This window comes from Salmo salar, chromosome 07, assembly GCF_965601325.2.
Source record: "Salmo salar chromosome 07, fSalSal1, whole genome shotgun sequence".
Taxonomy (NCBI): domain Eukaryota; kingdom Metazoa; phylum Chordata; class Actinopteri; order Salmoniformes; family Salmonidae; genus Salmo; species Salmo salar.
This window is the reverse complement of record NC_138297.1, coordinates 12,641,293-12,710,014: the sequence shown is the minus strand read 5'-3', so window position 1 is coordinate 12,710,014 and position 68,722 is coordinate 12,641,293. Positions and strand designations below refer to the sequence as shown.

At 42.8% G+C, this 68,722-nt stretch overlaps 3 protein-coding genes and 1 long non-coding RNA gene across 4 annotated transcripts; 3 read left to right on the top strand and 1 right to left on the bottom strand.

Annotated features, from left to right (window-relative positions):
* Nucleotides 1–6,144: 6,144 nt before the first annotated feature.
* On the bottom strand, nt 6,145–9,691 carry LOC106608540 (putative C-type lectin domain family 20 member A). Its single transcript, XM_082977248.1, has 6 exons — nt 9,474–9,691; nt 9,243–9,380; nt 8,596–8,964; nt 8,045–8,398; nt 7,702–7,934; nt 6,145–6,657 (listed from the first exon to the last, which is right to left on the bottom strand). Exons 2-6 carry the CDS (start codon nt 9,277–9,279, stop codon nt 6,499–6,501), a joined length of 1,152 nt encoding a protein of 383 aa, XP_082833374.1. The 5' UTR covers nt 9,280–9,380; nt 9,474–9,691; the 3' UTR covers nt 6,145–6,498.
* Nucleotides 9,692–25,223: 15,532 nt separating this feature from the next.
* On the top strand, nt 25,224–26,362 carry LOC145879994 (uncharacterized). Its single transcript, XR_014392862.1, has 3 exons — nt 25,224–25,595; nt 25,789–26,145; nt 26,262–26,362. It is a non-coding gene; the product is annotated as an uncharacterized LOC145879994 (long non-coding RNA).
* Nucleotides 26,363–29,432: 3,070 nt separating this feature from the next.
* On the top strand, nt 29,433–35,600 carry LOC106608541 (putative C-type lectin domain family 20 member A). Its single transcript, XM_014206498.3, has 6 exons — nt 29,433–29,730; nt 30,116–30,154; nt 30,734–31,105; nt 31,305–31,658; nt 31,775–31,899; nt 33,526–35,600. Exons 2-6 carry the CDS (start codon nt 30,118–30,120, stop codon nt 33,646–33,648), a joined length of 1,011 nt encoding a protein of 336 aa, XP_014061973.2. The 5' UTR covers nt 29,433–29,730; nt 30,116–30,117; the 3' UTR covers nt 33,649–35,600.
* A 7,684-nt stretch (nt 35,601–43,284) lies between these two features.
* Nucleotides 43,285–54,641, top strand: LOC123743734 (macrophage mannose receptor 1). Its single transcript, XM_082977277.1, has 4 exons — nt 43,285–43,701; nt 43,916–44,094; nt 53,742–53,912; nt 54,223–54,641. The coding sequence occupies exons 1-4, from the start codon at nt 43,346–43,348 to the stop codon at nt 54,639–54,641; spliced, it is 1,125 nt and encodes a 374-aa protein (XP_082833403.1). The 5' UTR covers nt 43,285–43,345.
* The last annotated feature ends 14,081 nt before the right edge of the window (nt 54,642–68,722 follow it).

Sequence of the window (68,722 nt, the reverse complement as noted above, 5' to 3'; positions counted from 1 at the left end):
GCTACAATACTACTACACACCCTGCTACTACACACCATGCTACAATACTACACACCATGCTACTACACTACTACACACAATACTACACTGCTACACACAATGCATCAATACTACTAAACACCATGCAACACTACTATACACCATGCTACACTACTTCACACCATGCTACAGTACTGTACAACATGCTAAAATACTACGTACCATGCTACATACTATGCTAAAATACTACACACTGTGCTACTACACTACTACACACCATGCTACACTACTACACACCATGCTACTATACTGTTACACACCATGCTACTATACTATTACACACCATTATACTACACTACAACACACCATACTACACTACTACACACCATGCTACAATACTACTACACACACTGCTACTACACACCATGCTACAATACTACACACCATGCTACACTATTTCACACCATGCCATACTACTACACACCGTGCTAATATACTGCTACACACCATGCGACTACAGTACTACACACCGTATTACAACACAACTACACACCGTGCTACAATCCAATACACACCATGCTACACTACTACACACTGTGCTACTACACTTCTACACACCGTGCTGCTATACTACACACCATTCTACTATACTACTACACACCATGCTACACTACTACACACCATGCTGCTATACTACACACCATGCTACTCTACTACTACAGACCATGCTACACTACTACACACCATGCTACACTACTGCACACCATGCTACACTACTGCACACCATGCTACACTACTACACTACTACACACCATGCTACAATACTGCACTCCATGCTACAATACTGCACACCATGCTAAAATACTACGTACCATGCTACAGTACTACATACTATGCTAAAATACTACACACTGTGCTACTACACTACTACACACCATGCTACTATACTGTTACACACCATGCTACTACACTACTACACACCATGCTACTATACTATTACACACCATTATACTACACTACTACACACCATGCTACAATACTACTACACACACTGCTACTACACACCATGCTACAATACTACACACCATGCTACACTATTTCACACCATGCTATACTACTACACACCGTGCTACTATACTGCTACACACCATGCGACTACAGTACTACACACCGTATTACAACACAACTACACACCGTGCTACAATCCAATACACACCATGCTACACTACTACACACTGTGCTACTACACTTCTACACACCGTGCTGCTATACTACACACCATTCTACTACACTACTGCACACCATGCTACACTACTACACACCATGCTACAATACTGCACACCATGCTACAATACTGCACACCATGCTAAAATACTACACACCATGCAACAGTACTGCACACCATGCTAAAATACTACACACTGTGCTACTACACACCATGCTACAATACTACAGCACACCATGCTACAATACTACTACACACCATGCTACAATACTACAGCACACCATGCTACAATACTACTACACACCATGCTAAACCACTACACACTATGCTAAACTACTACATACCATGCTACTATACTACACATACCATGCTACTATACTACACATACCATGATACTATACTACACATACCGTGCTACAATACTACTACACACCAGGCTACTCTACTACTACACACCAGGCTAGTCTACTACTACACGCCATGCTACTCTACTGCTACACACCATGCTACACTACTACACACCATGCTAAAATGCTACACACCATGCTGCAAATCAACACACGTTCTACACTACTACACACCATGCTACACTACTACACACCAAGCTACTGTACTACTACACAGCATGCTGCTATACTACTACACACCATGCTAAACTACTACACACCATGCTAAACTACTACACACCATGCTAAACTACTACACACCATGCTACACTGCTACACACCATGCTAAACTACTACATACCATGCTACTATACTACTACACACCAGGCTACTCTACTGCTACACACCATGCTATAATACTACTACTCACCATACTACACACCATGCTAAACTCCTACATACCATGTTACAATGCTACACACCATGCTGCAAATCAACACGCGTTCTACACTACTACACACCATGCTAAACTACTACATACCATGCTACTATACTACTACACACCGTGCTGCTATACTACTACACACCATGCTAAACTACTACATACCATGCTGCTATACTACTACACACCGTGCTGCTATACTACTACACACCGTGCTGCTATACTACTACACAACGTGCTGCTATACTACTACACACTGTGCTGCTATACTACTTACTACACACCGTGCAACTATGCTACTTACTACACACCATGCTACTATGCTACTACACACCATGCTAAACTACTACACACCATGCTAAACTACTACACACCATGCTACACTACTACACACCATGCTACACACCGTGTTACAGTACTACACACCATGCTACACACCGTGTTACAGTGCTACTCTACTATTACACACCTTGCTACAGTACTACACATCATGCTAAAATGCTACACACCATGCTAAAATGCTACACACCATGCTAAAATACTACACACCATGCTACAATACTACACACCATGCTACAATACTACACACCATGCTACTATACTACTACACACCATGCTACACTACTACACACCATGTTACTATACTACTACTCACCATGCTACTATACTACTACACACCATGCTACAATACTACACATCGTGTTACACTACTACACACCATGCTAAAATACTACACACCGTGCTACTATACTACTACACACCGTGCTGCTATACTACCACACACCGTGCTACAACACTACTACACACCATGCCACTCTACTACACACCACTCTGCTATACTACTACACACCATGCTACAATATTACTACACACCGTGCCACTCTACTACAGACCATGCTACAATACTACTACACACCATGCTACTATACTACTCCACACATACTACACTACTACACACCATGCTAAACTACTACACACCATGCTAAACTACTACACACCATGCTAAACTACTACACACCATGCTACTATACTACTCCACATATGCTACACTACTACACACCATGCTAAACTACTACACACCATGCTACACTACTACACACCATGCTAAACTACTACACACTGTGCTACTACACTACTACACACCGTGCTACTACACTACTACACACCGTGCTACAACACTACTACACAACATCCCACTCTACTACACACCATGCTAAACTACTACACACCATGCTACACACCATGTTACAGTACTACACACTGTGCTACTCTACTACTACACACCATGCTACAGTACTACACACCATGCTACTATACTACACACACCGTGCTACAACACTACTACACACCATGCCACTCTACTACACACCGTGCTGCTATACTACTACACACCATGCTGCTATACACCATGCTACTATACTACTACACACCATGCCACTCTACTACACACCGTGCTGCTATACTACTACACACCGTGCTACAACACGACTACATACCATGCCACTCTACTACACACCGTGCTGCTATACTACTACACACCTTGCTGCTATACACCATGCTACTATACTACCACCCACCATGCTACAATATTACTACACACCGTGCCACTCTACTACAGGCCCTGCTACTATACACCATGCTACTATACTACTACACACCATGCTACAATACTACTACACACCATACTACACTACTACACACCATGCTAAACTCCTACATACCATGCTACAATGCTACACACCATGCTGCAAATCAACACATGTTCTACACTACTACACACCGTTCTGTACTACTACACACCATGCTATACTACTACACACCATGCTAAACTACTACACACCGTGCTACTATACTACTACACACTGTGCTACAATACTACTACACACTGTGCTGCTAAACTACTACAGACGTGCTACTATACTACTACACACTGTGCTACTATACTACTACACACCATGCTAAACTACTACACACCGTGCTGCTATACTACTACACACCATGCTAAACTACTACACACCATGCTAAACTACTACACACCATGTTACATTACTACACACCATGCTACACACCATGTTACAGTACTACACACTGTGCTACTCTACTACTACACACCATGCTACAGTATTACACATCATACTACAGTACTACGCACCATGCTACTATACTACTACACACCGTGCTACAATACTGCACACCGTGTTATAGTACTACACACCGTGCTACTCTACTACTACACACCATGCTACAGTACTACACACCGTGTTACAGTACTACACACCATGCTAAACTACTACACACCATGCTACAATACTACACACCGTGCTGCTATACTACTACACACCGTGCTGCTATACTACTACACACTGTGCTACAACACTACTACACATCATGCCACTCTACTACACACCGTGCTGCTATACTACTACACACCGTGCTGCTATACTACTACACACCGTGCTACAATATTACTACACACCGTGCTACAACACTACTACACACCGTGCTACAACACTACTACACACCATGCTACTATACACCATGCTACTATACTACCACCCACCATGCTACAATATTACTACACACCGTGCCACTCTACTACAGGCCATGCTACTATACACCATGCTACTATACTACTACACACCATGCTACAATACTACTACACACTGTGCTACTATACTACTACACACCATGCTACTATACTACCACACACCATGCTACAATATTACTATACACCATGCCACTCTACTACACACCATGCTACTATACACCATGTTGCTATACTACTACACACCATAAGTATAAGTATATTTCAAGGTAGAATCCAAAATCTATACAGCCAATACATCTCTGTTGCTAGGCATGTGGTGTCATCGTCCCAGTTCCAGCCCAGAAACATTGTACTCCTCCACACATCTTCCAGTCTTCTTATCAGTCAGGAGAAACCTTGAGATTAACAAATGCACATTCTTGCAGCCTGCCGCAGTCCACTAGTTTCAGAAACAGGCCCCCTTTGTACTTTGCCTCTGGCCACAAATACATTTGCACATAAATCATTCAATCTAACCCATAACACATTACTTACCACTGCTAGACCTCTTGACTTTTCCACATTTTGTTACATTACACCCTTATTCTGAAATGGATAAAAAAAAAAAATCTTAGCAATCTATGCACTTTATTTTTAATACCCAGAGAAAATATACAAAATAAAAACTTGAATGAGTAGGTATATCCAAACTTTTGACTGGTACTCTATGTAAATAAGCTATTTCTGTTTTTAGTTGTTATACATTTGCAAACATTTCTAAAAACCTGTTTTCACATTGTCATTATGGGGTATTGTGTGTAGATTGCTGATAATTTCAAAAATGGAATCCATTTTAGAATAAGGCTGTAACGTATTTTTTTGGTTGAAAAAGTCAAAGGGTCCGAATACTTTCCAAATGCACTGTATAGTTTTAAACATACTAAAACTTTCAAGTAATTTAGTCAGTTTCCAACAATACTCTTATTCACTTCCTGGTACTGTAACTTCCTATCTCTACCGGTATCTTAGTGACACTACCGGACAACAGTAAACCGTAGGTGCTAGTACACCACAAACCCAACAACTTATAGTAAAAAATAGCAACGGCAAAGCTCAATAAAGAACAACAGGCCAATGCTACGGTAGGCTATGTGCGTCATTAAAGCACATGTCAGTGAACAGTTGTTTAGCATAGGCAAACGAGAAACAAAGTAGCCTTCCATGGAAGCATTGCTACATCACAACCAAAAACTGTGGTGTGATGACCACAATTGCAATGGCACCTGTAAATTCATAGCGACTGTGTTTACATGCAAGGAATCACTAAGAGAGATTTTTTTACTGGGTCATCAAAAATGAACATTTTGATTAAAATAAAACCTTGTTGATGAATGAGAGATTATTTCTTTAAATCTAAATGCACTTCCAGTACAGAAATACAGAGCTGTTAGGATGGTAATCTGACATGAGATCTGTGGTTGCAACTGGGACTTTCACCTGAGTCATTCATGTCAATGCACATAAATTCCAGTGATCAGATCTCAAGTCTGAATAGTGTCTATAATGACTGAGGAAAAAGAGCATCTCTCACTACCACACATCATGTTATTTATTAACATTCCAAATGAACCATCAAGTCTACAGTTGAAGAAAAACTAGGTTCTAATATATAAACTAACAAAAGAGATTCAAACAATGATTGATGTTAAAGATTTGAAACTTAAAATCACATACTATTGTAAAACAATATTAATATATTATACAACTATGAATAGATGATACAACAGTATTAATATAGAGTAAAACAAAATTAATATATGATAAAACAATATTCTGTATCTCAGATAAAGACCTGTTTCAGTTAAACTGGGACAATCTCGACCAGTACAGATTATTAATGTAAATATAAAGAGAAATGTTAGGAGAACATTTAACATAATTAGAGTTCTCTCTTTGTCATCTTCTTCATCTTCTTCTCCTCCTCTTCTTTATTAGGAGACTCCTCTTCCTCCTTGTGGAAGACCTTCCCATCAGGCTGCTTTTTCCATGTCACTTTGGTGTCTGCAGGTAACCCCTGATCCTTCAGCTTGTTCCTTATCTGGAGAAACACAAAGACACACAGAGACCACACTTTTATAGCATCTATTGCATCTCGTCTATACTGGTCGGTCATGGCCCATCCATAAATGTATATGTACATATTCTTATTCCATCAATTTACTTAGATGTGTGTGTATTAGGTAGTTGTTGTGGAATTGTTAAATTACTTGTTAGATATTGTTGCGTGTTTTAATATGCATGTGTGAATTGGAAATGTGTTTTTTGCATATCCCACTCTCCCTGAGACACCCACAGAGAGCGAGGTCACGGTCAGGAGAAAAGGTGATCTACAGACTAGGCCCAGACCAGAGAGGAGGTCATCCACAACAGACTAGGTCTCAGACCAGAGAGGAGGTCATCCACAACAGACTAGGACCCAGACCAGAGAGGAGGTCATCCACAACAGACTAGGTCTCAGACCAGAGAGGAGGTCATCCACAACAGACTAGGGCCCAGACCAGAGAGGAGGTCATCCACAACAGACTAGGTCTCAGACCAGAGAGGAGGTCATCCACAACAGACTAGGTCTCAGACCAGAGAGGAGGTCATCCACAACAGACTAGGACCCAGACCAGAGAGGAGGTCATCCACAACAGACTAGGACGCAGACCAGAGAGGAGGTCATCCACAACAGACTTGGACCCAGATCAGAGAGGAGGGGATCTACAACAGACTGGGACTCAGACCAGAGAGGAGACCATCCACAACAGACTCGAACCCAGACCAGAGAAGAGGTCATCCACAACAGACTAGGACCCAGATCAGAGAGGAGACCATCCACAATAGACTGGGACCCAGACCAGAGAGGAGGCCATCCACAACAGACTAGGACCCAGACCAGAGAGGAGGTCATCCACAACAGACTAGGAAGTCATCCACAACAGACTAGGACCCAGATCAGAGAGGAGACCATCCACAACAGACTAGAACCCAGATCAGAGACGAGGGTCACCCATAACAGACTAGGACCCAGACCAGAAAAGAGGTCTGTACAGTTTGTATTATTAATGAGTTGGTTCTTCATGAACAGGGTGAAACTCACCTCTTGTAAGATGGCGTCCTGAACAGAAGGATCTCTGAGGTTCAGATGTTGATCTCTTTGTGTCATCTTCACTCTCACCACCTGTCTCTTCAGTTGAAGAGTCTCTTCAGAGTCTCTTCCACCTGTTTCTTCAGTCTTGGTCATTATTGTGATTGTGGGTGTGGTTGGTGAGAAAGTCGTGCTTGTGTTTGTTGATGTGGGCAGCGGGCCAGTCGTGGTCTCCACAGCTGGGCCTACAAGATAATAAAATCCCACAATGACAGTAGTGAATCATGGGGGCAACATTAGAGTTCTCCTGTCATCATAATATCAGGTAGATTAGGTGGAGAATATGGTAACTTACCATGGCAGATGAAAGGCTCGTAGTTGTCACAGGGACTACTTATCCATTTAGTATAATAAGTAGAGGGATCAGTAGACATCCAAGTACAGTTGTATCTCTGATCTGTTGAATGCCTTACTGGCCACCAGTTTCTGAATGAGGAGTCACTCTGGTCTGACCATATCCAGGAGTCTAGAAACAGACCGATCCACACAGGAAGTCCCCTCAGTGATATCTTCTGATCTATCTCTGTGTTCTCAGTCTGGTTCCTCACACTGACCAGGTCTGTGTGATGCTGTCTGCAGTAACTCTGAGCATCTCTCCAGGTCTTGTTCTCCTGAATTAAGACATATGTCAGGTTGGTGTCTTGTTTTCCTGCAAAAGTCAAATGTAATAATCAATACAAATATCCAGTGAAATATCATCTACTGATCATCTATAGTACATGTTGTCATTGATTTGATAACAGATCAATAACTGATTAACAACTTAAAGCTATCATGAGTCTGTTTCAGCTCAATGGCAGCCCCAGCACTTAGAACAGGCTTCATCATTAGTATGTAAACACTCACCATCATAACAGATGAAGTGATGCTGGTCATCACAGGAGGTGTTGTTCCACAGCCCAGCTGTACTCATGAAAGCACAGTTGCCATTTTGTGGCATCCCTGTGTCCCAGTTTCTGAACTCAGTCTCCCCCTCTCTGTAGAAACATCTGTCTGCCAGAGACCAGTGCCACTTCAAGGAGTCTCCCTTCTTCAGTCCGATCCAGAACCAATCATAAACACTGCCACTGGTAATCAGCCTGTTCAGGTCCTCCATGTCATCTACTGTAGCCAGATCAGTATATTTCTCTCTGCAGTAACTCTGGGCATCAGTCCAGTTCATATAGTTGGTAATGAGGTGATACTGATGAAGACATGAGGAAGGTGTGTAGAATCCTGTTAACAGAATAATGATTAATGAGGGACATTTTCTCCATCAACTTCTCACCCCCAACCACACCATCTATGGATCTGTTAACATACAGTACACCTTAGTGTGCAAACACACACACACACACACACACACACACACACACACCACACACACACACACACACACACACACACACACACACACACACACACACACACACACACACACACACACACACACACACACACACACACACACACACCGTGGCGCACACACACACAAACTCACATCTTGAACTGACCTGAGATTAGGAGGGTGAGGTACAAAGAAGTTTCCATCAGTGTGAAATTCAAAGGAAATATGATTAAAGTATTGAACAGAGACTCCTACACTCAGTTTAGAGTTGTGTTCCAAGAGGTTTGAAAATGTACCATTACATCTGAAATGTAACCAGAATGATTAGAAAAAACTGGGTTACATACATTTCTCTACATTAATGCTAAAATTACTATACATTTTAAAATGGCCTCACCTGTTGTTTGTAGGAAACTCTGTCTCGCTCCATCTATCTTGCTCTCTCCAGCTCTCTCTCCTTCTGTGTGTCTGTCCCTCCCTGCTTGGCCCTAAATACGTCTTAAACTGATACCATAATGATCATTTGCTATTCATGTTTCCAAATAGGGGTATGCAAAAAGGAGTAGACATTCTCATCAAGTTATTATCTTACTCAAACAAACAGGTGGCACGTAACATATATCACTATGGCAACAGGGTTGGACAAAGCCAGGGACACCAGCTGAGCATTTTGTCAAAGTTTAGAAACAGTTTTTTTGAAGGAAGAATTCATGAAAATAAATGTATTCTAATTAGTCACAGTACCAACTGAACCTAGGTCGTCAGCTCACCTCAAAACTGTATTAGCCCACTGAGCCATAGCACAAGCTCGGATCGTCACCAGTTACCATAGCCACAGTCAGAAACTCTGACAATTTCTCTATTAATATCTGATTTTAACCCTAACCTTAACCACACTGCCAACCTTATGTCTAAGCCTAACCTTAAACAAGTCAAAAGTCAACTTTTCATCCCACACGAATGATGCAGTGCCCCCCATTGGACCAAATGAGATATCACATGACTAACACATTTTAGTTAATTACTATAGCTCCCAGCTTGGGTCAATCAGTGTAATTCATTAAATGCCAGATCTCACTGGCAAGACCAATCATTCCCCCAAGTTAAGTCAATGCCGGGCCAGTGCTGTCTGATATATCGCGTGTGACTAACGTACGAATTAAATGACCGAAAGAGACTGATCCACATTTCTTCCCCGATTTAATTATGTTCTCAGGCACGGTCGGATATGGTCTGTGCTGTGTCGGAGGTGGAACTGGGTTAGAGCTGTCAAATCAAAACTTAGCTCCAGGCATTATACCAATAGCCGACATTGTCATTGGCTGCACGGAGTCGCATTAACAGAAATCCAATGCAGCCTTGTTTATACATTTGAACACTGCAATGTGAGATGTAATCTACACCTCCATTAGGAACACTGGAATGTGAGATGTAATCTACACCTCCATTAGGAACACTGGAATGTGAGATGTAATCTACACCTCCAATAGGAACACTGGAATGTGAGATGTAATCTACACCTCCATTAGGAACACTGGAATGTGAGATGTAATCTACACCTCCATTAGGAACACTGGAATGTGAGATGTAATCTACACCTCCATTAGGAACACTGGAATGTGAGATGTAATCTACACCTCCATTAGGAACACTGGAATGTGAGATGTAATCTACACCTCCATTAGGAACACTGGAATGTGAGATGTAATCTACACCTCCATTAGGAACACTGGAATGTGAGATGTAATCTACACCTCCATTAGGAACACTGGAATGTGAGATGTAATCTACACCTCCATTAGGAACACTGGAATGTGAGATGTAATCTACACCTCCATTAGGAACACTGGAATGTGAGATGTAATCTACACCTTCATTATGATGATAGAACCCCTCATTATTTTGTTGAATGATTTTCAAATTGAGGTCATTATGTTTACATAGAACGTGTAGGCTATCTCTGATTTTCTGACCCCAGTGGTGTGGGTGGGGCTTCCTGACAATGATCACGGATTTGCTCACGGATTTGATGGCTCTAATGCAGTTCCACCTCCAACACTGCCAAAACATCTGCTATTCACTCTCATGGGATGGGTGGCCAAAAAGAACTAACTGAAAGCCACAAATATGTCTGCACTGAGGCATACAGTATGTCACTGTGCTTCTATCACTATATGCACCATTATATATGAACCATGTCATTGCTTCTATGGCTATATGAACCATTATATATGCACCATTATATATGCACCCTGTCACTGTGCTTCCATGGCTATATGAACCATTATATATGCACCCTGTCACTGTGCTTCCATGGCTATATGAACCATTATATATGCACCATTATATATGCACCATGTCACTGTGCTTCCATGGCTATATGAACCATTATATATGCACCATTATATATGCACCCTGTCACTGTGCTTCCATGGCTATATGAACCATTATATATGCACCCTGTCACTGTGCTTCCATGGCTATATGAACCATTATATATGCACCATTATATATGCACCATGTCACTGTGCTTCTATGGCTATATGCACAATTATATATGCACCATGTCACTGTGCTTGTATGGCTATATGCACCATTATATATGCACCATGTCACTGCCTACTTCATTAGTTCATATAGCACACTAGACAGCTCATGATCCAGTGCCTTTTTCATATTCAATGCACCTTTATCTTAGCTTTAATTCGATTTTAAAATGCAACAAAATGTGTGGATTGTATGAAATGAGCTACAAAACTGCAGATTTCCAAACGTGTAGAATTGTAGGAAACTGGCTTTAAAACAGAGGGAGAAAGAGAGAGTGGGGTATATGAGGTAAGTTGACCGAAAGTGGTGGCGGGGCATAGAGTTGGGAGAAGGGAAGGGGGGAAAGGGGGAGGGTGAGTGAATGTGGCCTAAATTGAGTTTGACACTCCCAGGTAAAGACACTTGACTGGAACAGGACTGGAGGTACACCACAGAGACAGGCAGGAACCCAGCGGCCCTGGTCTCAGCTCCCTGACCAGCACTGCTCCCCCTATATTAGCAGTAAATAACATTCACCCACTGCATCTGTACTGATGAAATATGCTCCGTTTCTCCATACTCTCTCTCTCGCTCCCACACTCTCACTTTCGTTCTCTCTCATCTGGTCCCTCTTTATTTATGTCCCTCTCCTTCCCTTTCACACACTCTTTATATGTCCCTCTGTGTTCTCCCTCTCTCTTTTTCTCCCTCTCCATCTCTCTCAGAAAGACGTGGCATCTTCATCTCACATTGCCCCTGTTTGTTTATGTCATTTAATAGTGCTACACTCATTCACTCTTCTATTTCAGTCCAGTTCTGTGTTTTTTTTGTTTAACTATCCTTGTGGGAACCAGAAGTCCTCACAAGGATAGTTAAACTTGGATAATGTAGGTAGGTGGGGACATTTTGCCAGTCCCCACGTGGAAAAAAGCTATTTTAGGCTTAGGGGTTAGGTCTAGGGTTAGGGTTACAATTAGGGTTATAATTAAGGTTTGGGGTTATGTTGCTGGACCCCAGGAAGAGTAGCAGCAGCTATTTGGGATCGTTAATAAATACACATAAATACAAATACGGTTAGGTATAGTTTCAGTGTTTGGGGTTAGGCATAGGGTTAGGTTAAGGGTTAAGGTTAGGGTTGGATTTAGGGTTAGGGCTTAGGGAAAATGGGATTTTGGATTTGGTTCCCACAAGGACAGCAATACAACATTTTCTGTAATAATAAATAGCTTGTAAATGGGTTTATGGAGGTCATGACCCCAATACTCTATCTATACTGCTACTGTTGGTGCTAGTCTCTTATCACATTTAGTGGTGAGCATCGCTGTCCGTAAAGTACAAAAGGCCCTTTCAGGTTTCTATTACCATGATCTCTTCCATTGAGGCCGAAATAGTTTGCATAAAGTTAGTGAAGGAACATACAGCATATGGATAGATGGAGAGATCCAGATTAAAGCTACAAACAATGCACGCAGGGCAGAATTAGGCCAATATCCACTAATAATAAAAACTCAAAGAGAAATTAAGTTTTAGAAACATCTCAAATACAGTGACCCCATCTCATATCATTACGAAGCCCTGCAATTCCAAGAGCAGAGCAAATGAGAGTCCCCTCATTCAGCTGGTTCACAAACCTGTTAAACGAACACACTGAAGCCTCAGGATCAGAACATCCAATCAACCAAATTACAACACAGTCAAAACAAAACTACATTACCTACTGGGAAACACAAGCACAAAACAATATTCAGTTCTATCTGGCCCTAAATCGACAGTACACTGTGGCTAACTATTTAACCATGGTTATTGATCAAAACCTAAGAAGAAAATTGACAAAGTACAGGCTCAGTGAGCACAGCCTTGCCATTGAGAAGGGTAGACACAGGAAAACCTGGGTCCCTGTAGAGGAAAGGCTGTGCAACCACTGTACCACAGCAGAACCTGACACAGAGCTGCAATTCGTGACAAAGGTCAAAAATATAAAACAATTAAGTGTCATTTCCCCAAATTTGAAACCCTTATTCAAGGTTTCAAAGACCTCTCTGATGACAATAGGCTACCCGTCCTGTTGGGGCAGGACGCAGAGCGCTGTGGGTTGGCAGCGCACTACATTGCTGCCTGCCATAAGATGAGGGACAGTGTCTGACAGACCAACCAACCTGCACATGTCCTCTATGCTTATTGTTATTGTTCAATGTGTGGTTATTTTGATCCTTGATTATTGTTGTCACTGTAGTCCCACTGACAATATTGATTATTATTATTAATTATGTTAATATTGTAAATATCCAAAGTAAGCTTTGGCAATGTGTACATCATACTGATAAAGCACATTGAACTGAATTGAGAGAGAGTTCTACTTTCTATGTTCAACTACTACTTTGTATTGAATGACTATAAAAGCTATATCAACAGCATCGTATCAAATTCTCCATCCCTTTGTTACTGGTTTTTACAGGTCTGTAGCTGAACATGGGGAGGTTGAGAGGCAGGTAGGAGTGAGATGAGCAGGTTCTCATGGGGTCAATGCTTAGGGCCCTAAATCACCTAAATGATGTCACTACTGGAAATGAATGGGATTCCTTAGTGCTTTGAGAGTTGCTTTGTGGTTTGACTGGAGAGCAGGATATGACATGCACCGAAGGAACATAAAAACAGGAACAGACTCAATACCAATCAGACAGCCACACACACTGGATGTGTAATGCACCAACACACAAGTAGCAGATGCAAACACACTCACTCACTTATTCAGACACACACACACACACCACACACACACACACACACACACACACACACACACACACACACACACACACACACACACACACACACACACACACACACACACACACACACACAGAGTAGTATGCAAGTAACATGCAGATACACCTATTCACAACAAACTCTCTTATGTTGGATGTTACCTGACAAAAACACTTATATGGTTTCTTATTTGGAGGTTATCATGTATCTGACAATACACCGTTTAATCAGATTCAAATTCAATCAATTCCTGTGTTTTGTTTGTAGTTTTGATGTCCTCTAAATAATTGCTCAGTAATTGGTCACCCAAAAGTGTTACATTATCTTTTAATTCTGTCCTTTTCAGGTTTAGTCAGATTCAGCTGCTGTCTGAATTTCTTACTCGTTTATTTCATTAGTGACTTAAGAAAAGTGTTTTTCCCATCTCTTCCCTGTGAGGGCAGCCCGTATCTAGTGAGGGCAGCCCGTATCTAGTGAGGGCAGCCCGTATCTAGTGAGGGCAGCCCGTATCTAGTGAGGGCAGCCCGTATCAGACCTCACTTTGTCTGAAATAAGACCATCTTTTTCCAGCACACATGCCCACGTTGGGGTGATTCACCTTTGCTCAGCATCTCCATATTGGCCCCAGGGCAGGTGGCCCCAAGGGCAGTCTTCACTTGGTCTGAAATCAGCCCACTCTTTTGGATTGACTTCCTGTTACATTGTATCACAAAAACAACCAAGTTGTTGCTATCATATATATATACAGTAAATACTGAAACTACACTGAGCAACATGCAGCAATTTCAAAGATTTTACTGACTTACAGTTCAAATAAGTTTTTGTACAGCACTTTGACATCAGCTGATGTAAGAAGGGCTTTATAAATAAATTTGATTCGAATTTGATTTGAAAGAAGAAAATCAGTCAATTTAAATAAATTCATTAGGCCCTAATCTTTGGATTTCACGACTCGGGAATACAGATATGTATCTATTTGTCACAGATGCCTTAAAAAAAAGGTAGGGGCATGGATCAGAAAACTAGTCAGTATCTGGTGTGACCACAATTTGGCTCAGGCAGCGAGACATATATCCTTCACATAGTTGATCAGGTTGTTGATTGTGGCCTGTGGAATGTTGTCCCACTGCTCTTAAATGGCTGTGCGAAGTTGGTGGATATTGGTGGGAACTAGAACACACTGTCGTACACGTCGATCCAGAGCATCCCAAACATGCTCAATAGGTGACATGTCTGGTGAGTATGCAAGCCATAAAAGAACTGGGACATTTTCAGCTTCCAGGAATTGTGTACAGATCCTTGCTACTCGTGCCTGTGCATTATCATGCTGAAACATGAGGTGTTGGCGGTAGATGAATGGCATGACAATGGGCCTCCAGGATCTCATCACAGTATTGCCATAGATAAAATGCAATTGTGTTCATTGTCCTAGCTTATGCCTGCTCATGTCATAACCCCACCGCCACCATGGAGCACTCTGTTCACAATGTTGACATCAGGGAACCGCTTGCCTCAGCTACACCAACACGCTGTCTGCCATCTGCCCGGTACAGTTTAAACCGGGATTCATCCGTGAAAAGCATCCCTCTCCAGCGTACCAGTGGCCATCGAAGGTGAGCATTTGCCAACTGAGATTGGTTACGACGCCGAACTGCAGTGAAGTTGATACCCTGGTGAGGACGAAGAGCATGAAGATGAGCTTACCTGAGATTGTTTCTGACAGTTTGTGTAGAAATTCTTCAGTTCTGCCAACTACAGTTTCATCAGCTGTCCAGGTGACTGGTGTCAGTGTAACCGATGTGAAATGGCTAGTTAGTTAGCGGTGGTGCGCGCTAATAGCGTTTCAATCAGTGACGTCACTCGCTCTGCGACCTGAAGTGGTTGTTCCCCTTGCGTTGCAAGGGCCGCGGCTTTTGTGGCGCGATGGGTAACGATGCTTCGTGGGTGTCAGTTGTTGATGTGTGCAAGGGTCCCTGGTTCGAGCCCAGGTTGGGGTGAAGAGAGGGACGGAACCTACACTGTTACATTGATGCTGTTGACCCGGATCATTGGTTGCTGCGGAAAAGGAGGAGGTCAAAAGGGGGGTGAGTGTAACCGATGTGAAATGGCTAGTTAGTGGTGGTGCGCGCTAATAGCGTTTCAATCAGTGACGTCACTCGCTCTGAGACCTGAAGTGATTGTTCCCTTTGTGTTGCAAGGGCCGTGGCTTTTGTGGGTAACGATGCTTCGTGGGTGTCAGTTGTTGATGTGTGCAAGGGTCCCTGGTTCAAGCCCAGGTTGGGGCGAAGAGAGGGACGGAGCCTACACTGTTACATCAGACAATCCCGCAGGTGAAGAAGCCGGATGTGGAAGTTCTGGGTTGGCATGGTTACACATGGTCAACGGTTGTGAGGCCGGTTGGACGTACTGCCAAATTCTCTTAAACTATGTTGGAGGCGGCTTATGGTAGAGAAAATAACATTCAATTCTCTGGCAACAGGGCTGGTGGACATTCCTGCAGTCAGCATGCCAATTGCACGCTCCCTTAAACTTCAGACATCTGTGGCATTGTGTTGTGTGATAAAACTGCACATTTTAGAGTGGCTTTTTATTGTCCCGAGCATAAGATGCGCCTGTGTAATGATCATGCTGTTTGATCAGTTTCTTGATATGCCACACCTGTCAGTTGGATGGATTTCTGTATGGTACCGGAGCGCCAAGTCTAGGTCCAAAAGTTTACTTAACAGCTTCTACCCCCAAGCCATAATACTGCTGAACAATTCATCAAATGGCCACCCGGACTATGTCCCCCCACCCCCCCCCCCCCACCCCCCTTTGTTTTTACACTGCTGCTACTCGCTGTTTATTATCTATGCATAGTCACTTTACCCCTACCTACATGTACAAACTACCCCGACTAACCTGTACCCCCACACATTGATTCGGTACCGGTACCCCCTGTATGTGACCTCGGTATTGTTATTTTATTTAGTTACTTTTGTTTTATTTAATAAATATTTTCTTAACTCTTTCTTGAACTACATTGTAGGTTAAGGGCTTGTAAGTAAGCATTTCACATGTAGGCTTGGTGTGGGGTAGCCTGTGCTGGGCTTGGTGTGGGATAACCTGTGTTTGGCTGGTTAGGGCTTGTGGGCAAATACCCACATGGGGCTAATGGTGTCATGTTTGCTGGTAGTCTCTCTGGTGAGAGAGAGGTTTCTGTTCTTCCTTAAATTATTCAGTTTCTGTAAATGGAATGGGATCAGGAATAGAGTTTTCATTTTCATCCCAAACCAGACGGGCTCAGGCCGGGCAGGGCCTGAATTTCTGAGTATTGAATGGGGCCAGGCAGGTTTTGAGCTTGAACAAAGAACAGGGCAATGCTACAGTATGCGTGTCACTAAAGCCACGTTAGCATACAGTTGCTTAGCATACGCAAATGACAAAGTAGCCTTCCACCACCTTCCATGTTACGTCACAACCACAGTACAATGCCACCTTCTGTAGACAACATCTGGGTAGGTGCAAGGAGTCACTAGGCTCTCTGGTGAGAGAGAGGTGTCCGTTCTTACCTTAAATTATTCATTTTCTGTAAATGGCTTGGAATCATGAATAAATGCCACCTCACTGGTTGCCCATGGTAAAATAAAGCACATTGGACTGAAAAAGAAAGTTGACATGAATAAGACTTTTCAGGAGGATTTAGGGGATGTCTTGGAAGTTTTTAATGTACAAGCACCTAAATGATTGTCTTGTTAGTTTTGGTTGATTTCCAACATGGTGGCTCACTGTCTGGCTCGGAACTGTGTGGAAAGAGCCTTTTCCATCTCCTTAGAAAAACCTCATAGACACTCACATGCAAACGCACACATGAAGGCTGGCAGACTGGCAGGCCAGCAGGCAAACACACGTGCATACACGCACGCACACACAAACACACAATCTGAAAAGCTTCATTGTGGCCTGCACAATAGGGAGGTGTCTTCATCATTTAGTAATATAGCAGAATCAAAGGAAGAGATGGGAAATACACTTTTCTTAACTTTTCAGGGGTATGTGGGACGCTACGTGGGACACAGCCAGTGAAATATCAGGGCGGCAAATTCAAAAACAACAATGTCATAATTCAACTTTCTCAAACATACAACTATTTTACACCATTTTAAAGATACACTTCTCCTTGATGTAACCACATAGTCCTATTTCAAAAAGGCTTTACAGTGAAAGCAAAACATTAGATTATGTTAGGAGAGTACATAGACAACAATAATCACACAGCCATTTTCCAAGCAAGGACATGTGTCAATAAAACCCAAAACACAGCTAAATGAAGCACTAACCTTTGATGATCTTCATCAGATGACACTCCTAGGACATTATGTTACACAATACATGTATGTTTTGTTCGATAAAGTTCATGTTTTTCTCCAAAAACAGCATTTTACATTGGCGCGTGATGTTCAGAAAATGTATTCCCACCAAAACCTCCGGTTAATGTGCACATCAATTTACAAAAATACTCATCATAAACGTTGACAAAATATATAAGAATTATTTAAAGAATTATAGATAGACTACTCCTGGATTTAAAATAGCTTTACGGAGAAAGCACATTTTTCAATATTCTGAGTACATAGCTAAGCCATCACAGCGAGCTATACAGACACCCACGTCTTTCTGAGAGAGATGGAGAAAAAAAGAGAGGGAGAACACAGAGAGAGGAACAGATGAAGAGAGCGTGAAAGGGATGGAGAGGGTCCTAATTAAAGAGGGACCAGACGAGAGAGAAAAAAAGAGAGAGAGGGAGAGGGAGAGAGATGGGGGGATGGAGAGAGAGCATATTTCATCATTACAGTTGCAGTGGGTGAATGTTATTTACTGCTAATTTAAAGGAAGTAGTGCTGGTCAGGGGAGCTGATTATGATATTTACTGTTGGGTTATGATATTTACTGTTGGTTATGATATTTACTGTTGGATTATGATATTTACTGTTGGTTATTATATTTACTGTTGGTTATGATATTTACTGTTGGGTTATGATATTTACTGTTGGTTATGATATTTACTGTTGGTTATGATATTTACTGTTGGATTATGATATTTACTGTTGGGTTATGATATTTACTGTTGGGTTATGATATTTACTGTTGGTTATGATATTTACTGCTGGGTTATGATATTTACTGTTGGTTATGATATTTACTGTTGGTTATAATATTTACTACTTGGTTATAATATTTACTGTTGGGTTATGATATTTACTGCTGGGTTATGATATTTACTGTTGGGTTATGATATTTACTGTTGGTTATGATATTTACTGTTGGGTTATGATATTTACTACTTGGTTATAATATTTACTGTTGGGTTATGATATTTACTGCTGGGTTATGATATTTACTGTTGGTTATGATATTTACTGTTGGGTTATGATATTTACTGTTGGGTTATGATATTTACTGTTGGTTATGATATTTACTGCTGGGTTATGATATTTACTGTTGGTTATGATATTTACTGTTGGTTATGATATTTACTGTTGGTTATGATATTTACTGTTGGTTATGATATTTACTGTTGGGTTATGATATTTACTGTTGGTTATGATATTTACTGTTGGGTTATGATATTTACTGCTGGGTTATGATATTTACTGTTGGTTATGATATTTACTGCTGGGTTATGATATTTACTGTTGGGTTATGATATTTACTGTTGGTTATGAGATTTACTGTTGGTTATAATATTTACTGTTGGTTATGATATTTACTGTTGGTTATGATATTTACTGTTGGTTATGATATTTACTGTTGGGTTATGATATTTACTGTTGGTTATGATATTTACTGCTGGGTTATGATATTTACTGTTGGTTATTATATTTACTGTTGGGTTATGATATTTACTGTTGGTTATGATATTTACTGTTGGGTTATGATATTTACTGTTGGGTTATGATATTTACTGTTGGGTTATGATATTTACTGTTGGATTATGATATTTACTGTTGGGTTATGATATTTACTGTTGGTTATGATATTTACTGTTGGGTTATGATATTTACTGTTGGGTTATGATATTTACTGTTGGTTATGATATTTACTGTTGGGTTATGATATTTACTGTTGGGTTATGATATTTACTGTTGGTTATGATATTTACTGTTGGGTTATGATATTTACTGTTGGGTTATGATATTTACTGTTGGGTTATGATATTTACTGTTGGTTATGATATTTACTGTTGGTTATGATATTTACTGCTGGGTTATGATATTTACTGTTGGTTATGATATTTACTGTTGGGTTATGATATTTACTGTTGGGTTATGATATTTACTGTTGGGTTATGATATTTACTGTTGGGTTATGATATTTACTGTTGGTTATGATATTTACTGCTGGGTTATGATATTTACTGCTGGGTTATGATATTTACTGCTGGGTTATGATATTTACTGCTGGGTTATGATATTTACTGTTGGTTATGATATTTACTGTTGGTTATGATATTTACTGTTGGTTATTATATTTACTGTTGGGTTATGATATTTACTGTTGGGTTATGATATTTACTGCTGGGTTATGATATTTACTGTTGGTTATGATATTTACTGCTGGGTTATGATATTTACTGTTGGGTTATGATATTTACTGTTGGGTTATGATATTTACTGTTGGGTTATGATATTTACTGTTGGTTATGATATTTACTGTTGGTTATAATATTTACTGTTGGTTATGATATTTACTGTTGGGTTATGATATTTACTGTTGGTTATGATATTTACTGTTGGGTTGTTATATTTACTGTTGGTTATGATATTTACTGTTGGGTTATGATATTTACTGTTGGTTATGATATTTACTGTTGGGTTATGATATTTACTGTTGGGTTATGATATTTACTGTTGGGTTATGATATTTACTGTTGGTTATGATATTTACTGTTGGGTTATGATATTTACTGTTGGGTTATGATATTTACTGTTGGGTTATGATATTTACTGTTGGGTTATGATATTTACTACTTGGTTATGAGATTTACTGTTGGTTATGATATTTACTGTTGGTTATGATATTTACTGTTGGGTTATGATATTTACTGCTGGGTTATGATATTTACTGTTGGTTATGATATTTACTGTTGGGTTATGATATTTACTGCTGGGTTATTATATTTACTGTTGGGTTATGATATTTACTGTTGGGTTATGATATTTACTGTTGGTTATGATATTTACTGTTGGTTATGATATTTACTGTTGGGTTATGATATTTACTGTTGGGTTATAATATTTACTGTTGGTTATGATATTTACTGTTGGTTATGATATTTACTGTTGGGTTATGATATTTACTGTTGGTTATTATATTTACTGTTGGGTTATGATATTTACTGCTGGGTTATTATATTTACTGTGGGTTATGATATTTACTGTTGGGTTATGATATTTACTGTTGGGTTATGATATTTACTGTTGGTTATGATATTTACTGTTGGTTATAATATTTACTGTTGGTTATGATATTTACTGTTGGTTATGATATTTACTGTTGGTTATGATATTTACTGTTGGTTATGATATTTACTGTTGGTTATGATATTTACTGTTGGTTATGATATTTACTGTTGGTTATGATATTTACTGTTGGGTTATGATATTTACTGTTGGTTATGATATTTACTGTTGGTTATTATATTTACTGTGGGTTATGATATTTACTGTTGGGTTATGATATTTACTGTTGGGTTATGATATTTACTGTTGGTTATGATATTTACTGTTGGGTTATGATATTTACTGTTGGGTTATTATATTTACTGTTGGGTTATGATATTTACTGTTGGTTATGATATTTACTGTTGGTTATGATATTTACTGTTGGGTTATGATATTTACTGTTGGTTATGATATTTACTGTTGGGTTATGATATTTACTGTTGGGTTATGATATTTACTGTTGGTTATGATATTTACTGTTGGTTATAATATTTACTGTTGGGTTATGATATTTACTGTTGGGTTATGATATTTACTGTTGGTTATGATATTTACTGTTGGGTTATGATATTTACTGTTGGGTTATGATATTTACTGTTGGGTTATGATATTTACTGTTGGTTATGATATTTACTGTTGGGTTATGATATTTACTGTTGGGTTATGATATTTACTGTTGGTTATGATATTTACTGTTGGGTTATGATATTTACTGCTGGGTTATGATATTTACTGTTGGTTATGATATTTACTGCTGGGTTATGATATTTACTGTTGGTTATGATATTTACTGTTGGGTTATGATATTTACTGTTGGTTATGATATTTACTGTTGGGTTATGATATTTACTGCTGGGTTATGATATTTACTGTTGGTTATGATATTTACTGTTGGGTTATGATATTTACTGTTGGTTATGATATTTACTGTTGGGTTATGATATTTACTGCTGGGTTATGATATTTACTGTTGGTTATGATATTTACTGTTGGGTTATGATATTTACTGTTGGTTATGATATTTACTGTTGGGTTATGATATTTACTGTTGGGTTATAATATTTACTGTTGGTTATAATATTTACTGTTGGTTATTATATTTACTGCTGGTTATGATATTTACTGTTGGGTTATGATATTTACTGTTGGTTATAATATTTACTGTTGGTTATGATATTTACTGTTGGGTTATGATATTTACTGTTGGTTATAATATTTACTACTTGGTTATGATATTTACTGTTGGGTTATGATATTTAATGTTGGGTTATGATATTTACTGTTGGGTTAGGATATTTACTGCTGGGTTATGATATTTACTGTTGGTGTAGGGCCAGTAACCAAAAGGTTGCTGGATTGTATCCCTGAGCTGACATGGTAAAAATATGTAGTTCTGCCCCTGAACAAGGCAGTTAACCCACTGTACCCCGGGTAGGCCGTCATTGTAAATAAGAATTTCTTCTTAATTGACTTGCCTAGTTAAATAAAGGTTAAACAAAAAAATACCAGACAAGTGATAACTGCAGTTCCGTTTACTTGTTTCTCTACCAAGCTAGCCTCCGTTCTCCTCTATTTCCCCACAGCTGGGCCCTTGGAAGATAGTAAAAGAACAGGATGAGCTGAAGAACTGTACTCACTTCTCAGAGGCTCTTTGTCTTTTGCCGTGTGACTAGGTTACTCATTGGAAACAATACAGGTGTATCTGTTCCTCAAGTTTATCTCTATCCCATGTCCTTGACAACACGCCTAGACCAGCGCCTAGACCAGCTACGGGGAGTGAACATGGAAGAGATGAACCATCCTTTTTCAGAAGAAGAAATGACTCTACTATTGTTAAGGATATGAATTGTTATCTATTAATATTAAACAAATCAGGGAAATACGTGATTTTTCTCTCACAACAGACCATATCCAGAGGTGGTTCGGGGAACCATGCCTGAAACCTGGAGACTTGAGTCAGCTTCCCAAGCTTATGGTTGACACTAGTTACCACAGCTACATTCCAAATTGTCTATATAATCGAAATTCAAAAAACTAAAATTTGCTTTTTGGTCTTAATTGTCCCACTCCCACATGATGAAATCGAGGAGGGAACGTGGATATGTCTCCGTCGGTCCGTCCGTTTGTACGTTAGTCACACGTGATATCTCAGACAGTAATGGCTTTGACAAAACTTGGGTGAATGGCGCATCTTGCCAAAGAGATCTGGCATTTAAAAAAGTACACTGATTGTCACGAGGCCAGAGCTGTAGTAATTAAATGAAATGTGTTAGTCAAGTGATATCTCAATGGGCCCAAAGGGGGGATGACATGTTTACTGTTGCCTTGTTTAAGGTTAAGGTTAGGCATAAGGTTGGCAGTGTGGTTAAGGTTAGGGTTAAAATCTGATTTTAATAAGAGAAATGATAGAAATTGGCAGGGTTTATGACTGTGGCTATGGTAACTGGTGACGATCCGAGCTTGTGCCATGGCTCAGTGGGATAAGACAGTTTTGAGGTGAGCTGACGACCCAGGTTCAGTTGGTACTGTGACTAATTAGAATACATTTATTTTCATGAATTCTTCCTTCAAAAAAACTGTTTCTAAACTTTCACAAAATGCTCAGCTGGTGTCCCTGGCTTTGTCCAACCCTGTTGCCATAGTGATATATGTTAAATGTTTGTTTGAGTAAGATAATAACTTGATGAGAATGTCTACTCCTTTTTGCATACTCCTTTTTGGAAACAAAGAATATGAAAAACAAATTCAAATCAATGGGTATCAGTTTAAGACGTATTTAGGGCCAAGCAGGGGGGGACAGACACACAGAAGGAGAGAGAGCTGGAGAGAGCAAGATAGATGGAGTGAGACAGAGTTTCCTACAAACAACAGGTGAGGCCATTTATAAAATGTATAATAATTTTAGCATTAATGTAGAGAAATGTATGTAACCCAGTTTCTTTTCCAATCATTCTGGTTACATTTCAGATGTAATGGTACATTTTCAAACCTCTTGGAACACAACTCTAAACTGAGTGTAGGAGTCTCTGTTCAATACTTTAATCATATTTCCTTTGAATTTCACACTGATGGAAACTTCTTTGTACCTCACCCTCCTAATCTCAGGTCAGTTCAAGATGTGTGTGTGTGTGTGTGTGTGTGTGTGTGTGTCTGTGTGTGTCTGTGTGTGTGTGTCTGTGTGTGTGTGTGTGTGTGTGTGTGTGTGTGTGTGTGTGTGTGTGTGTGTGTGTGTGTGTGTGTGTGTCTGTGTTTACATGTGTGTTTGGTTGCACAATTTGGTGTACAAAGTGCAAAGGTGCATAGATGAGTGTGGTTGGGGGTGAACGGTTGCTGGATAAAATGTCTGTCATGAATCATTATTCTCTTCACAGGTTTCTACACACCTTCCTCATGTCTTCATCAGTATCACTCCATTACCAACTCTATGACCTGGACTGATGCCCAGAGTTACAGCAGAGCACACTACACTGATCTGTCTACAGTAGATGACATGGAGGACCTGAACAGGCTGATTACCAGTGTCAATGATTATAAATTATGGTACTGGATCGGACTGAAGAAGGGAGACTCAATGAAATGGCACTGGTCTCTGGCAGACAGACGTTTCTACAGAGAGGGAGAGACTGAGTTCAGAAACTGGGACACTGGGACACCCCAAAATGGTAACTGTGCTTTTATGAGTACAGCTGGGCTGTGGAACAACACCTCCTGTGATGACCAGCATCACTTCATCTGTTATGATGGTGAGTGTTTACATACTAATGATGAAGCCTGTTCTAAGTGCTGGGGCTGCCATTGAGTTGAAACAGACTAATGTTAGAGGTTGACATTCAGTTATTGATCTGTTATCAAATCAATGACAACATGTACTATAGATGATCAGTAGATGATATTTCACTGGATATTTGTATTGATTATTAAATTTGACTTTTGCAGGAAAACAAGACACCAACCTAACATACGTCTTAATTCAGGAAAACAAGACCTGGATAGATGCTCAGAGTTACTGCAGACAGCATCACACAGACCTGGTCAGTGTGAGGAACCAGACTGAGAACACAGAGATAGATCAGAAGATATCACTGAGGGGACTTCCTGTGTGGATCGGTCTGTTTCAAGACTCCTGGATATGGTCAGACCAGAGTGACTCCTCATTCAGAAACTGGTGGCCAGGATGGCTTTCAACTGAACAGAGATACAACTGCACTATGGTGCATTCTAATCCTTCTTCTCCAAATCATGCTAAATTGAGAAATTATCCCTGTGATAACACCTTTCCTTTCATCTGCTATGGTAAGTTACCGTATTCTCCACCTAATCAACCTGATATAATGATGACAGGAGAACTCTAATGTTGCCCCAATGATTCACTACTGTCATTGTGGGATTTTATTCTCTTCTTGGCATAGCTGTGGAGACCACAACTGCCCCCCTGCCCACACCCACAACAACGACTACCCCCCTGCCCACAACTACCCCCCTGCCCACGACCACGACTACCCCCCTGCCCACAACCACGACTACCCCCCTGCCCACAACCACGACTATCCCCCTGCCCACAACCACGACTACCCCCCTGCCCACAACCACGACTACCCCCCACGACCACGACTACCCCCCTGCCCACGACCACGACTACCCCCCTGCCCACCACCACGACTACCCCCCTGCCCACCACCACGACTACCCCCCTGCCCAAAACCACGACTACCCCCCTGCCCACAACCACGGCTACCCCCCTGCCCACAACCACGACTACCCCCCTGCCCACAACCACGACTACCCCCCCTGCCCACAACTACCCCCTGCCCACAACCACGGCTACCCCCCTGCCCACAACCACGACTACCCCCCTGCCCACAACCACGGCTACCCCTCTGCCCACAACAACGACTACCCCCCTGCCCACAACTACCCCCTGCCCACAACCACGACTACCCCCCTGCCCACAACCACGACTACCCCCCTGCCCACAACCACGACTACCCCCCTGCCCACAACCACGACTACGACTACCCCCCTGCCCACAACTACCCCCCTGCCCACAACCACGACTACCCCCTGCCCACAACCACGACTACCCCCCTGCCCACAACCACGACTACCCCCCTGCCCACAACCACGACTACCCCCCTGCCCACAACCACGACTACGACTACCCCCCTGCCCACAACTACCCCCCTGCACCCTGCCCACAACCACGACTACCCCCTGCCCACAACCACGACTACCCCCCTGCCCACAACCACGACTACCCCCCCTGCCCACAACCACGACTACCCCCCTGCCCACAACCACGACTACCCCCCCGATTATACACCAGAATGCCTCCCCGACCCCTGAGAAACCTCAACTGAAGAGACAGGTGGTGAGAGTGAAGATGACGCCAAAGGATCAATATCTGAACATCAGAGATCTTGCTGTTCAGGACGCCATCTTAAAAGAGGTCAGTTTCCCCCTGTTCATGAAGAACCAACTCATTAATGATACAAACTGTACAGACCTCTTTTCTGGTCTGGATAAATGTATTTTGTGGATGACCTCCTCTCTGGTCTGGGTTCTAGTCTGTTGTGGCTGACCTCCTCTCTGATCTGGGTTCTAGTCTGTTGTGGCTGACCTCCTCTCTGATCTGGGTTCTAGTCCGTTGTGGATTACTTTTTCTCCTGGCTGTGACCCCACTCTCAGAAGGTGTCTCAGGGAGAGTGGGATATTGAAAAACACATTTCCAATTCACACACTTGTCCATGTGTTAAATTGTTACAACTGCTCCTGCTCTTTCCCCCTGGTGCTCGAGGGCGCTAGTATCCCCAACATTACGCACTCCTGCCACCATCATTCCGCACACCTGCCTTCCCCCATCACGAGCAATCAGTGATTTTTGGACTCACCTGGACTCAATCACATCTGTCATCTCCCCTATATCTGTCTGTTCCCCTGCTCTCAGCATTGATTGTCGTCTGTCTTTGTATACCAGTGTGCTGACGCTGTTCCTGTCTTGTTCCATGTTTGTTCCTAATTAAATGTTGACTCCCGGTACCTGCTTCTCGACTCCAGCGTCGGTCCATACAGAAACAGGACAAATATAAGCCTCATCTCCTCATAGAGTCAAAGGGTTGAAGTGAAGAATGTCTCAGTATAGCAGGAAGAAATGGTAGTTGTAGATCTTCAGAATGACTATTACAGAGTGAAATATTGTGGGTTTCTGTATATGTGTGTTTCTCCAGATAAGGAACAAGCTAAAGGATCAGGGGTTACCTGCAGACACCAAAGTGATGTGGAAAAAGCAGCATGATGGGAAGGTCTTCCACAAGGAGAAAGAGGGTTCTCCCAAGACAGAAGAGGAGGAGAAGAAGATGAAGAAGATGAAGAAGAGGATGATGACAAAGAGAGAACTCTAATTATGTTAAATGTTCTCCTTACATGTATCTTTTTATTTACATTAATAATCTGTACTGGTCTAGATTTATATTGTTTTTTCATATATACTATTGTTTTATCATTTATTAATATTGTTTTATCATTTATTAATATTGTTTTATCATTCATGAATATTGTTTAATCATTTATTATTATTGTTTTATCATTTATGAATTTAGTTTAATTTTATATTAGTATTGTTTTATCATAGGATGTGATCTTAAGTTACAAATCTTTAACATTGTTCATTGTTTGAATCTCTTTTGTTAGTTTATATATTAGAACCTAGTATTTCTTCAACTGTAGACTTGATGGTTCATTTGGAATGTTAATAAATAACATGATGTGTGGTAGTGAGAGATGCTCTTTTTCCTCAGTCATTATAGACACTATTCAGACTTGAGATCTGATCACTGGAATTTATGTGCATTGACATGAATGACTCAGGTGAAAGTCCCAGTTGCAAGCACAGATCTCATGTCAGATTACCATCCTAACAGCTCTGTATTTCTGTACTGGACATTAATTTAGATTTCAAGAAATCAACTCTCATTTATCAACAAGGTTTTATATTAATTAAACTACAAATTTATTATGACCAAATAAACGTTTAAAATGTTGTAGGGTGTGTGTTATATGTGGTTCATATTTCATTTACATGATAGTCATTAAGACCCATCACAACCACCAAACAGGTGTCAACTGTAACCATGACCTGCTGACCAATGGTTTGCATTTGAGAAAGACAGAAGTTTTGCATTAATTCACAGTAAACAAAAGAGGAGAGAGAGAGTGCAGAACACCCAATGACAGAGGAGAGTGAGGTCAGAGCACCCAATGACAGAGGGGAGGGAGGGAAGATTACCCAATGACAGAGGAGAAGGAGGGCAGAGCCCCCAATGACAGAGGAAAAGGGGTGAAGAGCACCCAATGACAGAGAAGAGTGATGGCTGATCATCCAATAACAGAGGAGAGTGAGCATAGAGCACCAAAAGACAGAGGAGAGGGAGCATAGAGCACCCAATGACAGAGGAGAGAGAGGTGTGAGCACCCAATGACAGAGGAGAGGGAGGGCAGAGCACCCAATGACAGAGGAGAGGGTTATCTCCTTTGAATCAAGAGCACCATCACATGAACATGTTCTGTATAGCCTCTCTAACTGTTGCATCTCTAGTTCTGTGAAACCCCTTATCCAGTGGGATGAACGTCACGTCACAGTTTTGTTTTGTTTTGAGATGAATAACAAATTCAAGCAAATGAGGAGCAGTGTAAGGTTTAAATAGGGATAAACATGGGATGACAGACACACATTAGGAGAGACAGAGATATAGAAAGGGGAGAGAGTAATATAGCGGGAGAGAGATAGAGAGACATAGAGAGACAGAGAGAGACAGAAAGAGACAGAGAGAGAGAGACAGAGAGAGACAGAGAGAGAATAAGAGAGTTTTCTTCAAACAACAGGTAAGGCCATTTTGCGTTGTAGAATCATGTTGTAATTCTAACATATTTTATTGCAGAGAAATGTTTATGATATTTATTAGATGCTTTATTTATTCCCAGTTTTGAAGGTTCCAGTGTAGAATAATCAACCATGTGTTCTAACTCTCTGGAAACGTTATGTTGAGGTTTTTCACCACTACCCACTTCCAATACTTTAGCAACCTAACCTAACAATCACCGATTGTTCCTGTCTCTGAACAGGTGATAACCCTCTATGTGGGGAGCATTATCTTCACCTGTCCTGTCACGTCATATCAGTAAAGAAGGAGAAAGACAGTTTGCATTGGTAAAGTGTTGCAGCCTTGAAGTGCATTCATTTTAATCATATATCCTTTAAATTTCACAGTGATGGAAACGTTGTGGTATCTCACCCTGCTAATCTCAGGTCAGTTTACTGTGTGTGTGTCTCAGCAATACGTCCTTGCTAATCGGCTCCATATTATCCCCAAGACATTGTCCCAGTTCTGGCAGCTCATATCTGATGAGGACAGCCTTCACTGTTCCTGTAATAAACTGACTTCTTGGATCGGCTGTCCGTATTGGGCCCATTTGGTCCCCAAAATGATCTTGATGACAAACTTATGGCAATTTATCAGTTATATCTCTTATGTATAGGTATTTTTTTATATATCATTTATTTAGTACAAGTTAAATCAAATATTCCTAAAGTAATGAATAAATTGTAACATTTATGAGCCCTAATTTCTGTTAGGTGTTTTCACACATTTTGGGGTGGCAGGTAGCCTAGTGGGAATACCCACGCAGTGTAAGTGCGGTCATGTATGCTGGGTGTGTGTGTGATCATGGCTGAAGGTGTGTGTGTGTGTTTATGGATGTCGTTGGTGTGTGTATGTCTGCACACCAAGGAGTACTGTACTGTATGTAACAGATCCATAGATAGTGTGGTTGGGGTTGAGCATTTTCTGGAGATAATGTACCTCATGAATCATTATTCTGTTAACAGGATTCTACACACCTTCCTCATGTCTTCATCAGTATCACCTCATTACCAACAATATGAACTGGACTGATGCCCAGAGTTACTGTAGAGCACATTACACTGATCTGGCTACAGTAGATGACATGGAGGACCAGAACAGGCTGATTACCAGTGTCAGTAGTTATAACTACTGGTTCTGGATTGGACTGAATATGGGAGACTCCATGAAGTGGCACTGGTCTCTGGCAGACAAACGTTTCTACAGAGAGGGGGAGACTGAGTTCAGAAACTGGGACACTGCGACACCCCAAAATGGTAACTGTGCTTTAATGAGTACATCTGGGCTGTGGAACAACACCTCCTGTGATGACCAGCATCACTTCATCTGTTATGATGGTGAGTGTTTACATACTAATGATGAAGCCTGTTCTAAGTGCTGGGGCTGCCATTGAGTTGAAACATAGACTCATGATATCTTTAAGTTGTTAATCAGTTATTGATTTGTTACCAAATCAACGAGAACATGTACTATAGATGATCAGTAGACGATATTTCACTGGATATTTGTATTGATTATTAAATTTGACTTTTGCAGGAAAACAAGTCACCAACCTAACACACATCTTAATTCAGGAGTACAAGACCTGGATAGATGCTCAGAGTTACTGCAGACAGCATCACACAGATCTGGTCAGTGTGAGGAACCAGACTGAGAACACAGAGATAGAGAAGAAGATATCACTGAGGGGACTTCCTGTGTGGATCGGCCTGTTTCAAGACTCCTGGATATGGTCAGACCAGAGTGACTCCTCATTCAGAAACTGGTGGTCAAAATGGATTTCAACAGATCAGTATTTCAACTGCACTCTGGTGTCTTCCAATCGTTCTTATTATTACACCGAATGGGTATATGATCCCTGTGACTTATTCTTTCCTTTCATCTGCTACAGTAAGTTTACATTTTTTTCAAGCTGATCTACAGTACCTGATATTATGATGACAGGGGAACACTATTGTTTCCCTCATGATTCACTACTGTCATCGTGTGATTGTATTATCTTGTAGGCCCAGCTGTGGAGACTTCTGAGAAACCCCAACTGAAGAGACAGGTGGTGAGAGTGAAGATGACACCAAAGGATCGAAATCTGAACCTCAGTGATCCTACTGTTCAGGATGCCATCTTACAAGAGGTGAGTTTCACCTTGATCATGAAGAACCAACTCAGTAATGATACAAACTGTAGAGACCTCTTCTCTGGTCTGGGTCCAAGTCTGTTGTGGATGACCTCTTCTCTGGTCTGGGTCCTAGTCTGTTGTGAATGACCTCCTCTCTGGTCTGGGTCCTAGTCTGTTGTGGATGACCTCCTCTCTGGTCTGGGTCCTAGTCTGTTGTGGATGACCTCCTCTCTGGTCTGGGTTCGAGTCTGTTGTGGATGACCTCATCTCTGGTCTGGGTCCTAGTCTGTTGTGGATGGCCACCTTTCTGGTCTGGGTCCTAGTCTGTTGTGGATGGTCTCCTCTCTGGTCTTGGTCCTAGTCTGTTGTGGATGACCTCCTCTCTGGTCTTGGTCCTAGTCTGCTGTGGATGACCTCCTCTCTGGTCTGGGTCTCTAGTCTGTTGTGGATGACCTCCTCTCTGGTCTGGGCCTAGTCTGTTGTGGATGACCTCCTCTATGGTCTGGGTCCTAGTTGTTGTGGATGACCTCCTCTCTGGTCTGGGTCCTAGTCGGTTGTGGATGACCTCCTCTTTGGTCTGGGTCCTAGTCTGTTGTGGATGACCTCCTAGTCTGTTGTGGATGACCTCCTCTCTGGTCTGGGTCCTAGTCTGTTGTGGATGACCTCCTCTCTGGTCTGGGTCCTAGTCTGTTGTGGATGGCATCCTCTCTGGTCTGGGTCCTAGTCTGTTGTGGATGGTCTCCTCTCTGGTCTTGGTCCTAGTCTGCTGTGGATGACCTCCTCTCTGGTCTGGGTCCTAGTCTGTTGTGGATTTCCTCCTCTCTGGTCTGGGTCCTAGTCTGGTTGTGGATGGTCATCCTCTCTGGTCTTGGTCCTAGTCTGCTGTGGATGACCTCCTCTCTGGTCTGGGTCCTAGTCTGTTGTGGATGACCTCCTCTCTGGTCTGGGTCCTAGTCTGTTGTGGATTACCTCCTAGTCTGTTGTGGATGACCTCCTCTCTGGTCTGGGCCTAGTCTGTTGGGGATGTCTTCCTAGTCTGTTGTGGATGACCTCCTCTCTGGTCTGGGTCCTAGTCTGGCGTGGATGTCCTCCTCTCTGGTCTGCGTCCTAGTCTGTTGTGGATGACCTCCTCTCTGGTCTGGTTCCTAGTCTATTGTGGATGTCCTCCTCTCTGGTCTGGGTTCTAGTCAGTTGTGGATGACCTCCTAGTCTGTTGTGGATGACCTCCTCTCTGGTCTGGGTCCTAGTCTGTTGTGGATGACCTCCTCTTTGGTCTGGGTCCTTATCTGTTGTGGATGACCTGATCTCAGGTCTGGGTCCTAGTCTGTTGTGGATGACCTCCTCTCTGGTCTGGGTCCTAGTCTGTTGTGGATGACATTCTCTCCTGGCAGTGATCAAACTCTCTGAGGGTGTTTCAAGGGGAGTGGGTATGCCAAATCACATTTCCAATTTACACATGTATATTAAAACACACTTGTACATGTGTGAAATAGGACAAATATAAGCTTCATCTCCTCATAGAGTCAAAGGTTTGAAGTGAAGAACGTCTCAGTACAGCAGGAAGGAAAGGTAGTTGTAGATCTTTGGATTGACTAATACAAAATTAAATATTGTGGGTTCTGTATGTGTGTGTTTCTCCAGATAAGGAACAAGCTGAAGGAGCAGGGGTTACCTGCAGACACCAAAGTGACATGGAAAAAGCAGCCTGATGGGAAGGTCTTCCACAAGGAGGAAGAGGGGTCTCCCAATAAAGAAGAGGATTAGAAGAAGATGAAGAGGATAATGACAAAGAGAGAACTCTAATTATGTCAAATTTTCTCCTTACATTTCTCATTTTATTTTGATTAATTATTTGTACTTGTATGTATTTTCTCATCCTAATTAAATGTGTTTTATTAAGAAAATTGTTTAATTATAAACATTAATAGTGCTTTATCTTCAGATGTTTTTCTTGATAATTTTCTTGACTTGGTTGTTTTATTTCCGGGTTTGTTCTCAAGATAGACCTTTAATACATCATGTCTATAAATGAGTTATCTGTAGTTATATTAATATATATGGAGCTCTGCTTGGCGGCCTCTTCCAGCTCCTCCATCTTCAACTCATCGTCCTCTTGGTAGGGGGCTCGTTTATCACCCTGACTGCTCTCACCTGTATACACCATACAGTGCTGTGAACAAAATATTTTCCCCCATTCTAATTTTCTCTACCTACTTTTGCATATTTTTCATACTGAATGTTATCAGATCTTCAAAGAAAACATAATATTAGATAAAGGGAACCTGAGTGAACAAATAACATAATTACATACTTATTTAATTTATTTCATGAACAAAGTTATGCAATGTTCATGTGTGAAAAATGAATTGCCCCATTATACTCAATAACTGGTTGTCCCACCTTTAGCTGCAATGGCTCCAACCAAACGCTTCCTGAAGTTGTTGATCAGTATTTCACGTCGCTATGGAGGAATTTTGGCCCACTCTTCCACTTAGAACTGCTTAAACTCAGCGACATTTGTGAGTTTTCAAGGATGAACTTTCAAGTCCTGCCACAATTGGGATTAGGTCTGGACTTTGTCTAGGTAATTCCAAAACTTCAAATGTGTTGCTTTTTAACCATTTTCATGTAGACTTGATTGTGTGTTTTGGATCAATGTCTTGCTGCATGACCCAGCTGTGCTTCAGCTTCAGATCACAGACAGATGGCCTGACATTCTCCTGTAGAATTCTCTGATACAGAGCAGAATTCATGGTTCCTTCTATTAAGGCAAGGCGTCCAGGTCCTGAGGCAGCAAAGCATCCCCATTACTGATGAATGCAGTGTTTGGTTTTTGCCAGGCGTAATGGGACCCCTGTAATCTAAATAGTTATAGTTTTGACTCACCTGTCGATAAAACCTTCTTCCAAGAGTCTTGATGATCATCCAGTAGCTTCCAGGTGATTTTTCGGAAACTTTAGTCAACTTTTTTGGGCTAGATCAAATCAAATCAAATGTATTTATATAGCCCTTCTTACATCAGCTGATATCTCAATGTGCTGTACAGAAACCCAGCCTAAAACCCCAAACAGCAAGTAATGCAGGTGTAGATGGGTCCCATTATATCTGATAACATTCAAACACTGCATTCCACAGTGAAACACTTCATATCAATTGTCAAGCATGGTGGTGGTAGTGTGATGATTTGAGGATGCTTTGCTGAGTTAAAGTAGTTCTGCATGCAAGAGTGGGCCAAAATTCCTCCACAGCAATGTGAGAGACTGATCAACAACTACAGGAAGCCTTTGGTTGCAGTCATTAGAGCTAAAGGTGGAACAACCAGTTATTGAGTGTAAGGGGACAATTACTTTTTCACACAGAGGAATTGGGTGTTGCATAACTTTGTTAATTAAATAGATAAAATAAGTATAAATATGTTTTGTTATTTTGTAAACTCAGGTTCACTTCATCTAATTTCAGGTTTTGGTTGAAGATCTAATAACATTCAGTATCAAAAATTTGCAAAGATAGAGAAAATCAGAAAGGGGGCAAATACTTTTTCACAGCACTGTAAGTATCAATGTGTTTTTCTAATTGGAATGTAACTTTCTTTAATTGAAAATGTATTTAGACCATAGTTTACATACTGCATAGCCAATGTAGTCTCAGCATGTTTTTTATTGGTTAATGAAGATGTCTTTTCTGATGATCAAATAAATACTTGTTGCAGATTGACAGTATAGGTCTAGAGTTGTGATTCTTCAAGTTTCAACTTAATATTATTTTAATGTTTATTTTACACATTTTACCTTAGTGATAAAGACATCTAGACATAATGTGTAATCAACTCCTCTCTTCAGGACTCTGATACACTGGTACCAGTTAGAACCATGTCCTGCTGACCAGAGATTTAGTTACGTTTTACATCACTTCCTCAAATTAGACAGAGGAGAACTTTACCACATCAAGCCAGATACAGGATATTTCCTAGAACAAACAATGATGTGACATCAGTAATGAACCTGGTCTCAGATCAGTACTTTGTTGAAGCACCTTTAGCAGTGATTACAGCCTCGAGTCTTCTTGGAATTGATGCTACAAGCTTGGCACACCTGTATTTGGGGAGTTTCTCCCATTCTTCTCTGCAGATCCTCTAAAATCTCTGTCAGGTTGGACGGAAGCGTCGCTGCACAAGTATTTCAAGTTTCTCCAGAGATGTTTGATTGGTTTGAGTTCCGGCATCGTGACGGTTGGCATTCAGGCCAAAGAGCTCAATCTTGGTTTCATCAGACCAGAGAATCTTGTTTCTCATGGTCTGAGAGTCTTTATGTGCCTTTTGGCAAACTTCAAGCATGCTGTCATGTGCATTTTGCAGAGGAGTGGCTTCCGTCTGGCCACTCTACCATAAAGGCCTGATTGGTGGAGTGCTGCAGAGATGGTTGTCCTTCTCGAATGTTCTCCCATCTCCACAGAGGAACTCTAGAGCTCTGTCAGAGTGACCATCGGGTTCTTGGTCACCTCCCTGACCAAGGCCCTTCTTTCCCGATTGCTCAGTTTTGCCCGGTGGCCAGCTCTAGGAAGAGTCTTGGTGGTTCAAAACTTCTTCCATTTAAGAATAATTGAGGCCACTGTGTTCTTGAGGACCTTAAATGCTGCAGAAATATTTTGGTACCCTTCCCCAGATCTGTGCCTCAAGATAATCCTGGCTAAGAGTTCTACTGATAATTCCTTCGACCCCATGACCTGTTTTTTTGCTCTGACATGCACTGCCAATTGTGGGACCTTATATAGACAGGTGTGTGCTTTTCCAAATCATGTCCAATTTATTGAATTTACCACAGTTGAACTCCAATCATTACTGTAGTAGAAACATCAAGGATCATCAATTGAAACAGGATTAACCTCAGCTCAGTGTCGAGTCTTATAGCAAAGGGTCTGAATACTTATGTAAATATGGTATTTTTTAAATATTTATTTTTATACATTTGTAGAAATGTCTAAAAACCTTTTTATGCTTTGTCATTATGGGGTATTGTGTGTAGATTGATGAGGATAAAAAATACCCATTTTAGAATGAAGATGTAACATAACAAAATGAGGAAAAGTTGAAGATGTCTTAATACTTTCCCCGAATACACTGAACATAAATTAATTAGGTCCTAATCTATGGTTTTCACATGACCGGGAATACAGATATGCAACTGTTAAGTCACAGATAACTGTTAGTCACAGATAACTGTTAGTTACAGATAACTGTTAGTCACAGATAACTATTAGTCACAGATAACTGTTAGTCACAGATAACTGTTAGTCACAGATAACTGTTAGTCACAGATAACTGTTAGTCACTGATAACTGTTAGTTACAGATAACTGTTAGTCACAGATAACTGTTAGTCACAGATAACTATTAGTCACAGATAACTGTCAGTCACAGATAACTATTAGTCACAGAAACTGTCAGTCACAGATAACTGTTAGTCACAGATAGGACTTAGGACCTCGTCACAGTATTTTCATGGACTCAAATTAACATTAAAAAAAATACAATTGAATTCACTGTCCGTAGATTATGCCTGTCCATACCATAACCCTACCTCCACCATGGGGTCACTCTGTTCACAATGTTGCAAACCGCTCGTCCACACCACACCATACATGGTGTCTGTGGTTGTGAGGCTGGTTGGACGTAGTGCTAAAATCTCTAAAACAATGTTGGAGGCAGCTTATGGTAGATAAATTAACATTTAATTCTCTGGCAACAGCTCTGGTGGACAGTGTCAATGTCAATTGCACGCTCCTTCAAAACTTGAGACATCTGTGGAGTTGTTTTGTGTGACAAAACGGCACACTTTAGAGTGGCCTTTTATTGTCCCCAGCACAAGGTGGACCTGTGTAATGATCATGCTGTTTAGTCAGCTTCTTGATATGCCACACCTGTCAGGTGGATGGTTTATCTTGGCAAAGGAGAAATTCTCACTAACAGGTTTGTAAATAAATAAATATTTTTTAGAAATAAGCTTCTTTGTGCTTATGAAGAATTTCTGGGATCTTTTATTTCAGCTCATGAAACATGGGATCAAAAACTTTACGTGTTGCATTCATATATTTGTTCATATTTTTGTTCAGTGTAGTTTGGTTATTATCAAGCTAGAAATGACAATGACCATAGGAGTTGCCAGACAGCACAACAGATCTGGGACCTGCAAGCTACATACTGTAACTACCACACCATTCCACAAGCATCTTAGGTGTGCTGATCTAGGATCAGTTTTGCCTTTCAGAACATAATGAATGAAATGACATGGACACTGGGGAGTGGATCCTACATTCAGAAAAAAAGGTTCCAAAAGGGTTCTTCGACTGTATCCATATGACAACACTTTGAATAATAACCATTTCTGGTTCCATGCAGAACCCTTTTTAACACAGGTAGAACCCTTTTGGGTTCCATGTAGAACCCTGTGTGGAAAGGGTTTTACATGACAGTGCAATGACAGAGGAGAGGAAGAACAGAGCACCCAATGACAAAGGAGAGGGAGAACAGAGCACCCAATGACAGAGGAGAGGGATGGCAGAGCACCCAATGACAGAGGAGAGGGAGGTCAGAGAACCCAATGACAGAAGAGATGGAGGTCAGAGAACCCAATGACAGAGGAGAGGGAGGTCAGAGAACCCAATGACAGAGGAGAGGGAGGGTAGAGCACCCAATGACAGAAGAGAGGGAGGGTCAGAGCACCCAATGACAGAGGAGAGGGAGGGTCAGAGCACCCAATGACAGAGCAGAGGGGGGGTAGAGCACCCAATGACAGAAGAGAGGGAGGGTAGAGCACCCAATGACAGAGGAGAGGGAAGGTAGAACACCCAATGACAGAAGAGAGGGAGGGTAGAGCACCCAATGACAGAGGAGAGGGAAGGCACAGCAACCAATGAAAGGGGAGAGGGAGGTCAGAACACCCAATGAGAGAGGAGAGGGAGGACAGAGACACCCCATGACAGAAGAGAGGGAGGGCAGAACACCCAATGACAGAGAAGAGAGAGGGTAGAGCACCCAATGACAGAGGAGAGGGAGGGTAGAGCCCCCAATGACAGAGGAGAGGGAGATCAGAGCAACCAATGACAGAGGAGAGGGAGGGCAGAGCACCCAATGACAGAGGAGAGGGAGGGTAGAGCACCCAATGACAGAAGAGAGGGAGGCCGTGCTGCTGCTCCCTTTTCAACTGTTCAACTGTTCTGCCTGCGGCTATGGAACCCTGACCTGTTCACCGGACGTGCTACCTGTCCCGGACCTGCTGTTTTCAACTCTCTAGAGACAGCAGGAGCGGTAGAGATACTCTCAATGATCGGCTATGAAAAGCCAACTGACATTTACTCTTGAGGTGCTGACCTGTTACACCCTCGACAACTGTGAATATTATTATTTGACCATGCTGGTCATTTATGAACATTTGAACATCTTGGCCATGTGCTGTTATAATCTCCACCCGGCACAGCCAGAAGAGGACTGGCCACCCCTCATAGCCTGGTTCCTCTCTAGGTATCTTCCTAGGTTTTGGCCTTTCTAGGGAGTTTTTCCTAGCCACCGTGCTTCTACACCTGCATTGCTTGCTGTTTGGGATTTTAGGCTGGGTTTCTGTACAGCACTTTGAGATATCAGCTGATGTTAGAAGGGCTATATAAATACATTTGATTTGATTTGATACATGTATGAGCTGAGATCAGTGAGAGCTGAGACCAGGGCCACTGGGTTCCTGCCTGTCTCTGTGGTGTACCTCCATTCCTGTTCCAGTCAAGTGGCTTTACTTGGGAGTGTCACTCTCAGTTCAGGCCTCACTCACTCACCTGAACAATAGTTGAAACCACACAACCCTTCATTTTTGGACGTAAGGAGTTGGGTCCTTTTCTGTACAATTAGACCGTTTCTGTGCAATATGTCTGTCTAGAGGAGTGGGTTATCTCCTTTTGATCAAGAGCAACATCACATGCAAATATTCTGTGCCGACTCCCTAACTGTTTCCTTCTCTAGTTCTGTCCAACCCCTTATCCAGTGTGATGAATGTCACGTCACAGTTGATTTGTTTATAAATAACACATTCAAAGAAATTAGGAACAGTATAAGGTTTATAAGGCAAAACTGGAGAGACGTGGAGAGAGAGAGAGAGAGAGAGAGAGAGACAGTTACCTTCAAACAACAGCTGAGGCCATTTTGGAATTTATAATCATGTTGAAAATGTATCAAGTTTATTGTAGATAAATGTATGAATAATTTTTTTTCATTGTTTTTGTGCACATTTCAGATGAAATCAACCATGTGTTTTAACTCTCTGGAAACGTTGAGGTTTTTCACCACTACCCATTTCCAATTCTTTAGAAACCTAACCTAACAATCACTGATTGTTCCTGTCTCTGAACAGGTGATAACCCTCTATGTGGGGAGCATTACCTTCACCTGTCCTGTCACGTCATATCAGTAAAGAAGGAAAAAGACAGTTTGCATTGGTAAAGTGTTGCAGCCTTGAAGTGCATTCATTTTAATCATATATCCTTTAAATTTCACAGTGATGGAAACGTTGTGGTATCTCTCCATGCTAATCTCAGGTCAGTTTACTGTGTGTGTGTCCCAGCAAACATGCCCACATTGGGCCGATACGTCCTTGCTAATCGACTACATATTGGCCCCCAAGACACTGGCCCAGTGTGACCCAGCGTGGGCAGCTGATATCTGGTGAGGACAGCCTTCACTATTCCTGAAATAAGCCCACCCTTTGGGGCTAATTTTGGTCCCCAAGATGAGTCTATGTATTGGTCCTATATGTATTGTCCACCCTATGGCAATTCATCAGTTTATTATATATAGTTTCTAAGTATATAAACTCAGCAAAAAAGGAAACGTTCCTTTTTCAGTACCCTGTCTTTAAAAGATAATTCGTAAAAGAAACAAATAACTTCACAGATCTTCATTGTAAAGGGTTTAAACTGTTTCCCATGCTTGTTCAATGAACCATAAACAATTAATGAACATGCACCCGGTGGAACGGTCGTTAAGACACTAACAGCTTACAGACAGACGGCAGGCAATTAAGGTCACAGTTATGAGAACTTAGGACAATAAAGAGGCATTTCTACTGACTCTGAAAAACACCAAAAGAAAGATGCCCAGGGTCCCTGCTCATCTGCGTGAACGTGCCTTAGGCATGCTGCAAGGAGGCATGAGGACTGCAGATGTGACCAGGGCAATAAACTGCAATGTCCGTACTGTGAGACGCCTAAGACAGCGCTACAGGGAGACAGAACGGACAGATGATCGTCCTCGCAGTGGCAGACCACGTGTAACAACACCTGCACAGGATTGGTACATCCGAACATCACACCTGCGGGACAGGTACAGGATGGCAACAACAACTGCCCGAGTTACACCAGGAATGCACAATCCCTCCATCAGTGCTCAGACTGTCCGCAATAGGCTAAGAGAGGCTGGACTGAGGGCTTGTAGGCCTGTTGTAAGGCAGGTCCTCACCAGACATCACCGGCAACAACGTCGCCTATGGGCACAAACCCACCGTCGCTGGACCAGACAGGACTGGCAAAAAGTGCTCTTCACTGACGAGTCGCGGTTTTGTCTCATCAGGGGTGATCGTCGGATTCGCGTTCATGGTCGAAGGCATGAGCGTTACACCGAGGCCTGTACTCTGGAGCAGGATCGATTTGGAGGTGGAGGGTCCGTCATGGTCTGGGGCGGTGTGTCACAGCATCATCGGACTTAGCTTGTTGTCATTGCAGGCAATCTCAACACTGTGCGTCACAGGGAAGACATCCTCCTCCCTCATGTGGTTCCCTTCCTGCAGGCTCATCCTGACATGACCCTCCAGTATGACAATGCCACCAGCCATACTGCTCGTTCTTTGAGTGATTTCCTGCAAGACAGGAATGTCAGTGTTCTGCCATGGCCAGAGAAGTGCCCGGATCTCAATCCCATTGAGCACATCTGGGACCTGTTGGATCGGAGGGTGAGGGCTAGGGCCATTCCCCTCAGAACTATCCGGGAACTTGCAGGTGCCTTGGAGGAAGAGTGGGGTAACATCTCACAGCAAGAACTGGCAAATCTGGTGCAGTCCATGAGGAGGAGATGCACTGCAGTACTTAATGTAGCTGAGCTGGTGGCCACACCAGATACTGACTGTTACTTTTGATTATGACCCCCCCTTTGCTCATGGACACATTATTCAATTTCTGTTAGTCACATGTCTGTGGAACTTGTCCAGTTTATGTCTCAGTTGTTGAATCGTGTTATGTTCATACAAATATTTACACATCTTAAGTTTGCTGAAAATAAACACAGTTGACAGTGAGAGGACATTTCTTTTTTCCTGAGATTATAATTTATTTTATACAGGTTAAATCAAATATTGTCAATGTAATATATAACCTGTATTCATAAATTCTGTTATTTATGAAATGTGTCATTCATTGAGTTGTTTCTGCTGGACTTTGTGTTGATTAGCCTGTGTTGGTTTGGTGTGGGTGTCACGTCCTGACCAGTAAAGGGGTCATTTTGTTATTGTAGTTGGTCAGGACGTGGCAGGGGTGTGTTTGTTTTGTGTGTTTCGGGGTTTTGGTTTATGTTCTATGGTTTCTATTTCTATGTGGGTTTTCTAGTTGTTCTATTTCTATGTTCAGGGTTTTGGTTTGGCCTTCAATTGGAGGCAGCTGTTCTTCGTTGCGTATAATTGGAGGCCATATTTAAGTAGGGGTTTTCAGCTTGTGTTTTGTGGGTGGTTGTCTCCGTATATTGCAGTTTGGTCCGATCATTACGACGATTATGACAGTGGGCTTGCTCTGGGCTAGCCCTGGATGTGTTTGTGTCGGCTCGCCCTAGTTGAACGCTGTGGGCTTGCTGTGGGGTAGCCCTTGTTGAGCTGCTGTGGGCTTGCTGTGGGGTAGCCCTTGTTGAGCTGCTGTGGGCTTGCTGTGGGGTAACCCTTGTTGAGCTGCTGTGGGTTTGCTGTGGGGTAGCCCTTGTTGAGCTGCTGTGGGCTTGCTGTGGGGTAACCCTTGTTGAGCTGCTGTGGGGTAACCCTTGTTGAGCTGCTGTGGGTTTGCTGTGGGGTAGCCCTTGTTGATCTGGTATGGGCTTGCTGTCGGGTGGCTTTTGTTGAGCCGTTGAAGGCTTGCTGTGGGCTAAGCCTTGTTGAGATGATGTGGGCTTGCTGTGGGTTAGCCCTTTATGGGTTGGTGTGGACTAGCCGTGCCCGCCTTGCCCACTGAATACCCACACAGGGCCCATGTGGTCATGTTTGCTGGGTGTGTGTGTTGATGTATGTTGCTGGTGTGTCTACAAACCAGGGTGTACTGCATGTTAACAGATCCATAGATAGTGTGGTTGGGGTTGATGGAGTAAATGTACCTCATGAATCATTATTCTGTTAACTGGGTTTTACACAACTTCCTCATGTCTTCATCAGTATCACTTCATTACCAACTATATGACCTGGACTGATGCCCAGAGTTACTGCAGAGAGAAATACACTGATCTGGCTACAGTAGATGATATGGAGGACCTGAACCAGCTGATAACTTGTGTCAATGATTATAAATTATGGTACTGGATTGGACTGAAGAAGGGAGACTCAATGAAGTGGCACTGGTCTCTGGCAGACAGATGTTTCTACAGAAACGGGGAGACTGAGTTCAGAAACTGGGACACTGGGACACCCCAAAATGGTAACTGTGCTTTAATGAGTACAGCTGGGCTGTGGAACAACACCTCCTGTGATGACCAGCATCACTTCATCTGTTATGATGGTGAATGTTTACATACTAATGATGAAGCCCGTTCCAAGTGCTGGGGCTGCCATTGAGTTGAAACATAGACTCATGATAGCTTTAAGTTGTTAATCAGTTATTGATCTGTTATGAAATCAATGACAACATGTACTATAGATGATCAGTAGATGATATTTCACTGGATATTTGTATTGATTATTACATTTGACTTTTGCAGGAAAACAAGTCACCAACCTAACATATGTCTTAATTCAGGAGAACAAGACCTGAATAGATGCTCAGAGTTACTGCAGACAGCATCACACAGACCTGGTCAGTGTGAGGAACCAGACTGAGAACACAGAGATAGAGAAGAAGATATCACTGAGGGGACTTCCTGTGTGGAACGGTCTGTTTCTAGACTCCTGGATATGGTCAGACCAGAGTGACTCTCATTCAGAAAATGGCAGTCAGGATATCCTGTAAGAAATGAGGAAGACCTGTGGTGGCCATAATTTTTTTGTATATGAGAGAAGAGGAAACTGCTCTCTGGTGAATTCTTATCCTAATCGTTATGATCCTACTAAATGGATGAATCATCCCTGTGAGTTAACTCACCCTTTCATCTGCTATAGTAAATTACCGTATTCTCCACCTGATCTACCTGATATTATGATGACAGGAGAACTCTAATGTTGCCCTGCTCTACTGTCATTGTGGGATTGTATTCTCTTGTAGGACCAGCTGTGGAGACCCCTGAGAAACTCCAACTGAAGAGACAGTTGGTGAGAGTGAAGATGACCCCAAAGGATCAAAATCTGAACCTCAGTGATCCTGCTCTTCAGGACTCCATCTTACAACAGCTGAGTTTCACCCTGTTCATGAACAACCAACTCAGTAATAATACAAACTGTAGAGATCTCTTCTCTGGTCTGGGTCCTAGTCTGTTGTGGATGATCTCCTCTCTGATCTGGGTCCTAGTCTGTTGTGGATGACCTTCTCTCATGGCCATTACCCTGCTCTCCGAGGGTTCTCAGGGAGAGTGGGTTGTCCAATTCACACATGCTTATTAAAACACAGTTTTAAATATGTGAAATAGGACAAATGTAAGCATCATCTCCTCATAGAGTCAAATGATTGAAGTGAAGAATGTCTCAGTACAGCAGGAAGGAATGGTAGTTGTAGATCTTCAGAATAACTATTACAGTGTGAAATATTGTGGGTCTTTGTATGTGTGTGTTTCTATAGATAAGGAACAAGCTGAAGGAGCAGGGGTTACCTGCAGGCACCAAAGTGATGTGGAAAAAACAGAAAGATGGGGAGGTCTTCCTCAAGGAGAAAGTGGGGTCTCACAAGAAAGAAGAAGAGGAGGAGAAGATGATGAAGAAGAGGATGAGAGAACTCTTGTTATGTTAAATGTTCTTATTACATTTCTATTTTTATTTAGATTAAAAATCTTTACTGGTCTAGATTGTCTCTGTTTAACTGAAACAGGTCTTTATCTGAGATGCTTTAAATTGTTTTATCATGAATTAATATTGTTTTATCATATATTAATATTCATTTTTACAGTATATATTAATATAGTTTTATCATATATTAATATTCTTTATTACAGTAAATATGAATATTGTTTTATATATTCATATTCTTTATTACAGTAAATATTAATATAGTTTTATCATATCTTAATATTCTTTATTACAGTATATATTAATATTGTTTTATCATATATTTGTCACGTCCTGACCAGTAAAGGGGTTATTTGTTATCATAGTTTGGTCAGGACGTGGCAGGGGGTATTTGTTTAATATGGTTCTCTGTGTGTGTGTGTGTGTGTGTGTGTGTGTGTGTGTGTGTGTGTGTAGAGGGATGTTTGATTTATGTATTCCGGGGTTTTGGTCATTGTTTTATGTTTGTATATTTCTATGTCTGTTCTAGGGTGTTTAGATCTGTTTTTAGGTAATTGGGATTGGGGCCTTCAATTGGAGGCTGCTGTGTATCGTTTCCTCTGATTGAAGGTCCTATAATTAGGAATGTGTTTGTCAGGGGAATTGTGGGAGATTGTTCTTAGCACTGCTGTATTGAGCCTGCAAGACTGTTAGTTCGTTTCTTATTTTGTTTAAGTGTTCACAAATAAAAGTTAAGATGAGCACTCGACCCGCTTCGCCTTGGTCCATTTACTACGACGAATGTGACAATATTAATATTGTTTTATCATATATTAATGTTTGATTACAGTATACATTAATATTGTTTAATCATATATTGATTTATAATGTATTAATATTGTGTTATCGGCCTCTCGAGTTGCGCAGGGATCTAAGGCACTGCATCTCAGTGCTAGAGGCGTCACTACAGACACACTGGTTTGAATCCAGGCTGTCTCACAACCGGCTGTGATTGGGAGTCACATAGGGCGGCGCACAATTGGCCCAGCGTCGTCCCGGTTTGGCCGGTGTAGGTCGACATTGTAAATAAGAATTTGTTCTTAACTGACTTGCCTAGTTAAATAAAGGTTAGATAAAATTCAATGTTTATCATATATTAATATTGTTTTATCATACATAATATTATTTTATCATATATAATATTGGTTTATCATAGGATGTGATCATATATTACAAATCTTTAAAATGGTGCTTTTTTTTAAATCTCTTTTGTTTGTTTATAAATTAGAACACAGTTCTTATTCAACTGTAGACTTGATGGCACATTTGGAATGTTAACGACATGAATTCAGGTATTTGCAAAACACGCCTCCAAATATTAAAATGAGCCCTTCCTCTACATTATGAAGCAGCTGGGCTTGGTGTGGGGTAACCCGTGTTGAGCTTGGTGTGGGATAATATGTGTTGGGCTTGGTGTGGGCTAACCTGTGTTGAGCTTGGTGTGGGATAACATGTGTTGGGCTTGGTGTGGGCTAACCTGTATTGGGCTTGGTGTGGGGTAACCTGTGTTGGGATTGGTGTGGGGTAACATGTGTTGGGCTTGGTGTGGGCTAACCTGTATTGGGCTTGGTGTGGGGTAACCTGTGTTGGGATTGGTGTGGGGTAACATGTGTTGGGCTTGGTGTGGGCTAACCTGTGCTGGGCTGATGTGGGTTAGCCTGTATTGGGCTGTTGTGGGCTATTCATGGCTGGGCTTGGTGTGGCCTAGCCTTCATGGCTGGGCTTGGTGCATGGCTAGCCTGTGTTGGGCAGGTGTGGGCTAGCCTGTTTTGGGCTTAGTCTGTGCTAACCTGTGCTTGGCTTGGTGTGGGCTGGCCTCTGCTGGGTTTGGTTTGAGCTAGCCTGTGTTTTGCTGGTGTGGGCTAGCCTGTGTTGGGCTGGTGTGCGCTAGCCTGAGTTGGGCTGGTTAGGGCTTGGTGTGGGCTAGCCTGTGTTGGGCTGGTTAGGGCTTGGTGTGGGCTAGCCTGTGTTGGGCTTGGTGTGGGCTAACTCCTGACCACCTTGCCCACCAAATACCCAGATGAGGCCAATGGGGTCATGTTTTCTGCGTAGGCTCAAGTCAAATGTAATTGTATTGGTCACATACACGTGTTTCTCTCTGGTGAGAGAGAGGTTTCTGTTCTTCCTTAAATTATTCAGTTTCTGTAAATGGCATGGGATCAGGAATAGAGTTTTCATTTTCATCCCAAACCAGACGGGCTCAGGCCGGGCAGGGCCTGAATTTCTGAGTATTGAATGGGGCCAGGCAGGTTTTGAGCTTGAACAAAGAACAGGGCAATGCTACAGTATGCGTGTCACTAAAGCCACATGTTAGCAGACAGTTGCTTAGCATACGCAAATGACAAACAAAGTAGCCTTCCACCACCTTCCATGTTACGTCACAACCACAGTACAATGCCACCTTCTGTAGACAACATCTGTGTAGGTGAAAGGAGTCACTAGGCTCTCTGGTGAGAGAGGTGTTCCTTCTTACCTTAAATTATTCATTTTCTGTAAATGGCTTGGAATCATGAATAAATGCCATCTCACTGGTTGCCCATGGTAAAATAAAGCACATTGGACTGAAAAAGGAATTTGACATGAATAATACTTTTCAGGAGGATTTAGGGGATGTCTTGAAAGTTTTTAATGCATAAGCACCCAAATGATTGTCTTGTTAGTTTTGGTTGATTTCCAACATGGTGGCTCACTGTCTGGCTCGGAACTGTGTGGAAAGAGCCTTTTCCCTCTCCTTAGAAAAACCTCATATACACTCACACGCACATGCACACTCTCACACACACACACACACACACACACACACACACACACACACACACACACACACACACACACACACACACACACACACACACACACACACACACACACACACACACACACACACACACACACACACACACACACACACACACACACACACACACACACACACTTTTCTATTGCTATCCTTGTGGGGAAGAAATAATTGATTCCCATCCAAAATCCTATTCTCCCCAAACCCTAAATCTAACCCTACATTTTAACAGTAACCCTAAACCTAATTGTAAACTCTAAACTGAACCCCAAACCCCAAACCCTAAAACTATACCTAACCCTAACTCCTAATCTCAGGTCAGTTCAAGATGTGAGTGTGTGTATGTGTGTGTGTGTGTGTGTGTGTGTGTGTGTGTGTGTGTGTGTGTGTGTGTGTGTGTGTGTGTGTGTGTGTGTGTGTGTGTGTGTGTGTGTGTGTGTGTGTGTGTGTGTGTGTGTGTGTGTGTGTGTGTGTGTGTGTGTGGTGTGTGTGTGTGTCTGCTTACACAATTGGGTGTACCACGTGCAAAGGTGCATAGATGAGTGTGGTTGGGGGTGAACGGTTGCTGGATAAAATGTCGGTCATGAATCATTATTCTCTTCACAGGGTTCTACACACCTTCCTCATGTCTTCATCAGTATCACTCCATTACCAACTCTATGACCTGGACTGATGCCCAGAGTTACTGCAGAGAGAACTACACTGATCTGGCTACAGTAGATGACATGGAGGACCTGAACAGGCTGATTACCAGTCCCAATGATTATAAATTATGTTACTGGATTGGACTGAAGAAGAGAGACTCCATGAAGTGGCACTGGTCTCTGGCAGGCAGATGTATCTACAGAGAGGGGGAGACTGAGTTCAGAAACTGGTACACTGGGATGCCCCAAAATGGTAACTGTGCTTTAATGAGTACATCTGGGCTGTGGAACAACACCTCCTGTGATGACCAGCATCACTTCATCTGTTATGATGGTGAGTGTTTACATACTAATGATGAAGCCTGTTCTAAGTGCTGGAGCTGCCATTGAGTTGAAACATGGACTCATGATAGCTTTAAGTTGTTAATCAGTTATTGATCTGTTATTATTTTTTATTTTATTTATTTTATTTATTTCACCTTTATTTAACCAGGTAGGCAAGTTGAGAACAAGTTCTCATTTACAATTGCGACCTGGCCAAGATAAAGCAAAGCAGTTCGACAACATACAAAAACACAGAGTTACACATGGAGTAAAACAACATACAATCAATGATGCAGTAGAAGAAAAAAAAATAAGACTATATACAATGTGAGCAAATGATGTGAGATAAGGGAGGTAAAGGCAAAAAAATGCCATGGTGGCAAAGTAAATAAAGTATAGCAAGAAAAACACTGGAATGGTAGATTTGTAGTTTGAAGAAAGTTCAAAGATAAAATATAAATAATATGGTGCAAAGGAGCAAAATAAATAAAATAAATAAATACAGTAGGGGAAGAGGTAGTAGTTTGGGCTAAATTATAGATGGGCTATGTACAGGTGCAGTGATCTGTGAGCTGCTCTGACAGCTGGTGCTTAAAGCTAGTGAGGGAGATAAGTGTTTCCAGTTTCAGAGATTTTTGTAGTTCGTTCCAGTCATTGGCAGCAGAGAACTGGAAGGAGAGACGACCAAAGGAGGAGTTGGCTTTAGGGGTGACCAGAGAGATATGCCTGCTGGAGCGCGTGCTACAGGTGGGTGCTGCTATGGTGACCAGTGAGCGGAGATAAGGGGGGACTTTACCTAGCAGAGTCTTGTAGATGACCTGGAGCCAATGTGTTTGGCGACGATTATGAAGCGAAGGCCAGCCAACGAGAGCGTACAGGTCGCAGTGGTGGGTAGTATATGGGGCTTTGGTGACAAAACGGATGGCACTGTGATAGACTGCATCCAGCTTGTTGAGTAGGGTATTGGAAGCTATTTTGTAAATGACATCGCCGAAGTCGAGGATTGGTAGGATGGTCAGTTTTACGAGGGTATGTTTGGCAGCATGAGTGAAGGATGCTTTGTTGCGAAATAGGAAGCCAATTCGAGATTTCACTTTGGATTGGAGATGATTGATGTGAGTCTGGAAGGAGAGTTTACAGTCTAACCAGACACCTAGGTATTTGTAGTTGTCCACAAATTCTAAGTTAGAACCGTCCAGAGAAGTGATGCTGGACAGGCGGGCAGGTGCAGGCAGCGATCGGTTGAAGAGCATGCATTTAGTTTTACTTGTGTTTAGGAGCAGTTGGAGACCACGGAAGGAGAGTTGAATGGCATTGAAGCTCGTCTGGAGGGTTGTTAACACAGTGTCCAAAGAAGGGCCAGAAGTGTACAGAATGGTGTCGTCTGCGTAGAGGTGGATCAGAGATTCACCAGCAGCAAGAGCGACATCATTTATGTATACAGAGAAAAGAGTTGGCCCAAGAATTGAACCCTGTGGTACCCCCATAGAGACTGCCAGAGGTCCAGACAGTAGGCCCTCCGATTTGACACACTGAACTCTGTCAGAGAAGTAGTTGGTGAACCAGGCGACGCAATCGTTTGAGAAACCAAGGCTACTGAGTCTGCCGATGAGGATGTGGTGATTAACAGAGTCAAAAGCTTTGGCCAGGTCAATGAATACAGCAGCACAGTATTGTTTCTTATCGATGGCGGTTACGATGTCGTTAAGGACCTTGAGCGTGGCTGAGGTGCACCCATGACCAGCTCTGAAACCAGATTGCATAGCGGAGAGGGTGCGGTGGGATTCGAAATGGTCGGTAATCTGTTTGTTGACTTGGCTTTGGAAGACCTTAGAAAGGCAGGGTAGGATGGATATAGGTCTGTAGCAATTATGGTCAAGAGTGTCACCTCCTTTGAAGAGGGGGATGACAGCAGCTGCTTTCCAATCTATGGGAATCTCAGACGACACGAAAGAGAGGTTGAACAGGCTAGTAATAGGGGTTGCAATAATTTCGGCAGATAATTTTAGAAAGAAAGGGTCCAGATTGTCAAGCCCAGCTGATTTGTAGGGGTCCAGATTTTGCAGCTCTTTCAGAACATCAGCTGAATGGATTTGGGAGAAGGAGAAATGGGGGAGGCTTGGGCGAGTAGCTGTGGGGGGTGCAGTGCTGTTGAATGCAGTAGGGGTAGTTAGGTGGAAAGAATGGCCAGCCGTAGAAAAATGCTTATTGAAATTCTCAATTATAGTGGGCTTATCGGTGGTGACAGAGTTTCCTATCCTCAGTGCAGTGGGCAGTTGGGAGGAGGTGTTCTTATTCTCCATGGACTTTACAATGTCCCAGAACTTTTTAGAGTTGGAGTTGCACGAAGCGAATTTCTTTTTGAAAAAGCTAGCCTTGGCATTTCTAACTGCCTGTGTGTATTGGTTTCTAACTTCCCTAAAAAGTTGCATATCGCGGGGGCAGTTCGATGCTAATGCAGAACGCCACAGGATATTTTTGTGTTCGTTAAGGGCAGTCAGGTCTGGGGAGAACCAAGGGCTATATCTGTTCCTGGTTCTACATTTCTTGAAAGGGGCATGCTTATTTAAGATGGAGAGGAAGGCATTTAAAAAAAATAACCAGGCATCCTCTACTGACGGGATGAGGTCAATATCCTTCCAGGATACCCGGGCCAGGTCGATTAGAAAGGCTTGCTCGTTGAAATGTTTCAGTGAGCGTTTGACAGTGATGAGTGGAGGTCGTTTGACCGCTGACCCATTACGGGTGCAGGCAATGAGGCAGTGATCGCTGAGATCTTGGTTGAAAACAGCAGAGGTGTATTTAGAGGGCACGTTGGTTAGGATGATATCTATGAGGGTGCCAGTGTTTGCGGCTTTGGGGTTGTACCAGGTGGGTTCATTAATAATTTGTGTGAGATTGAGGGCATCAAGCTTGGATTGCAGGATGGCTGGGGTGTTAAGCATGTCCCAGTTTAGGTCACCTAGTAGCACGAGCTCTGAAGATAGATGGGGGGCAATCAGTTTACATATGGTGTCCAGAGCACAACTAGGGGCCGAGGGGGGTCTATAGCAGGCGGCAACGGTGAGAGACTTGTTTTTGGAGAGGTGGATTTTTAAAAGTAGAAGTTCAAATTGTTTGGGTACAGACCTGGATAGCAGGACAGAACTCTGCAGGCTATCTCTGCAGTATATTGCAACACCGCCCCCTTTGGTCGTTCTATCTTGTCTGAAAACGTTGTAGTTAGGGATGAAGATTTCAGAGTTTTTGGTGGACTTCCTAAGCCAAGATTCAGACACAGCTAGGACATCCGGGTTGGCGGAGTGTGCTAAAGCAGTGAATAAAACAAACTTAGGGAGGAGGCTTCTAATGTTAACATGCATGAAACCAAGGTTATTACGGTTACAGAAGTCATCAAAAGAGAGCGCCTGGGGAGTAGGAGTGGAGCCAGGCACTGCAGGGCCTGGATTCACCTCTACATCCCCAGAGGAGCAGAGAAGAATAAGTATGAGGGTACGGCTAAAAGCTATAAGAATTGGTCGTCTGTGACGTCCAGAATAGAGAGAAAAAGGAGCAGGTTTCTGGTGGCGATAAAATAGCTTCAAGGTATAATGTACAGACAAAGGTATGGTGGGATGTGAGTACAGAGGAGGTAAACCTAGGCATTTAGTGATAGTGAGAGAGATATTGTCTCTAGAAACATCATTGAAACCAGAAGATGTCATAGCATGTGTGGGTGGAGGAACTGATAGGTTGGATAAGGTATAATGAGCAGGGCTAGAGGCTCTACAGTGAAATAAGCCAATAAACACTAACCAGAACAGCAATGGAGAAGGCATATTGACATTAAGGAGAGGCATGCTTAGCCGAGTGATCAAAGGGTCCAGTGAGATTCAGACAGCTAGCCGGGCCATAGGTAGCAAGCTGGTGGAAGATGGGAGGGAGGTCTGTTTTTAGCCAGCTCGTGCGTTTCCGTCTGTGGGTTAGTGGGGTTCCGTGTGGAAGGGGGGACCTGTCCAAGTTGGCAAAATAGTTAGTTATAGTGGCCCAAGAAAAGTGTCCGATAGACCTATTCAGATCGCAGCCGAAAAGACAGCTAACGATTAGCGGGCCGCAGATGGGCGATCAGGTTACGTCACGACGGAGGGGCCAGTTGGATAACTCCCTCGGGCAGATAACGTCGGTGGTCCAGTCGTGAAGACCCGATGGGGCTTCGGATCGGCAGTAAAACGGGTCAGGATAGGTGAGTTGTAGCCCAGGAGACACTTCAGCTGGCTAGCTCAGGAATAGCCCAGGAGTGGCTGACGGAACTCTTCAGCTGGCTAGCTCCGTAATAATGTGTGTTAATTCCGTGACCGACGTTGCCAATAGTCACTCAGGTAGCAGCTAGTTAGCTGCAAGATCCAGGTGTAAATGTCCAGAGCCTGCGGTAGAAATCGGGGAAAGGAGAGAGAATAGGTCCGGTATGCTCTGGTCTGAGTCGCGCTGTACAAAAACTGCCGATAGCTTTTCGAGCTAATGGATAGCTGAGGACAGCTAACCGTGGCTAGCTGAACTTCAACGTTAGCCAGTGAAAATGGCTAACCTCTTGCTAGCTTCTGTTGTGGAATTCAGATGAGGTAAATAATACTTTCTTTTTTTAAATTGGTGAGGCGGGTTGCAGGAGAGTGCTTTGAGGTTGAGTTTTTAGAATTAAAAAAGAATATATATATATAAAAAGATAAGTGAAGAAAAAAAATATGTAAATATATATATACACGGGACACGACAAGAGGAGGGTAGAGGACGTCTGAACTGCTACGCCATCTTGGAAAAATGAAGATAAGATAATTATCAAACCAATGACAACATGTACTATAGATGATCACAAGATTATGTTTCATTGGACTTTTATATTGATTATTACATTTTACTTTTGCAGGAAAACAAGTCAGCAAGCTAACATACGTCTTAATTCAGGAGAACAAGACCTGGATAGATGCTCAGAGTTACTGCAGACAGCATCACACAGACCTGGTCAGTGTGAGGAACCAGACTGAGAACACAGAGATAGATCTGAAGATATCACTGAGGGGACTTCCTGTGTGGATCGGTCTGTTTCTAGACTCCTGGATATGGTCAGACCAGAGTGACTCCTCATTCAGAAACTGGTGGCCAGGATGGCTTTCAACAGATCAGAGATACAACTGCACTATGGTGCATTCTAATCCTTCTTCTCCTTACCATGCTAAATTGAGAAATTATCCCTGTGAGAACACCTTTCCTTTCATCTGCTATGGTAAATTGCCATATTCTCCACCTAATCTACCTGATATTGTGATGACAGAAGAACTCTAATGTTGCCCCCGTGATTAACTACTGCCATTGTGGGATTTTATTATCTTCTTGGCATTGCTGTGGAGACCACAACTGCCCCCCTGCCCACACCCACAACCACGACTACCCCCCCCTGCCCACAACTACCCCCCTGCCCACAACCACGACTACCCCCCTGCCCCCTGCCCACAACCACGACTACCCCCCTGCCCACCACCACGACTACCCCCCTGCTCACAACCACGACTACCCCCCTGCCCACAACCACGACTACCCCCCTGCCCACAACCACGACTACCCCCCTGCCCCTGCCCACAACCACGACTACCCCCCTGCCCACCACCACGACTACCCCCCTGCTCACAACCACGACTACCCCCCTGCCCACCACCACGACTACCCCCCTGCTCACAACCACGACTACCCCCCTGCCCACAACCACGACTACCCCCCTGGCCACAACCACGACTACCCCCCTGCCCACAACCACGACTACCTCAAATGAAGAGACTGGTGGTGAGAGTGAAGATGACCCCAAAGGATCAAAATCTGAACCTCAGTGATCCTGCTGTTCAGGACGCCATCTTACAAGAGGTGAGGTTCACCCTGTTCATGAAGAACCAACTCAGTAATAATACAAACAGTACAGACCTCCTCTCTGGTCTGGGTCCTAGTCTGTTATGGTGACCCTCCTCCTGATCTGGGTTCTAGTCTGTTGTGGATGACTTTTTCTCCTGGCTGTGACCCCACTCTCCGAAGGTGTCTCAGGGAGAGGGGGATATGCAAAAAAGACATTTCCAATTCACACACTTGTCCATGTGTTAAATTGTCACAACTGCTCCCACTCTTCTCCCCTGCCGCTTGAGGGCGCCTGTATCCCCAGCATTACGCACTCCTGCCACCATCATTACGCACTCCTGCCACCATCATTACGCACACCTGCCTTCCCCAGTCAGGCGCATCAGCAATTATTAGACTCACCTGGACTTATGTCACCTGTGTCATTACCTCCCCTATATCTGTCTGTTCCCCTGCTCTGTTCCCTGCTTCAGCATTGATTGTCGTCTGTCTTTGTATACCAGTGTGCTGACACTGTTCCTGTCTTGTTCCATGTTTGTTCCTAATTAAATGTTGACTCCCGGTACCTGCTTCTCGACTCCAGCGTCGGTCCATACAGAAACAGGACAAATATAAGCCTCATCTCCTCATAGAGTCAAAGGGTTGAAGTGAAGAACGTCTCAGTATAGCAGGAAGAAATGGTGGTTGTTGATCTTCAGAATAACTAATACAGAGTGAAATATTGTGGGTTCTGTATGTGTGTGTTTCTCCAGATAAGGAACAAGCTGAAGGATCAGGGGTTACCTGCAGACACCAAAGTGATGTGGAAAAAGCAGCCTGATGGGAAGGTCTTCCACAAGGAGAAAGAGGAGCCTCCCAAGACAGAAGAGGAGGAGAAGAAGATGAAGAAGAGGATGATGACGAAGAGAGAACTCTAATTATGTAAAATGGTCTCCTTACATTTCTCTTTTTATTTACATTAGTAATCTGTACTGGTCCAGATTTATATTGTTTTATCTTATATACTATTGTTTTATCATTTATTAATATTGTTTTATCATTTATTAATATTGTTTAATCATATTTAATATTGTTTAATCATATATGAAATTTGTTTTATTGTATATTAGTATTGTTTTATCATAGGATGTGTCAAGTTACAATTTAATTAATTTAATTTATATTTCAATAAATAATCTCTCATTTATCAACAAGGTTTTATATTAATTAAACTACACATTTATTATGACCAAATAAAGGTTTAAAATGTTGAAGGGTGTGTTTGTTATATTTGGTACATATTTAATTTACATGTTAGTCATTAAGACCCATCACAACCACCAAACAGGTGTCAACTGTAACCATGACCTGCTGACCAATGGTTTGCATTTGAAAAAGACTGAAGTTTTGCATTAATTCACTGTCAATTACAGAGGAGAGAGAGAGTGCAGAACACCCAATGACAGAGGAGAGGGAGGTCAGAGCACCAAATGACAGGGGGAGGGAGGGAAGATTACCCAATGACAGAGGAAGAGTGAGCATAGAGCACCAAATGACAGAGGAGAGGGAGGTCAGAGCACCCGATGACAGAGGAGAGGGAGAGCAGAGCACCCAATGACAGAGGAGAGGGAGGGCAGACAACCCGATGACAGAGGAGAGGGAAGGTCAGAGCACCCAATGACAGAGGAGAGGGAGGTCAGAGCACCCATTGACAGAGGAGAGGGAGGGCAGAGAACCCAATGACAGGAGGAGTTTAGGGAGACACTGCGAGGACAAACATCAGGACCACCTGCTCTCTCCATGACAGTTACCAGTCATTCACCAGTCAGCAGATATCAACCCAACTGATAATGAGGGATGAGATGGAACAAGCTATTTGGAGTGGAGATCCACTACCAGCCTACTTGACACAACTGAGTGAAGCATTGGTGTTGACTTTGGCCAGCATCCCTGTGGAACGCTTTTGACACCTTGTAGAGTTCATGCCTCGACGAATTGAGGCTGTGTTGAGGGCAACTGAAGGTGTTCCTAATGTTTTGTACACTCAGTGTATATTTTTACCATAACATCACCATTTCCCCTGAATAACATTCAAATATAAACAGGGTGAAAAATCCCAATTTGTCTTAAAAAAACACATTTTCAGAGAGTGAGAGCTGAGACCAGGTCCACTGGGTTCCTGCCTGTCTCTGTGGTGTACCTCCAGTACTGTTCCAGTCAAGTGGCTTTACCTGGGAGAGTCACTATCAAATCAGGCCTCACTCTCTCACCTGAACAATTCTTGAACCACTCAATCCTTTTCGGTACAATGAGGCAGTTTCTGGGTAATAGACTAGACTAGAGGAGTGGGTTATCTACTTTGAATCAAGAACACCATCACATGCAAATGTTCTGTATAGCCTCTCTAACTGTTTCCTTGTCTGGTTCTGTCCAACCCCTTATCCAGTGTGATGAATGTTATGTCACAGTTTTGTTTTAAATTGAGATGAATAACAAATTCAAGCAAATGAGGAACAGTATAAGGTTTAAATAGGGACAAACATGGGATGACATACACACAGTAGGAGAGACAGAGAGAGAGAAAGGGGAGAGAGTAGGATAGAGACAGATAAAGAGACAGAGAGAGAGAGAGAGAGAGAGAGAGACAGAGAGAGACAGAGACAGAGTAAGTGAGTTTTCTTCAATCACCAGGTAAGGCCATTTTGGAATGCAGAATCATGTTGTAATTCTAACATATTTTATTATAGAGAAATGTTTATAATATTTATTAGATACTTTATTTATTCCCAGTTTTGAAGGTTCCAGTGTAGAATAATCAACCATGTGTTGTAACCCTCTGGAAACGTTATGTTGAGGTTTTTCACCACTACCCACTTCCAATACTTTAGAAACCTAACCTAACAATCACTGATTGTTCCTGTCTCTGAACAGGTGATAACCCTCTATGTGGGGAGCATTACCTCCACCTGTCCTGTCACGTCATATCAGTAAAGAAGGAGAAAGACAGTTTGCATTGGTAAAGTGTTGCAGCCTTGAAGTGCATTCATTTTAATCATATATCCTTTAAATTTCACAGTGATGGAAACGTTGTGGTATCTCACCCTGCTAATCTCAGGTCAGTTTACTGTGTGTGTGTCTCAGCAATACGTCCTTGCTAATCGGCTCCATATTATCCCCAATACATTGGCCCAGTGCTGGCGGCTCATATCTGATGAGGACAGCCTTCACTGTTCCTGTAATAAACTGACTTCTTGGATCGGCTGTCCGTATTGGGCCCATTTGGTCCCCAAAATGATCTCGATGACCACCTTATGGCAATTTATAAATTTTATCTCTTATGTACAGGTATTTATTTATATATAATTTATTTAGTGCAAGTTAAATCAAATATTGCTAAAGTAATTAATAAATTGTAATATTTATGAGCCCTAATTTCTGTTAGGTGTTTTCACATCTGGTCCTGTTTACAATAACTGATCTCAGTCCTGTTTAAAGTGAACTGTGGTAAAAGAGAGCAACATAACTCTGTTCTCTTTGTATTCACTCTGCCCCTGGATTTGAATGAGGACTCAACTCTTTTGCTAGTTCACTTCACCTATTTTGTGGACTGAGTCCTCTTTCCATTCACACTTCTATGTTTAAAAAGGAACCAAGATCTTTTCCCAACATTAACTCAATGCACCCTGGGTTTTTACAAAATGCAGGACAAGGAATTCAATCAGAATGTGTTATTAGACAGCTAGATAAACAGACTTACATTTTGGAAGATAATAGATATAGACATAATCATTGTAATCAGAAGATACTATTAACATGTACTGTACATATGATTGCAAACAGAATAAATAGCAATAGAATAACTGGAGAATAAATAATTGTTTAATTGAAAATTGTACAGCCAAGGTAGTGTACTGTCCCTTTAAGAGCTGGAAGAGATGTTATACCCTGTATTGTGATGTCACCTAATAGGTCTTCTCACACTATTAAAACCCCACAATCAATAAACAGCTGATGAAGCTCAATTAGCCTATAGATCACTCATTGCAAACAAATATTCTGAACAAAAACTCCACACACTTTGGAATATCTGTGTGTCCTTGACAATCTCTAATCAATATTCAAAAACAGCAACTATGTCCTGTGAACCTGCACATCACCATAATATTTTGTTTGTGCCACCAATGTGAGGGGTTATGTAGTTGTCTATATTGAGGGGTTATGTAGTTGTCTAGTGTGAGGGGTTATGTAGTTGTCTATATTGAGGGGTTATGTAGTAGTCTAGTGTGAGGGTTTATGTAGTAGTCTAGTGTGAGGGTTTATGTAGTAGTCTATATTGAGGGGTTATGTAGTTGTCTATATTGAGGGGTTATGTAGTTGTCTAGTGTGAGGGGTTATGTAGTAGTCTAGTGTGAGGGTTTATGTAGTAGTCTAGTGTGAGGGGTTATGTAGTTGTCTATATTGAGGGGTTATGTAGTTGTCTATATTGAGGGGTTATGTAGTTGTCTAGTGTGAGGTGTTATGTCAGTAAACTAGTGTGAGAGGTTATGTAGTAGTCTAGTGTGAGGGGTTATGTCAGGAATCTAGTGTGAGGGGTTATGTCAGTAGTCTAGTGTGAGGGGTTATGTCAGGAATCTAGTGTTAGGGGTTATGTCAGTAGTCTAGTGTGAGGGGTTATGTCAGTAGTCTAATGTGAGGGGTTATGTCAGTAGTCTAGTGTGAGGGGTTTTGTCAGTAGTGTAGTGTGAGGGGTTATGTCAGTAGCCTAGTGTGAGGTGTTATGTCAGGAGTCTAGTGTGAGGGGTTATGTAGTAGTCTAGTGTGAGGGGTTATGTTAGTAGTCTAATGTGAGGGGTTATGTCAGTAGTCTAGTGTGAGGGGTTATGTAGTAGTCTAGTGTGAGGGGTTATGTCAGGAGAAACATTTTGTTGTAGACTAGCGTGTGGTGCAGGAATAATGACAAGCAGACCTGGGGAGCTTTGTGTTCACATTCTCCTAAAAAAGGGTATCCGGACATCGGAATTCAAGCGAACTGAACTCAGTCGGGAGCGAATTGAACTTGAGTGTATGCGTTGCTTTGGAGTGTTCAATCTGCACAAAAATATAAGCGACCCACATCGAGTTCACAGAAATTGGCTGAAAATGAAGTGTGAAAACGACCATTTTTATCTTATGTGTTTCACCAGAAAGACAACACAGTTCCTGCTGTCATCCACTGAGATGTTGCTGTGGGCTTGCTGTTGAATAGCCTGTGTTGGGATTGCGGTTGGCTGGCCCGTAACCACCTTGGCCTCTGAAAACCCACACAGAGCAAATGCTGTGATGTTTGCTAGGTGTGTGTGTGTGTGTGTGTGTGTATTTATGGATGTAGGTGTGTGTGTGTGTGTGTGTGTGTGTGTGTGTGTGTGTGTGTGTGTGTGTGTGTGTGTGTGTGTGTGTGTGTGTGTGTGTGTGTGTGTGTGTGTGTGTGTGTGTGTGTGTGTGTGTGTGTGTGTGTGTGTGTGTGTGTGTGCACACCAAGGTGTACTGTACTGTGTGTTAACAGATCCATAGATAGTGTGGTTAGGGTTGAGAAGTTGATGGAAAAAATGTCCCTCATTAATCATTATTCTTTTCACAGGATTCTACACACCTTCCTCATGTCTTCATCAGTATCACTTCATTACCAACAATATGAACTGGACTGATGCCCAGAGTTACTGCAGAGAGAAATACACTGATCTGGCTACAGTGGATGACATGGAGGACCTGAACAAGCTGATAACTAGTGTCAATAGTAGTTACTTCGTCTGGATCGGACTGAAGAAGGGAGACTCAATGAAGTGGCACTGGTCTCTGGCAGACAGACGTTTCTACAGAGAGGGGGAGACTGAGTTCAGAAACTGGGACACAGGGACACCCCAAAATGGTAACTGTGCTTTAATGAGTACAGCTGGGCTGTGGAACAACGCCTCCTGTGATGACCAGCATCACTTCATCTGTTATGATGGTGAGTGTTTACATACTAATGATGAAGCCTGTTCTAAGTGCTGGGGCTGCCATTGGGTTGAAACATAGACTCATGATAGCTTTAAGTTGTTAATCAGTTATTGATCTGTTATCAAATCAATGACAACATGTACTATAGATGATCAGTAGATTATATTTCACTGGATATTTGTATTGATTATTACAATTTGACTTTTGCAGGAAAACAAGACAAAAACCTAACATATGTCTTAATTCAGGAGAACAAGACCTGGATAGATGCTCAGAGTTACTGCAGACAGCATCACACAGACCTGGTCAGTGTGAGGAACCAGACTGAGAACACAGAGATAGATCAGACGATATCACTGAGGGGACTTCCTGTGTGGATCGGTCTGTTTCTAGACTCCTGGATATGGTCAGACCAGAGTGACTCCTCATTCAGAAACTGGACATTAAGATATGCCTGCATGCTTCAGGCACAGTGCACTGTGTTGTACTGATTTTTGCAATCAGTCTAATTCTGCTGAATGGATAAATCATCCCTGTGACCACAGACATAACTTTCTTCTGCTATACTGGTAAATTACAATATTCTCCACTTGATCTACCTGATATTATGATGACAGGAGAACTCTGTGTTGCCCCAAGATTCACTACTGTCATTGTTGGATTTTATTCTCTTGTAGACCCAGATGTGAAGACCACGACTGTCCCTCTGCCCACAACCACAACCACAACCACGCCTTCCACCCCGACCACAACCACAACCACGCCTTCCAACCCGACCACAACCACAACCACGCCTTCCACCCCGACCACAACCACAACCACGCCGTCCACCCCGACCACAACCAAAACCATGACTGCCTCCCCGACCCCTGAGAACCCTCAACTGAAGAGACTGGTGGTGAGAGTGAAGATGACCCCAAAGGATCAAATATCTGAACCTCAGTGATCCTGCTGTTCAGGACGCCATCTTACAAGAGGTGAGTTTCACACTGTTCATGAAGAACCAACTCAGCAATGATACCAACTGCACAGACCTCCTCTTTGGTCTGCTTCCTAGTCTGTTGTGGATGATCTCCTCTCTGGTCTGGGTTCTAGTCTGTTGTGAATGACCTCCTCTCTGGTCTGGGTTCTAGTCCGATTGTGGATGACCTCCTCTCTGGTCTGGGTTCTAGTCTGATTGTGGATGACCTCCTCTCTGGTCTGGGTTCTAGTCTGTTGTGGATGACCTCCTCTCTGGTCTGGGTTCTAGTCTGTTGTGGATGACCTCCTCTCTGGTCTGGTTTCTAGTCTGTTTGTGGACGACCTTCTATCCTGGCCGTGACCCCGCTCTCCAAGAGTATCTCAGAGAGAGTGGGATATCCAAAAACACATTTCCAATTCAGACATGAATATTAAAACACACTTGTACATGTGTGAATTAGGACAAATATAAGCCTCATCTCCTCATAGAGTCAAAGGGTTGAAGTGAAGAACATCTCAGTATAGCAGGAAGGAATGGTAGTTGTAGATCTTCAGAATGACTAATACAGAGTGAAATATTCAAATCAAATCAAATCTTGTTTTTCACAAACACATGGTTAGCAGATGTTATTGGTCACATACACATGGTTAGCAGATGTTATTGGTCACATACACGTGGTTAGCAGATGTTATTGCGAGTGTTGCGAAATGCTTGTGCTTCTAGTTCCGACAGTGCAACAATATCTAACAACTAATCTAACAATTCCACAACAACTACCTAATACACACAAATCTAAGTAAAGGGATGGAATAAGAATATGTACATATAAATATATGGATGGGACATGGCCGACCGGTATAGACGAGATGCAGTAGATGGTATAAAAGTGTGGGTCTCTGCGTGTCTTTGTGTTTCTCCAGATAAGGAACAAGCTGAAGGAGCAGGGGTTACCTGCAGACATCAAAGTGACATGGACAAAGCAGCCTGATGGGAAGGTCTTCCACAAGGAGGAAGAGGGGTCTCCCAAGAAAGAAGAGGAGGAGAAGATGAAGAGGATGATGACAAAGAGAGAACTGTAATTATGTAACATGTTCTCCTAACATTTCTCTTTTTTATTTACATTAATTATCTGTACTGGGATGTATTTTCTCAACCTAATTAAATGTATTTTGTTAAGTAAATTGTTTATAATAAACATGAATAGTGTTATATCATGAGACGTTTTTAGATAATTTTCTTGACTTGGTTGTTTTATTACAGGGTTTGTTCTCAAGATAGACTTTTCACACATCATGTCTGTAAATGAGGTATCTGTAGCTATGTTGATATACAGTGCTGTGAAAAAGTATTTGCCTCCTTTCTAATTTTCTAAACTTTTACATATTTTCATACTGAACTTTATCTGATCTTCAAAGAAAACAGAATATTAGATGAAGGGACCATTTTCATGTAGACTGCTCGTTTCAAGTTCTGTCACAACATCGCAATTTGGATTAGTTCTGGAATTTGAAAACTTCAAATATGTTTCTTTTTAACCATTTTCATGAAGACTTGACTGTGTGTTTTGGATCATTGTCCTGCTTCGTGACCCAGCTGCTCTTCAGCTTCAGGTGACAGACTGATGGCCTGTCATTCTCCTGTAGAACTCTTTCATACTGAGCAGAACTCATGGTTCCTTCTACTAACATTTTGGACTAGATGGGTCCCATTATGTCTGATGAAAACCAAATACTGCATTCCACAGAAAAAACTTCATATCAATTGTCAAGCATGGTGGTGGTAGTGTGATGGTTTGAGGATGCTTTGCTGAGTTTAAGCAGTTCTGCATGCAAGGGTGGGTCAAAATTCCTCCACAGCAATGTGGGAGGCTGATCAACAACTATAGGAAGCCTTTGGTTGCAGTCATTAGAGCTAAAGGTGGAACAACCAGTTATTGAGTGTAAGGGGACAATTACTTTTTCACAAACGGGAATTGGGTGTTGCATAACTTTGTTAATTAAATAGATAAAATAAGTATAAATATGTTTTGTTATTTTGTAAACTCAGGTTCACTTCATCTAATTTTAGGTTTTGGTTGAAGATCTAATAACATTCAGTATTAAAAATATGCAAAAATAGAGAAAATCAGAAAGGGGGCAGATACTTTTCCACAGCACTGTAAGTATCAATGTGTTTTTCTAATTGGAATGCAACTTTCTTTAATTGAAAATATATTTAGACCATAGTTTACATACTGCATAGCCAATGTAGTCTCAGCATGTGTCACGTCCTGGCCAGTATATAAGGTTAATTGTTTTGTAGTTTGGTCAGGGCGTGGCAGGGGGTATTTGTTTTATGTGGTTCGGGGTGGTGTGTTTGTGTAAAGGGTGTTTGATTTAGTATTTCCGGGTTTTGGTTTATGTTTAGTTAATTCTATGGTTAGTCTAGTGTGTGTGTTTCTATGTTTGGTTGATTGGGGTTGGGACTCTCAGTTGAAGGCAGGTGTTGTCTATCTGCCTTTGATTGAGAGTCCCATATATTAGGGTGTGTTTGTATGTGTTATTTGTGGGTGATTGTTCTGTGTTGAGCCTATGCTAGCCAGACTGTTTGTAGTTGTTCGTTCGTGCTTTTGTTTTGTGATTTTTGTACGTTCATTTTTTGAAGTAAATAAATTCTCAAGATGAGCATACACGTACCTGCTGCGTATTGGTCCTCCTTCACCGACGACAACCGTGACAGAATCACCCACCACCAAAGGACCAAGCAGCAGAGGAAGGAGCAGACGGAGTTCGAGTTGGACTGGCGGGAGAAGTGGACTTGGGAGGAAGTTCTGGACAGGGCCGGACCCTGGCATCACGCTGGGGATTATCGCCGCCCGCAGTGGGAAATTGAGGCAGCCAAGGCAGAGAGGCGGTGGTATGAGGCCAGAGTGGACGCGCTGAAGGAGATGCACGAGAGGCACCCCCAAGAAAAATTTTTTTGGGGGCACACGGGTAGTTTGGCTAGGCGTAAGAAGAGCCGGAAGCCAGCTACCCGTGGTTATATGGAGGAGCGTATGGGTGAGATAGTGCGCTCCTCAGCGAAACATAGCGCTCTCCACCCCATACGCTCCTCCATATAACCACGGGTAGCTGGCTTCCGCACGCACAGTCCGGTGCGCGTTACTCCAGCCCCTCGCAGGTGCCGTGCTAGAGCGGGCATCCAGCCTGGCAGGAGGATGCCTGCGCAGCGCATCTGGTCGCCGGTACGCCTCCGAGGACCAGGCTACCCAACTCCCGCTCTACGCACGGCTACCATCAGGCCCCTGCACAGCCCAGTCTGCCCTGTACGAGCACCCCGCTCGTACAGGGCTACTAGTTCCATCCAGCCAAGGCGGGTTGTGCAGGAGGTAAGATCTAGACCGACTGTGCGCCTCCATAGCCCTGGGTTTCCAGCTCCTGTCTCTCGTGCGGACCCGGAAGTGCGTCAACCCAGTCCGACTCGTCCTGTTCCCGCTCCCCGCACTAGCCTGGAGGTGCGTGTTCATAAGCTGGTATATCCGGTACCAGCACCACGCACCAGGATTATAGTGCGTCAGCCCGCCAGTCAACAGTCATCATCAGAGCTGCCCGCCAGTCAACAGTCATCATCAGAGCTGCCCGCCAGTCAACAGTCATCATCAGAGCTGCCCGCCAGTCAACAGTCATCATCAGAGCTGCCCGCCAGTCAACAGTCATCATCAGAGCTGCCCGCCAGTCAACAGTCATCATCAGAGCTGCCCGCCAGTCAACAGTCATCATCAGAGCTGCCCGCCAGTCAACAGTCATCATCAGAGCTGCCCGCCAGTCAACAGTCATCATCAGAGCTGCCCGCCAGTCAACAGTCGTCAGAGCTGCCCGCCAGTCAACAGTCGTCAGAGCTGCCCGCCAGTCAACAGTCGTCAGAGCTGCCCGCCAGTCAACAGTCGCCAGAGCTGCCCGCCAGTCAACAGTCGCCAGAGCTGCCCGCCAGTCAACAGTCGCCAGAGAGGTCAGACTGCGCTGAACTGCCGGAGTGGCCAGACTGCGCTGAACTGCCGGAGTGGCCAGACTGCGCTGAACTGCCGGAGTGGCCAGACTGCGCTGAACTGCCGGAGTGGCCAGACTGCGCTGAACTGCCGGAGTGGCCAGACTGCGCTGAACTGCCGGAGTGGCCAGACTGGCCAGACTGTCCCAAGTGGCCAGACTGTCCCGAATTGCCAGACTGCCCAGACTGTCCCGAATTGCCAGACTGCCCAGACTGTCCCGAATTGCCAGACTGCCCAGACTGTCCCGGACTGCCAGACTGCCCAGACTGCCCCCCGGCGATGCCAGACTGGCCCGACTGCCCCTCGGCGATGCCAGAGTGGCCCGACAGCCTGGAACGGTCGGAACCAGAGCCACCTCCAGAAATAGGTGGGTTGGGGAGGGGGGGTGTCGCACAGTGCCGTCGTTGACGGCAGCCACCCTCCCTTCCCTCCCTTTAGAAAAGGGGACTTTTTGTTGGTGTTGCTTGGGGTTATTTTTTGTTAAGGTGCTTCTGGGGTAGCACCTTTAAGGGGGGGGTACTGTCACGTCCTGGCCAGTATATAAGGTTAATTGTTTTGTAGTTTGGTCAGGGCGTGGCAGGGGGTATTTGTTTTATGTGGTTCGGGGTGGTGTGTTTGTGTAAAGGGTGTTTGATTTAGTATTTCCGGGTTTTGGTTTATGTTTAGTTAATTCTATGGTTAGTCTAGTGTGTGTGTTTCTATGTTTGGTTGATTGGGGTTGGGACTCTCAGTTGAAGGCAGGTGTTGTCTATCTGCCTTTGATTGAGAGTCCCATATATTAGGGTGTGTTTGTATGTGTTATTTGTGGGTGATTGTTCTCTGTTGAGCCTATGCTAGCCAGACTGTTTGTAGTTGTTCGTTCGTTCTTTTGTTTTGTGATTTTTGTACGTTCATTTTTTGAAGTAAATAAATTCTCAAGATGAGCATACACGTACCTGCTGCGTATTGGTCCTCCTTCACCGACGACAACCGTGACAGCATGTTTTTTATTGGTTAATGAAGATGTATTTTCTGATGATCAAATAAATACTTTTTGCAGATTAACAGTAACGGTCTAGAGTTGTGATTCTTCAAGTTTCAACTTTATATTATTTTAATGTTTATTTTACATATTTTACCTTAATGATAAAGACATCTAGACATAATGTGTAATCAACTCCTCTCTTCAGGACTCTGATACACTGGTACCAGTTAGAACCATGTCCTGCTGACCAGAGATTTAGTTACGTTTTACATCACTTCCTCAAATTAGACAGAGGGGAACTTTACCACATCAAGCCAGACCCAGGATATTTCCTGGAACACACAATGATGTGACATCAGTAATGAACCTGGTCTCAGATCTGTTTGTGGCCTCTTGCCAAGTCTCATGTGTGTTGTGGTGCTGTGTGGCTCAGTTTGTAGAGCATGGTGCTTTCAACACCAGGATTGTTGGTTTGTTTTCCCTGAGGCCGCCAATATAGAAAATATATGCTTGATTACTTCTGGATGAAAGGTTATATTATATTTTATATTATGGTCTGCAGTGCATTTGGGAAAGTATTCAGACCCCTTGATTTTTTCCCCATTTTTTTTTTTTACGTTACAGCCTTATTCTAAAATTCGATTAAATAGTTTTTTGCCCTCATCAATCTACATACAATACCACATAATGTCAAAGCAAAAACAGCTTTTTAGAATGTTTTGCAAATGTATTACCAAAAAAATTGAAATATTAGATTTACATAAGTATTCAGACATGTTCAATCGGTTTAAAGTCCGCCATCTGGCTGGGTCACTCAAGTACATTCAGAGACTTGTCCCGTAGCCTCTCCTGCGTTGTCTTGGCTGTCTGCTTAGGGTTGTTGACCTGTTGGAAGATGAACTTTCGCCACACTCTGAGGTCTTGAGCGCTCTGGACCAGGTTTTCATTAAGGATCTCTCTGTAATTTGCTCCGTTCATCTTTCCCTCAGTCCTGACTAGTCTCTCACAGTCCCTGCCGCTGAAAAACATCCCCACAGCATGATGCTGCCACCACCATGCTTCACCATAGGTATGATGAAAGGTTTCCTCCAGACGTGACGGTTGGCATTCAAGCCAAAGAGCTCAATCTTGGTTTCATCAGACCAGAGAATCTTGTCTTTATGAGAGTCTTTATGTGCCTTTTGGCAAACTTCAAGCGTGCCCTCATGTGCCTTTTACTGAGTAGTGGCTTCTGTCTGTCCACTCTACCATAAAGGCCTGATTGGTGGAGTGCTGCAGAGATGGTTGTCCTTCTGGAAGTTTCTCCCATCTCCACAGAGGAACTCTAGAGCTCTGTCAGAGTGACCATCGGGTTTACATTTACATTTAACATTTAAGTCATTTAGCAGACGCTCTTATCCAGAGCGACTTACAAATTGGTGCATTCACCTTATGATATCCAGTGGAACAACCACTTAACAATAGTGCATCTGAATCTTTTAAGGGGGGGGGGGGGGGGTTAGAAGGATTACTTTATCCTATCCTAGGTATTCCTTAAAGAGGTGGGGTTTCAGGTGTCGGAATGTGGTGATTGACTCCGCTGTCCTGGCGTCGTGAGGGAGCTTGTTCCACCATTGGGGTGCCAGAGCAGCGCACAGTTTTGACTGGGCTGAGCGGGAACTGTGCTTCCTCAGAGGTAGGGAGGCGAGCAGGCCAGAGGTGGATGAACGCAGTGCCCTTGTTTGAGTGTAGGGCCTGATCAGAGCCTGAAGGTACGGAGGTGCCGTTCCCCTCACAGCTCCGTAGGCAAGCACCATGGTCTTGTAGCGGATGCGAGCTTCGACTGGAAGCCAGTGGAGAGAGCGGAGGAGCGGGGTGACGTGAGAGAACTTGGGAAGGTTGAACACCAGACGGGCTGCGGCGTTCTGGATGAGTTGGAGGGGTTTAATGGCACAGGCAGGGAGCCCAGCCAACAACGAGTTGCAGTAATCCAGACGGGAGATGACAAGTGCCTGGATTAGGACCTGCGCCGCTTCCTGTGTGAGGCAGGGTCGTACTCTGCGAATGTTGTAGAGCATGAACCTACAGGATCGGGTCACCGCCTTGATGTTAGTGGGTTCTTGG

Excerpts from the sequence above, each read along its gene's own strand:
- LOC106608541 (XM_014206498.3), top strand. The coding sequence starts at position 30,118 with ATGGAAACGTTGTGGTATCTCACCCTGCTAATCTCAG. Across the intron at positions 31,106-31,304 it reads TCACTTCATCTGTTATGATG|GAAAACAAGTCACCAACCTA; the intron begins GTGAGTGTTTAC and ends TGACTTTTGCAG. Across the intron at positions 31,900-33,525 it reads AGGATGCCATCTTACAAGAG|ATAAGGAACAAGCTGAAGGA; the intron begins GTGAGTTTCACC and ends GTGTTTCTCCAG.
- LOC123743734 (XM_082977277.1), top strand. The coding sequence starts at position 43,346 with ATGACCTGGACTGATGCCCAGAGTTACTGCAGAGAGAAATACACTGAT. Across the intron at positions 44,095-53,741 it reads CTCTCATTCAGAAAATGGCA|GAAAACAAGTCAGCAAGCTA; the intron begins GTCAGGATATCC and ends TTACTTTTGCAG. Across the intron at positions 53,913-54,222 it reads GGGACTTCCTGTGTGGATCG|ACCACAACTGCCCCCCTGCC; the intron begins GTCTGTTTCTAG and ends ATTGCTGTGGAG.
- LOC106608540 (XM_082977248.1), bottom strand. The coding sequence starts at position 9,279 with ATGGAAACTTCTTTGTACCTCACCCTCCTAATCTCAG. Across the intron at positions 8,965-9,242 it reads CCTCACCCTCCTAATCTCAG|GATTCTACACACCTTCCTCA; the intron begins GTCAGTTCAAGA and ends TTCTGTTAACAG. Across the intron at positions 7,935-8,044 it reads CGAGCCTTTCATCTGCCATG|GCCCAGCTGTGGAGACCACG; the intron begins GTAAGTTACCAT and ends ATTATCTTGTAG.